Source organism: Heloderma suspectum, chromosome 3 (assembly GCF_057233095.1).
Source record: "Heloderma suspectum isolate Gila_16-S chromosome 3, 16-S_ref, whole genome shotgun sequence".
NCBI classification, from domain to species: Eukaryota; Metazoa; Chordata; class Lepidosauria; order Squamata; family Helodermatidae; genus Heloderma; species Heloderma suspectum.
Genome location: NC_139460.1, coordinates 92,599,973 through 92,660,920, shown reverse-complemented (window position 1 = coordinate 92,660,920; position 60,948 = coordinate 92,599,973). Strand labels below are relative to the sequence as shown.

At 44.0% G+C, this 60,948-nt stretch overlaps 1 protein-coding gene across 2 annotated transcripts; it reads left to right on the top strand.

Moving 5' to 3' along the window:
* The first annotated feature begins 1,982 nt into the window (after positions 1-1,982).
* On the top strand, positions 1,983-18,049 carry SIK1 (salt inducible kinase 1). Of its 2 annotated transcripts, XM_084843840.1 has the most exons (14): positions 1,983-2,119; positions 2,925-3,155; positions 4,273-4,389; positions 6,597-6,660; positions 7,420-7,581; positions 7,885-8,009; positions 8,132-8,255; positions 9,393-9,616; positions 10,156-10,305; positions 11,204-11,326; positions 11,621-11,843; positions 13,381-13,656; positions 14,079-14,352; positions 15,125-18,049. In XM_084843840.1, the coding sequence occupies exons 2-14, from the start codon at positions 3,003-3,005 to the stop codon at positions 15,528-15,530; spliced, it is 2,421 nt and encodes an 806-aa protein (XP_084699966.1). In that variant the 5' UTR covers positions 1,983-2,119; positions 2,925-3,002; the 3' UTR covers positions 15,531-18,049. The 2 variants fall into 2 exon arrangements, with proteins under 2 accessions (XP_084699966.1, XP_084699967.1); XM_084843841.1 differs by lacking the exon at positions 4,273-4,389.
* Positions 18,050-60,948: the final 42,899 nt, after the last annotated feature.

Here is a 60,948-nt window from a genome sequence, read left to right as displayed (position 1 = left end):
ATGAACCACGTAATTGAGTGAATTACAGATGTATATACAATCCTCTTCCAAACCACAGCTCCTGAAGGAGGCGTCATCTCACCCCAAATGGACGTCGCTGCCGCTGGTTAAAAAGCCTAGCTTCTCCTACGCTGGGGTGATTCTCCACACTAATTTGAAGGTTTGCTGCATTCTTTTCTGCTCTCTGCAAATTAAACTAGTAGGTCTTTGGATCCCTGGCATGCTGCCAAAACGCCTAAACTTCTCATCTGAGCAAGAGCTTGGCAAATTTAAATGTCATACACTGCAGGAGTTGGGGCAAGGTGACCGACAAACTGAATCCAGGACAAATTGTCAAGGTCACATCGGGTATTGTGGTTTAGCACATATATTACTTGTTCACATAGAACATAAATATACTGCCTACAATGCACTTTTGACTGTTTACTTTTTTTTTTTTAAACCCTTTGTTCACGGACCACTGTGGCCACACTTGATTTCAGTGAAAGCATCCATTTTTCACCTTGGATATCTCATCAATTGGCTGCTTATTCCCATCAAACGAAGGGGTTTGTTTGAAGGGGTTTGTTTTCCATCCCTAATATCTTCTCAGATAAGGCAGCCTTGAGCCAGGGAGATAGCACAGCAAGACAATCTTTAAAACAAGGAAAAACCAGAACCAAAGGAAAACCATTTATGGGTTCAGTCCGTTAAGACCAGACAGAGTTCCTTTCAGCAGATTTAAAGTCCCTTTTCTGAAAATATCAAGGTCACATTTCCCCCACTGGCTCCAAATCGGTGGCAACATCATTAAAACAAACAAAGCAATGACAGAGGTTAGACCTTTTCGATGGCGGTAAAGGGGCTAATTATATGATCATCCCGCAGCCTATGTCGCGTAGTTGTGCCTTTGATTCCGGAGCTGGTCGGGGCGCGATTTTGGATCCAAACCATTTTTCGCCGGAGAACACTGTCTACTCTAGAGTGTTTTTCGAGTGTGGCGAACCCTGTCTACTCTAAGCACAACCCCCAATTTCACAGCCGGTGGTGGGCAAAAAAAGGAAGCTCAGATTTGCCCGTGTCCCCAAGACCAGGCGGGATGTACGTGCGCCGGCCATTCAGCCCAGCCCTGCGGGCTGCAGCGCGGCGACGTCTAATCCCTGCCCGAGGTCTGGCGCGGGGAGATGGTATAGTCCTGCCTCGGTGCACATGGGGTGCCACGCCGCCGCCCGTCTTGCGCCGCGATCCGCCAAGAGGTCAAATCCACGCCCGCTCTGGGCTCTGGCGTACGGGGCTAGTCAAGGTCTCGGATACGGTAGCGCACGTGGAGGCGGCTCAACCCGGCCCGGGCCCAGAGGCGAGAGAGCGCAAATCCTGCCAGGGAGGCTGGCGGCTCCGATTTCGGTGGGGCCGCGGAGCCGTTCTGGGCTTTAATTAGAACCGGCCAGAACTTCAAAGGAGCTACCCAAGGTGCTGAGCCTGAGCCCCAGACTTGTCTAGCTCCTTCAGAGTTCTGGCTTGGTCTGACTGAAACCCAGAGCAGCCCGCTGAAATCGGAGCCATCCGCCTCCGCTGAGTCTTACCCTTGGCCTCCGGCGCACAACGGGTTAAAAAACACCCGCCTGGGCTCCGGCGCGCGGAGGGTTAATCCGGGGCTCTGCGGGCCCGGCAGGGGGCGACCCTTGCAATGATAACAAGCGGTCACGTGGTGGACCGCGCGGGGAGGTCTGTTTCTCCCCCCTCCCTCCCTTCCCTCGCTCGCTCGCTCGGCGCGAACGTCACCCCACCTTCCTGATCTCCAGGGCGACGGGTCCATCCGGGCGCGCGTCAGAGCAGCCCGTCCCTTGGCAACGGCTGGATGTCTCTCTCTCCCTCCTCATTCAGCCTCGCGCTTGGTCGCGCGTCGCTCTGGCGTCAAAGTGACGTCAATGGGCCTGTCTCGGTTTTCGGGGTGGGCGGGCGGGCTTCCCGCGTGTTCCTCTGCCCTCTGCGCGCACACGCACAGAGCGCGCGGGCAGCGGCGAGAGCAGCAGCGGCGGAGCCGCGAGGAGCAGCGGCAGCAGCTTGAGAGCTCGGCCGGCCGGCAGGCGGGCGGGCGCGGAGGCGGCAGCCGCCAGCCAGCCAGCCAGCGTCGCGCAAGGTACAGCTCGAGGGAAAGTCGCGCGGTGGGCGAGACCGCGCAAGGAGCTGGGACAGGACAAGTTTCCTAGGGAGAAATTCCGCGGCGCCTCCGCCTGTCCCTCTTCCTTCCTTCTCCCCTTCCTTCTCCCTCCCTCCTTGGGGACGGGCGCGCACATTCCTGGCTTCCCTCAACGCTGCTTGCCTCTTCTGTCTCCCGGGACGGTGGTTCACTGAGGGAATCCCCCTCTGCACTCCCGCGTGTATTATACATGCACATTTTATATACGCACATTTTCGTCCGTTCGTCCGTTGGTTCCTCCTTCCCTTCTTCCTTTCCCCAACTCTTTCGAGCGGTTTGGCTGTTCGTGCTAGGCTTCCCGGCGTCACTCAGAACTCGCATATCCGAAGGGGGGTTCGCACGGGGTTGGTCTGAGCTCCCCTCCAAATCCCGTCCCGTTTGTCTTTCGTGGCATTCCTACATTTTTCGTCTAACGGGCTACTATATATAAGAGCACAGAGATCAGATATACAGCGGATCTTTGGAGGAGTTTTTCTTTCTTACTCCTTGCCGCTAATAATTTATGCGTTGCATTTCTAAATTGCAAAGTGCCTTTATTTTGTAATTAGTCGGGGGCTCTGAGCACAGAAGGGGGCGGGGGGAGGTTTCATGTTAGGCATGCTTTAGAGCATTCGATTGCATTTTGTGTATCAGTTGAAAGCCCTCGGGGGCCAGTTTTGAAGTTTGAGGTGATTTGGGGACGCTTCGATGGGGGCAGAAATTAGAAAGAAAAATCTCAGTGGAGCTTGTATTTTTCTTCTTGCAGGTGCAAATTGCAGTCTTCAAAGAGGAATGCTTATGTAAACACTTTTAAATAGTGTTTGTCTCCCACCAAAATCAAACCATGGTGATCATGTCAGATTATACAACTGTCCCCACCTCAAACCAAAGCCAGCAAAGGCCTCTTCGGGTTGGATTCTATGATATTGAGAGGACCTTGGGAAAAGGCAATTTTGCCGTAGTAAAACTGGCCAGACACAGAGTAACCAAAACGCAGGTGGGTGTGATGTTCTACTACCTTGATCTGTATAGGAAATCAAGTGTAAAGACTTGGGAAATTGTGCTTTGTGGGGTTGTCATTTTCCACAAATGTAGAATAGACTAAATTACATCAAGGGGGACTCCCCGGAGCAGACTGTGTAATAGACTAGAATTTAATTAAAGTAGCAGCAGCAGTTTAGTGTGCACTTTGAATTGGTTTCAGAATGAATTTGAAACTACTTAGGAGCCTTTTGCTAGTACTGATTTCACTATTTTTACTGACTTAATTAAAACAAACCATAGTTATTGTACTATCTTCCCAAGTTGTCATCAGTTTTTTTTAAACAAAAGGTGTAGTTCAACTTCAGCTAACATCATCTTTTTATAACTTAAACGGAGGTGGTTAGGATCAAATGGCTGCAACTCTCATTATTTTAATATATATTGCTTGAATTTTTAATTGTCGAGTTTTGGGAATTTCTAAATTAGCCCGGAATGGGTGTCTTTAGCCTAGGGAAAGGATTATAAAACAGAATATTAGAAGTGGTTGTCACTTAAGTGAAATTCAGTGACTGGCACTAATTCCTAAGCATGGCAATTCTAAGCAGAGTTTACTATGGAATAAGTCCACCAACTCAGTGAGATTTCTGATGCTTAATTATACTTCTAGTTATGCCGCTCGCACATTTACTTGTAAGCATATCCCATTGATTCCAGTGAAGTTAAGGTTCAATAAATTGCATCTGTATTCCCTTTTTTTTGCATTTATTTTATGCTGTCTTTATTTTATGCCCTCTAACTGAAATTTGGCATAGTTTATGTTTCTTCTTACGGAAGGAAAAGGAAAGGTTCCTCCTGTGCAAGCACCGAGTCATTACTGACTCCTAGAGGGACGCCGCTTTCACTGGCGTTTTCATGGCAGGCTATAGCGGGGTGGTTTGCCAGTGCCTTCCCCAGTCGTGACTACCTTTCCCCCAGCAAGCTGGGTACTCATTTTACTGACCTCAGAAGGATGGAAGGCTGAAATGTACTTTGTTTTTCAGAACGCTTACTTTCATTTCCGCTAGTTTATTGTACAGTGGTATAAGAACATATTTTACAAGCGTTCTGGGTTTATTTTCTTGAACCTGCAGGTTGCAATAAAAATTATAGACAAAACACGGCTAGATCCAAGCAATTTGGAGAAAATATATAGAGAAGTTCAGATAATGAAGCTTTTGAATCACCCTCACATTATCAAGTTGTATCAGGTAAGAGATCACTTCTGACCACTACCTGCCTGTTAGATGTATCCTTATGGCTTTAGTGGCTAATGATCTTAAAATGCACATTCTCCCATCAGGAGAGGAAAGAGTGTTGCAGTTCTTTAAAATGCAGAAACAAAGAATTCAATACTTAATGTTGTTATTTTAGATCAAAATCCATTCAAAGATAATTACAAATAGTTGGGGAGTATAAATTATCAAATGTGTTACGTTCATTATTCAGACATGTATGACTTCAATTCCTTGTGCTTTTACACTGTATTTTATACCTATGAAAATACTGTTATAGTACAAAGTTTTGAAGGAGAACATTCAGAACTAGAATCAAACCTCCATTCCTAATGTCAGCAATTTGAATTACCATTTGAAACTGGGCTTCGTCTGAGTAAATGAGGTTAGGATCAGGCTGCCATTTAAAGGTTTCCTTAAAATCTTGGTTTTAGAAACTTCAAAAGCTACAATGAACACAATATAATTTATTCTAGTTGTCTCATTTTCAATGCATGCATTCCCTACAAAAGAGGGCAAACTAGTGCAGAAAATAAGATTGCAGTCATCTGATGAGCAGAGTATATTCTACACATATGAAAAATCTAATTAGTGTTTGGTGGAAGTTCCGCTTAATCATCTTGAGAGGAAGGTGGTGTCTGACAAATTGTCTCAGAAAGCAGAAAGGACACACTTGTGACTTAAGAAAACAGCAGATCTAAAGTTCAGTATAAAGTATCAGTTGCGATCATAAGATAGCTAGGTCTTGCTTTGGGCAGGGGGAACTTAACAAACATGAAAAGTAGAGCCAGTGAAACACATGTTTAAGTGGACGCTTCAAACAAACAAACAAACAAAGCATGTACTTATATTTCATATTTGCTGTTGCAATGCCTGTATGTAAACTTGTCATCACTGGACATGGCAGTATAGGTTGCATAGAGACTCTTTTGATTTCATTTCCATAGAATAGTGCAGGTCAAAGTAGTATTTCAGGGCTTTGAAAATGGCTTAAATCCCCTAATTGTTGAATTGGGCTACTTGACTGAACAAGCAGTGTGTTTTTAGAAGCTTTTTGGGGATCTTCCTATTTACGTGTTATATCCTTGTTGATGTGTGCGTCATGCTCCCCTTTGATGAAGTCCGAACAGTAGGAATTAGGTGAAATGCCAGTTTGCGGGAGGAGGGAATGATGTTGACTTAGTTACAACAGCAGGGTCTAATTTAAATCTATCTGGCATCTTTCCCAGAACATTTAAAATGCCTTATTCCTTCCTATCACTTCATAAATATTTTTAAAATGTATGCTTTTCACTTTATGTTTATATGGGGGATGAGAGCTCCTTTCTCTGCCTTTGATATCCAGACTTCCTTACGGAATGTTAGAAGTTACAGTTTCTGAAAGAACAGTGAGGTTGCTCTGATTCTTCATCTTTTTTTGTAAGCCAGCACCTACAGGGCCAAAAAGTACAGTTCCTCTGTGAGAGAGCTGTTTTTGGTGGATGTCTTTATATTTATGATTTCCTGCTGAAAAAGCAGGATAGGAACTATCAGTGACAAATACGTGATATTTTTTTTTTTTTTTAGCAACTTTACACTATTCTTAAGCCATTTTAAAAATACTTTACAAATGGCAAAGCCTTTTGGAAGAAAGTTGATAATGTAATGGCCATTCACACTTTGGTGTTGATGGATATTGAGAAATACCTTTGCACAAACAGGAAGCTGTTGTGGATAGACAGGCATGTCTAGTATTTTCCTGAGTGAATAAATCCATACATTGCCAAGTGTGAATGGGGTGTTTGGATAGCTCTTGTTTGCTTTTTTCTGTAGGTTCATAATTCATTGTTCATCTGATTTTTAACAGTGAAATCATGCGTCCTGTTAATCTGTCCCTAAATATGTGTCCTAAAGTGCTACACCTCTATAGTTAAAATACATTAACAGAAGAAATTAATATCATTTAAAGAGTATCTCTCTAAAGAAACATTAGGTTCAGGCACAGAAACACAGTCACGGTCTTTGCTGATAGCTCTTCTCTGTGAATTCATCGCAGTGGTGAAGAAATGAATGCTATGTTGTGACGCTGCATGTAAATGCATTTTATGCTCAAAGGTATAGAAAACATTAGAGGTCTGTATCTTTAATATGTTCTCTCTCCCTCTCTTTTTCGTTTCCCTCCTCTTCCTCTGCAACCTCATCAGGTTATGGAAACGAAGGATATGCTTTACATTGTAACTGAATTTGCAAAAAACGGAGAAATGTTTGGTAAGTTCTCATCAAAGTAGCTTAGCAGTAGACACTTCCATACTTACTTGAATGATGGGTGATGAATATGTATCTAAACATTAGGAGAATCACCTCTTTGGATATGGGAGCTGTGTTTACCTAGGGTTCTGTAGGCATAGAACTATATGGCCTATACTTAACTTCAGATAACTGCTCTGGACAGATATAGAATATATCATAGTTATGGTATATAGGTTGTATCCAACAGTGTATTCCCTCCACTGACAGAAGGCTCTTTGATCCAGCAGAGGCTTCCATCAGTGGAAAGTGGCGAGATGGTGATTTTTGCAAATTTCGCCTGCCTTCTGCAACCCTCCAGGCCACCTCCCATGGTGTTCCAAAGTGTCTTCCCACCCACTGAAGCAGAGTGTGGGTGGGTTGGCAGGCGGTGTAGGGGGTGCAGACAGTTGCCTCCCTCTCCTACTCTTTGCACTCATGGAAGATTCTGTTGGATCAAAGAGCCCAACAGAGGTGACGAAAATGGATATAACCCTATGTTTAAAATAGGCTGAAAGGTCAGATATTAATTAATTAATTAGCTGGTTCAGATAATGGGGGGTTCTTTTATGGGTGCTATTGTTTATGAAGGTAAGAAAGCTGAGTATTTGGATTCTATTGCTTAAATGTTCAAGATTAGGGTAAATAATCACAAAATTGAAGTGGTAAATGCCACTTTATGGTCAAAGATAGTGAGAGGTTTATCCTAGGAATTTATTTTTTGTTTGTTTTGTTTGGCAGATCATTTGACTTCCCATGGGCACCTGAGTGAGAGTGAAGCACGGAAGAAGTTCTGGCAGATCCTTTCAGCTGTAGAATATTGCCACAGCCATCACATAGTGCACAGAGACCTCAAAACAGAGAACCTGTTATTAGATGCTAACATGAACATCAAGCTGGCAGGTGAGACTTCTTGTGTGGATGCTGTTACGACAAAGTACAATAGTGCTTCCTGAAATCCCTTCCCTAAAAGCTTATTATGTGATCCCCTAGTAGACAGAGCTTTTGCAAATCTACATTTATATGCAGCTGAATGGATGCAGTGGTGTATGACATTTTCCAGAATAGACGTTTTTAGCAAAGAAGCATAAAGTGATGTGGTGTCTCCATCATGCCCCTGCTTACTTTAATTATCAATACATTCCAAAAAAAAAAAAAAGCAAAATAAAAACAGTTAACTGATGTTTATTTCATCTTCCTTTACAGACTTTGGGTTTGGAAACTTCTACAAATCTGGTGAGCCCCTCTCCACGTGGTGTGGAAGCCCGCCATATGCAGCTCCAGAGGTTTTTGAAGGAAAAGAATATGAAGGTCCTCACCTTGATATATGGGTACGCTTTCGGTTCCATATTACTTTTCTAGTTGGGTAGCAGGTGTTCCACTGTGATGCTAGTTAGCAGACTTCAAGGGCTGCATTTCAGTCACTGACATGTTGTGCTTTTTCCATTGGCAGAGCCTTGGTGTGGTGCTGTATGTCCTTGTCTGTGGCTCTCTGCCGTTTGATGGGCCCAATTTGCCATCTCTAAGACAAAGGGTGCTTGAAGGACGATTCCGAATTCCCTACTTCATGTCCCAAGGTGTGTTTACTAATCTTATGTTGGCAGCCCACAGCTCTTTCCTTTTTTTAGTTGTCTGTTAGTTTCTTAGATTTTGTACCATTGGGCAGTATCCGGTTTGGGCCTTCCACCCCAATTGGATACTGCCCATATTTTCCAGGCAATTGAAAGGCAATAACTTGTAACTACATAATAATATCTCGGGTGTGTAGAAGAACTCTTTAGCTCTGTGTTGATACTGAATGCATAGTGTCCCCAGGTCAGGTGTTCTTTCCTGTACACAAAGGCATACCCGTGTAGAAGAGGATGATGCTGACTGTAGAAATGATCAGAATTTTCTTTTAAGTGAAGGGGCTTCTCAAAGGTCCACTGTATTTTTTTTAAACCAGGTTTTTCTGTGAAAGACTGAAATTTTATCAGTTGACTATAGTATCCCAAACAACTGCTTGTTGATCATCCCATGGAACTGAAGAAGCAGGTCATTTTGTCACTATTTTGATCACACAGAATCAGAAGTAGATTAAGGAAGCAATCCTATCGCTGCTAGCGGCTAGACAGCCATAGGATACGTCAGTTTCCGGGAACCGACCTCGGAGCCCGTGCTCCGACGTCGGTTGCCTGAGAACCGACCTTCCCCCCCTCCTGCGCTGCCTCGCAGGCAGCTCGGAATGGCCCCGTGCTCTGTGCTCGGAAGAGACATGCGGAGCGGTGAAAACAGGGCATTCCTGGGGGTGTTCTGGGGTGGGGAAGGCAGAAATGCCAGTACGACACATCCTATGTGTTGTCCTGCAGCCACTTCCCCCACTCCGCCTTCCCACGGCTAGACAGCTGAAATCGGCTCTCTAGCCGCAAATGCAGGGTGGCTGAAGTGCGGAGGGGACAATCCCCTCTGCGCTTCTCCTGCCCTGCATTGGATAGGCAGTCACCTCCGAGTTCGGAGGTGGCCGCCTATCTCGATAGGATTGCACCCTAAACTGTTTTGTGCAGTGTGATACAAATATACAGTATTTGTGAACATGGATCTGCCTTAGCTTATCAAACAGTTGTTTAATGCTTGCTTTTCTTTATGAATAGGGAGACTCCAGTAAAGGCTTTTAGTTGCACTTTCAAACGTGTCTTGTCTCTTATTCAAGTTTTTGTTTTGTGTCACTTCACCAGATTGTGAAACTCTTATTCGACGGATGCTGGTTGTGGACCCAGCAAAACGAATCACAATTGCCCAAATAAAGCAGCACAAGTGGATGCAAGCAGACCCCACTCTTCAGCAGCAGCAGTCTTTGTCATTCTCCATGCAGAACTACAACTCCAATCTGGGAGACTACAATGAGCAGGTCCTTGGGATCATGCAGACTCTTGGCATCGACAGGCAGAGAACAGTGGAGGTGAGCCCTTGATTGCTTGTGGAGGGTCTGAGAAGCCTTTGTTCCTTAGACAAGTTTAGTAGCCAGTGTGTTAGGAAAGGGCAACATCTGTGCCGTTGAGGTTTCAAGTTACCGGGTGGGGTTGATGATAAAGCTTTTCTGTTGTTCAGCAGAAGTGTGCGTTATTTAGAAACTCTAGGCAGATGCTTCTCAAATGCCATGGCTGGCATGAGATTGTGGATTGTGAGATTAGGAGACACCTAGTTCTAAGAATCCAATTTTTGCTGTCCTGAGTACTCATGCAACCCAATTTTTATCTTTGTCCTTATGACAACTTCCCTTGCTTCTTATAATATACATTGTAGCCCATCCATCTTAAATGCATTATTTGGGAGGGGCTAAAGGCATTATTTGGAAAGATTTCCAGATCTGATTTCAGGGGTTCTTCCGTGATTCTAAATAAATGTTTATAGGGTTACAACCTTTAGTCAAGAGGTGGCAGTTCTTTTTTGAACCTACCTGTATACTAGAGTTGTTTTTCTCTCTCTTGTCTCCTCTAGTCTCTGCAAAACAGCAGCTACAACCATTTTGCTGCAATTTATTACCTTCTCCTGGAGCGCCTCAAGGAGTACCGAAGCAATCAGTTGTCAAATCGCCCAGTAAGCAGCCGTCAGCAAAGGCCAAGGAGTTCAGACTTCAGCAATATTGAGGTAAGATCATGTGTGATCATTCATAAGGTCACACCAATTTGTATTCTTTGGGCTTTTTCTTAATGCAGTGTATTTGTCTGCTCATACTGCAGTAGCTTATATTTTGTGTGACCAAAGGAGGCATCTCCCTAATGCATCTTTGAGTCCTGTGTGCAGAAGTTATTTTTCAGCAAGGGATAGGAAGGGGGTGGGGGGTGGGAAGGGAGCTCCTTGTGCTTGACTTCATTATTGCCAGGATATTCGTTGATTGCAGGTTTAAACCAAAGTTCTGCAACCTCTTAAGGAGGTTGTAGAATCAATTAGACAAGTATTAAACTATTTGCTCTAAGAAATCTAGGTCTGTTCAGCATCAGCAGATTGATTTGGCAGACCTGAACTGCATCCTGGCATTGTGTGTAAGATCCTAATTTCTGTGTTACTTTCTTCAAATATAAAACTGAACTCAGTGACCTGGTTCACGCAACACAACAAGCCAGAGTACAGATTGAGTATGGGTTGTTGTTGAACCGTGGGTCGTTGTGTTGTCTGAACCCAGCCACACTAACAAACCATGAACAACCCACATTATTAACCATAAACAACCCACAGTTCATAACCCAACAACAAACCATGAGTTCTCTTTTGGGGTTGCTTGTGGTTAACAAACCATGGTTTGTTAGCGGTGCTGGGTTCACACAACAACCCACAATTCAACAACAACCCATACTCAACCCACTCTCAACCCATACTCTGGCTTGTTGTATTGTGTGAACCCAGCCACTATGTATGTGTACTTAAGGGCTAATAAATTAGCCTTTGCATATTGGTCTATACTGTTTAGCATGTTTAACTAGCATATCTGTTCCAGTCGTAAGAGCAGTTGGTAATGACTTTTCTTTGAATCCCTTTCTGCCTTCAGTTGCCTCAAGACAGTCTCACCAATGAGACCTTGAGATCATCTCTGCTCTACCACCAACCGCAGAATCTCATTCAGTCGCCCTTGCAGGCAGAAATGGATTGTGACATAAGCAACCAGTTACAGGTTGGTGCTTCTAGCATCCTGATTTTGTTGGAGAAGGCAGCAGGGGGTGAAGGGCATTAATTTAGGGGCCCCCAGAAGCACAGAGTACATTTAAATATCCATCCCTTATTTATGTTGCATTCCAATGTAAATTCATACATAATTGCATAAACCTCCTTGGGAAGGTATCTCAGAGGCACAAGAGACAGACTACTCAAGCAGGTCTGATAATGAGGGGCTGTTGTGTGAAGGATGTGGGAAGGGAGGAAGCAGACAAAGGCACTCTATCACTTCCTGTATCTTTTGACCTTTCAGCCTATGTTCTTTCCTGTGGATCCGAACTTCAACAGTTTTTTTAGGAATCGCTCAATCTCTCCAAACAGCCTCCTGGAAACCACCATCAGTGAAGAAGTGAGGCAGGACAAGGAACTGGAGGAGGAAATTAAAGCCTTCAGCCCAATTCGCCTCCCTCTCAACACAAGTCGACGGCACACGCTGGCTGAAGTTACAACACATTTTTATCAGAGCTCCCCACCATGTAAGTGCTGCCAGGACAGGCTGCAGGATATGGCTTGAGGGTAGAAGAGCGTTTCCTCTTTGTGCTTTAAGGAACCTGCTGATAGATGCTGCTGTTTTGAGTTAGGATCAGAGGCCCCTCTGTCCCCACCTTTTTTGTGCATTTAGTCACAATGAACTCTTTAAACACTTGGCTTTGAGGCCAAACAGCTAGTTAGCTGTCATGGGCCTTTCCTTTCAATGCACAATAAACATAAAATTGCCGTTGAAGAGCCAAACAACATTTGCCCCAGCTATTTCATCTTTTGAGGGGAAATCGCATTTTATAAGCACTTAAGGGCACACTCCTATTCATGTTCAAATGGAAAAAAGTCCTACAGTTCCCAGCATTCCCCAGCCAGCCAGGTGTCATGCTCTTTTTTTCCATCTAAAGATGTATAGGATTGTGTCCTAAATGGCAATATTTTGTCAAAATATGACACACACCCCCGGCCGCCTCTTGCTTAGCACACACTCTCATAATATATGAGCTATATATTATGGTGGTGATGTGAGCGCCTCTGGATAATTCCTGTGACCAGCCAAAGAGTGGTCTCTTTCCATATACGTGCCATCTTGTTACATGGAAAAATGCTTATTTTTCCCGTTTTGGTTCCCTGCCATGCTGCTAATGTTTAGTGACTAAAGTGTAAAGCACCCTATGCAACCCTCTACAGCAGGGGTGGGCAGCTTGTGGCCCTCCAGATGTAGCCAGCATAGCCAGTGGTGAGGGCTGGTGGGAGTTGCAGTCCAACAACATCTGGAAGGCTAGAAGTTGCCCACTCCTGCTCTAAAACAAAGTGCAAGGCTGGTTAACCATTTCCCTTCCCTCCTATGTGCATTGTTCCCCGACACCTTGGAAACTCTTTGGAAACTGTGTTCCCACTCTTTAGCACATACCTCCTCAGAGCATTGCACGTGTGTTTGAAAGTCCAATTAACAGGCTGTATCCCTGGCTCCAAGGCTACTCCCCCCCCCCCAATCCCACTACATTACTTGGGAGCAGGATATTTTGTTTCTGACACTGGATTCTGGCTAATGCTAATTAATAATAAGAATAAAAACCCCAAAAGGAGCATGTGTTTCTAATTTGTGCTGGCATTTAAACAAACGGATAAAAAGCGTGATGGCACTGAGGTGTCAGCACCATTCCCTTACCACTTCCCTTTAACCTGAACAGGTCATGTAAGCCCTAAACCCAGCAAAATAAAATGATTGCTATTGAATTTGCTGGCACAGGGATCCCTCATTGCATTTATTACTTGCTTTGCCAATAATATTATCCCACAATAAGCACTACTCTTACAGCTTTTAAATTATGTTGCTGTTGTAATTGGGGGTTGCATTGAACCCTGTGAGTTTCATATTCTTTGATATTGGCTGTAGCGTCTGGGGGTTTTGTTACTGGCAGATTTTCTATAGATGGAGAAGCTAGTCCTATGCCCGTTTTTTAAAAAAAAAATTACTTCCTGTATTAATTTCGCAAATGTTCTCTTCTTCCCCATCTGCTCCTTTTATAGGTATAGTCATTTCCTCTTCCACAAGCCCTACAGAAGGAACCAGTTCTGACAGCTGCCTCACTTCGTCAGCAAATGATGGCTGTGTGGCTCTGAGCAACTGTTTGGAAGAACAGATGATGCTTGGTCACCCAGCCACAGCCAGAGTTGCATCATCGTTTCTGACTTCCCATTCAGAGACACCAGTGTTGCAGGCCCAGGGCTGCATGGGTGGTGCCTCTCTGTTGCCTGTCAGCTTCCAAGAAGGAAGGAGAGCATCTGATACCTCATTAACTCAAGGTAAAGCATTCCTTGCTAAGTAAGCAGTACCATTCCATGTCCCTGTATACACAGATCTATCAAGTATTAATTACGTAATTCTGTGATTGATATTCAAGGCACTTGCCTTCATCGTAAGCCTAGTACACACCATGTTAGATATCTCCATGCACAGAATAACCTGAAACTGCAGCTATGCAGTTTGAAAGATTGTAAAGTGGGGAAAGATATAAATGGGCATGTTATGTCCTCTTCCCCAGTTTACAGATCTTACAATGTGTGTGTGATGTGGCAAGTTGTTCTGCGGCTCTTATATAGAATTGCTGATTGACCGGGGCGGGGAGGCGGGGGGAGCTCTAGCAGCTGTTTGCAGGTTCAAGTAATGTGCGTCCAAGGAAAAGGTTAACAGTTAATGTAACTGGATATATAACTGTTCTCTACAGGCTTGAAGGCATTTAGACAGCAACTACGGAAGAATGCTAGAGCCAAGGGTTTTCTGGGACTGAATAAAATCAAAGGACTTGCCCGCCAGGTGTGCCAGTCCTCCTCTGCTCGGATGGCACGGAATGGCATGGGCCCTTTCCAACATTCTCAGCAGAATGCCTGCATATACAGCAGTGGGGGAAATAGTAGCAGTGGTGGTGGCAGCAACAGTGGCGGCGGCGGCGGCAGCAGAGAGAGCAGGAACTTGCTTGAAGAGGTGCTCCAGCAACAGAGGTGAGAGCAGCGCACCTGACACATGCCCAATATAGTACTAGCCATGGTAACAAACGTAGCATGTACTGATCTTGCATTCACACTGAAATCAAATGAGCGGTTTGTTTTCCGCATTGCAAAGTTTAGGGACAGGGTTTGCAATCTGTTGCTTTGAGGAACTGGTGACATATGCATCAGTTTGTGAAAAAGAGGGCACCCAGGTGGTTTAAACATAATATAGTTGAGTCACTGTGTGAGGAATGTCTCTGTTTTTATTAGTATTAGCTGGGTAAAAAGAAGAATCCGGCTAAGACTTAATCTTAGTATTTGCAGGCAAGGAAGGATTGTTTTCACATTGCTTATTTATTCCATTGAGATAAGAGCCCTGTGCAGATGTCCAAGCTGTATGCATGTGTAGAGCCTAACGTGCATAGGCTCAATCCACCTAGATCTGTACACTTAGATTTCGTGATGTACAGATTGCATGGATAGGACGTATGCATGCTTGATTTTATGAACATTGTCTTCGGTGCAAGCATTAATTTGAAGAACTCCAGTTACAGGAAGGCAAGCACACTATAGAAGATGGGTTTGGGCTGGCATGATCCCAGTCCCTCCACATGCAGACATTTGGCATGTCTTTGCAAGGTTAGGGTCATCTTAATTTCAGAAAAGTTGCAGCCCACAAGAGAGACACAATACCATCAGAGGGGACGTACTATGTGAGAACAACCATTAAGGAACTTACTAAAAATGGATAACTTTTTCTCACTCTCCCCTTTCTTCTATTCAGAATGCTCCAGTTACAGCATCACCAGCCAGCTTGTCATCAGCCTTCTCAGGTGTCTCAGTCCCACACCATCCCCTTGTCTGACAATACAGGCAGCAAAGCATCCAATTCCCTCCTCCTGTCTGAACTTCAAAGTGAGAACTCATTAGAACTGGCCTTTTGTAACACCCAATTTCTTCAGCCCCACCTTTTCGGCGTCGGGGTCTCTCCGGTAACTTCAGCTGCTCACCTTCTCGATGCCCACCTCCGCATCAGCAGCAATGTGTCTCCGATAGCCTCCATGTTTTCTAATCCAAATGGCTTTGCTGTTCAATCTCCAAGCTACGATGCCGTCACTTTGCAGCATGGGGACTGTGAAATGGAGGATCTTACTTCCACCCAGATGGGGAAATTCGTCCTAGTCAAATGAGAACTCTTCCCCACTTTTCCCTTGATTCACACATCTCTTTTGGGAGAGAGCGCTGCTGTCACTAAGATCTGCAGATGGGTGATCTTACTTTACCTTATTTTGCAATGGTGAATAACTCTCAGAAGCAATAACATGTTTGAAATATGTGAAGAGGCCATTTGGCTTAGTAAAGCTCCTAACTTTATAAAACTGAAGAAAAAAAAGCAATACTTTTGGCTTCAACTATTCTTGCACTGAACAAATATGACCAGAAGCAGAAAGGAAAAGCCTTTGTTTTTGGAAGAAAATAATGACAGGGAATCGGGGTAGGGGTCAAGGAGAACACTTTTCCGGTACTTTAATAAAGTCAGGCCAATACAGCTCTGCTGTTATGCAAGACTTTGACAGCTGTCAGTGGTTTGTGGTGGAGCAGGGAAAGGCTTTTTCAAAGAAGGGACCAGAGTCACCCTGTTTATAACTCAGAATATTTGTTTAGGGATGTGTGAAGTTGAGACTTACCTCTTTCTTTAAAAACAAAACCATACACACATTTTGTGTTACATTGTGCATTGATAGAAGAATAATGACGAGAACATGGCCATTCATTTTTGAAATTCATGCTAAAGGAACCAATACCTCTCTTAATGTTCTCCCTTACTCAAGCATTTATACCTTAAGAGAAAACTGTGAACTTTTTGCTTAGCATCTCAGTTGTAGCAGCTAAGAATAGAAGCATTAGAAGCAATTAATTTACCCTCTGGGGATTTTGTTCCCGGCCACAAATTGCTTCCCCCCCCCCCCCTTTTTGGTAAAGAAATGATAGGAAAATTTTATGTGTCAGCATGGAGTTGCTCATATAATGCTGCAGAAGTGATGGGAGCAGAATTGCAAGAGACATTGGTGTAGGAAGTTTTGAAAACATTTTTGCTTTTACCTCCTTCCCCCCACCCCCTGCAAAAAGCCCTAGCATTACTTTGAGGTTGCCTATGGGGAATTTCTCAGTGATGTACGTGGTTATTGCCGCTGCTAATGAGGTTTTTACATTATTATTTTTTAAATGCATTTTGCTTTCAGGGTCCAAATTGAACCGACTCATTGGGAAACGTGCAATATTGAAAAGTAATGACAATTATACTGACAGTTGAAAGGAATAGGGATAGCACAAAGTGATACACTTCAGAAATGATCTTTAATTATTGTTGAACAAACTAGTCAAAGTGAGACAAACAGCACAACTTCGGGGTTTTGTTGTTTTGCATACCAATAGATGAGAGGGTTATTTTTTATTTTAGGCATTTTTATGTGTGGGTTTAGTATGCTGTGTTTGTGCATATAGGAATTGGAATACAGTATACACTACTAGTTAGGTTTTGAAATAAGCTTTTTTTGGAGTTTCCTGGCATTTGCTCCCTCTGACCAGAGAACGGCTTTTGTTGGTACCGATGGAAGCTGGATATGGGTATTGCAGGTAGAGGGGAAATCACAGTGTGTTCTTCTTTGAACTCATAATTAGCTGATGGAGAGGACGGGGGAGGTTGGTCAAATGTTGGTTGCAGGTAAGCTAGTAGTGAGCCAACTTGGCCCCAAATTATCGTTCAGATGCCTGAAAACAGCTTCATTCTGTCTAACAATTTAAGGACCCATTTCTCTAAATGTAACACAGGGGTGCCTTCAAGTTACTACTGCTTCATGCAACCTGCAGTGTTATATATGTGTAAAAAAAAACACCCTATTTTTTTAAACCAATAAGCCAAAGAGCATCTGTCTGGTGGGTGGGAGGGCAAGGGTGAATAGGGAAATAATCTTATATGGCTCTGTCTGTGGCTCTTCAACTTATTTTATCTGTGTACAATATCTGTATTGATGTGTCTTCAGCTTGCTACTGCTGCTTCTTTGTGTTCTAAGATCTTCAAGGTGAAGGGAAATTACTTCACTCTGACTGGTGCCTTTCAGCAGAGAGAGAGGAAAAACAATACCAGTCTCATTCTGACTTAAAAAGTGGTTTGGTATGTGGTTTGGGAGAGCGATTAAAACAAGCAAAGCAGGATCATCACAAAGCAGCAATGTTGCCTTCATTTTCATAAAATAGTAGCACACCTTCTTTTAAGAACTGTATTCCTCCCCTTTCTGTCTCCTTTTTTTAGCCATAGGTCAAGAGTCCACAAAAACAATACTTTTGTTCTAAGCAATGACAAGCACTTTACTTCTAGAGTCCCCCCCACACACACACACAATTGCTGTAGAAAATGCTTTGAAACTATTCTGAAGTAGAAAAGGTCATTTTCAACATTTCAGGGTTTGTGTCTCCTTTTCCCTCCCCCCCCCCCCCGTAGTATTCTCAACAGTACTGTTTTGCAGACTGCAGTGCAATAGATTATTTAAAGACACTATGTGATTGGTTTAATTAAGATGTATAGTTTTTATTTTTTATCATGACGGAAGATCATTTTATTTCTTATGTTAAAATAAGAGATGTACACCAAAATGATTAGCTGTGTTTTATTTAATATTTAAATAAAAAAGTTGTTTTAGAAATTGTGATTTGTCTTTCAGTCCTGTTATCATTTTAAAAACTGTGTCTGGATATGTCTATTTTTGGTATTGTATCTCCTTACTGAGAAAAAAAGAACACTAAACAAGGAATACTTGGTTTTTATAATGCTAAGGAAGGTAGAGGGACTCTTCAGATGTTCTCCATCCCTATGTCTGCTACTAAAGCTTAGGAGAGGCATGTCAACTGTTGTAGAATGGGGGGACAAACAAGCAAAAGCTGGGAAAGCATCAGTCAGGGAAATAGGGGTTGGCCAGGGGAAGTGGGGAACCCCAGAGAGCTGGATTGGGATCCCAGGCACCCAGATTTGCCCTGTGGGCCTGAAGTTTGACATCCCTGGTCTAAATACTAGACTTGTCTCAGATGGGTTGTTTGATTCAGGACAGAAAAAGAGTTCTTGCAATATACAATTTTAACTTGCCTCCTATGGAATTGAATGAAAATATCCCCCCTTTCACCACTGAAAATGCACTTTTTTAAAAGGTCTGAACATAGGGATTTCCTTGCTGATCAGGTCATTAGTCCAGGACCCTCTCCTCCCCGCTACCCCGAGCGGGCAGGCAGGTGTTTCTGAGCAGCTCACAACTGAAGAAAATGGCCTTCCCCTTTGTCAAGGGAACTCCTAAGTACACTGACTCTAAATGTGGGGGTTACATGTAGCTCTCAGGTCTTATAGCTATCTGTACAGCTGTTTTCCATTCAAATAATGCAACATTCAGCAATAGCTATTGTACAGAGCCACCGTCACCCCTTCTGGTTTTTATGCTGTAATCCTTTTCCAGTGACCTTCTATATCAGCACCCCTTGTTCTTTCCTAAAGACACAAGTCACACAAGAATCACAATTCTTACAATTCACAATATTTAAAAAAATGTTGCAAGCCAACTGTATAATTGCTCAAATAGAAGCTGCTAGATCCTTTGTAACTGGGTTGTGCTATCTTTCTATGCACACCATCATGGGAAGCCCAGAGTTGCTGATGGTAAAGGGCAGTGGGCAGAATGATGAGCTTACTCTATGTACTCACATGAAGTTTTGATTTGGAGGGAGAAGGATCCAAAAGTTCTCATGAAAGTAGGGCCTCCTACACTTACAGAATAAAGTACAATTGCCAGAATGTTCAGTGTCTGACCAAACCAAAGTCTTGAAAAATGTGGCACATTGAATAGTAGGGTATGAAATTGGGGAGGCAGGGGAGATCCTTTTGAAATCCAGTTGCTAAGTTCAGTCATTGAGTTTCTTTAGCTTATGAAGGCTTTGTCAGAGATTTGTGAAAATCAAGCTGTGGTAGTAGGAGCAAAGAGCTTTATTATTTGATTTGTACCCTGCCTTTCCATCAAACAAAATGGTGTTCAAGACAGCTAACAGTAATAACAAAAAAAACCCCAAGATTTAAAAAAGCTTATTTAAGTAAGCTTATTATTGAAGTACCTTATAGAGTTATGGTGGCATAACTCTTTGTGAGCTAGAGTTCACTTCCTCAGATGCCTCATTGGCTGTGTTTGGGATTTACGTAGGGTTGCCAACCTATAATTTTAAAAGTACAACAGGGTGGGACCATAAGCAGAGTTAGTTTGGTCAAGATCAAAGCCATGTAAAGTCCAGAATACTTATAACTCAATAAATCCACACAGGTATTATAAATAGAGATGCAAGTTAGTGATATAACTCTAAAGTGAGAGCCTTTTGGGGAGGAGGAATCTTCAAGTTCTACATTTGTAAAGGAAAACTCTCCACATTTCTCATTGGCTTCCCCCACCCCCCACCAAAGAGGTACGACTGGCAGCGACTTTGCAATATTTTCCGCACTAGGCTAAGACATCTTTATTTGCCCAGGCATTTTAAATAGTTATTCTATCTCAGTTTGCCTTTTAGTTATGCTGCCTCTCAGTTGCTTGGTATGTAATAAAGGTTGTTGGTTTTTATTGTATTGTATTTTGTACAAATGCCTTTATTTATGTCTTGTACACCACACTGGAATCTGATTATGTGAAAGGCAGTTTAAGAATTTTAAATAATAATTTTTAGAAATTGCCAACATCTTGGGACCTTTCAGAAAGATTTGGGCTGGCCTTCGAAGCTCAGGGTTAAGTTGGCAAAATTGGATAAGTTTCAACTGTTTTTTTCTCTGTTTTTATGCCCTGCTTTTGTTACCACTACTATCCTGTGAAGTGGTGTGGCCTATAATCCTAAATTCCACTGACTGAGGGGTTTTGTAGCAGTTAGTATTATATATAAGAAAATAAAGGATATATGATAAATAATACATATATTTATTATAGCTGAATTAGAATTCCCTCTGTGTGTGGGCGTGTGTGCGCATAATGCTGGAATCCACCTGGTCATGGGCAGAACCAGATGGTTCTGAATGGTAGGATCATAGAATAGTAGAGTTGGAAGGGGCCTATAAGACCTATAAGAAGGGGCCTATAAGACTCGATGTCCAACCCCCTGCTTAATGCAGCAATCCAAGTCAAAGCATCCCTGACAGATGGCTGTCCAGCCTCATCTTGAATGCCTCCAGTGTGGGAGAGCCCACCACCTCCCTAGGTAATTGGTTCCATTGTCATACTGCTCTAACAGTCAGGAAGCTTTTCCTGCTGTTCAGCCGGAATCTGGCTTCCTGTAACTTGAGCCCATTATTCCATGTCCTGCATTCTGGGATGATCGAGAAGAGATCCTGGCCTTCCTCTCTGTGACAACCTTTCAAGTACTTGAAGACCGCTATCATATCTCCCCTCAGTCTTCTCAAGGTAAGCATGCCCAGTTCTTTCAGTCTCTCCTCACAGGGCTTTGTTTCCAGTCTCCTGATCATCTTTGTTGCCCTCTGCTGAACTCTCTCCAGTTTGTCTGCATCCTTCTTAAAGTGTGGTGCCCAGAACTGGACACAGTATGCAAGATGAGGCCTAACAACAACAGAAACCCCAGTTGGCCTATCTCTGCATTTATTCCATTTTTAGACCCAGATACTGATTACTTCCTAAAATGAACTGGTCAGACCAGTAAAATAATGGCTGGGTGGCAAACCTAGATTTACCCAAATAAATGCTATCATTGTCACTGTGGAGAGATGTAAGTAGGGCAGCTTCAGCTTCCTTCTTGGGCTGCCAGTAGCCTCCCATCAGCCACTAAATGCAATAAACAGTTGTGCTCTTGGAATTTCAGCAGTAGTTATAATTACTGCTTTCGGTGGCACTGCTAGAGACAGGGCTGCTGTGCCAGCAGCCTGGCAGAAACTACCACCATGTTCTGCACTGAGGGAAGGTGTGTGCCGAGAGAGATTTCTGTCTCTCGCAGGAGACTAATCATGGGTTGGCAGACAGATGTTGGCTAGAAAGGAGTGCTTGTCTTTTGCTTTCCACCATTGTCAACGAGAGACATTGTTGGCAGGCTATATCTGTGTCATCTGTTTTTGCGTATGAATTTGGACAAGGTCTTTCGAAGGCTCTAGATTTTCCACATGCTCATGCTTCTCCCTTTGCTTAAGCAGAAATAAATGGTCTGTGCACGCACACTTTTGGCTGCATAATTCCTTTGGCTGCATACCATTAGGAAACAAGGGTTGACACACACTGTGTGCTTAACTGTTAGCATGCCTGCACGCTATCTATAGGGATAAATGTTGCTTTTAAATCTGAGCCTCTGAGCATGTAGTTTTGCACAAACAGTTTAAGGAAAGCATGGAAGATCAGCTTGTCTTCTAGGGTTGGAGCCTGTCCACCGTATTTGTGAATCTCTTCTTCAAGTTAATTTGGTTGGTGACCTTGGGATGTTTCCCTCTTGTTTTATATCCTGGAATTTCACAGATCATCTCTCTGTGTTAAATGTCTTCCTTGTATGACAGGACACAGTAAGTTTCCCCACATAACTGGAACGCTGGCCATGGAATTTACTGTGACTGTGCAAGAGGGTCGTAGTACTTCTACCTTTGGAGGTTTTTTGAGCTTTTATTTTAATCTGTGGTTTTCTCCTTTTGAAAGTACGTTGCAATGTAATGCCATATACTTCTATTTTCTGGTAACAGCACAATACATGTTAATTTAGAACCTGTGGGGAACATTATCTCTATTGGCTCATAAAGAAATTCAAAATTATTTTGTTGGATAATCTGTCCCCAAATATATACAACTTTTCTATGTGAGGGGCCAGACCTTATTTTAGTTTTCTTTATTATTTCATCCCTCTCTCAAATCTTTTTCAGCTGACTCCTGCAAAGGTCCCAATACAGATAATGTATTAGACCTTTATCTTCACTCTGCCTGCTATGATGGCTCAGGAAGCAAGAAACCTTTATGGGCATTATGGGGCATGTTTCCATTTCTGAACCTAAAGTGCTTGTGTCTGTTTCCAAAGAACACCACTAAACTAACTTCCCCCTAATCCAAGGTATAGTATACCCTGGAGGCTGTTTTATTTCCGTGGGACCAGCGTACCTATATTTTTTTCACATGCAATTGTTGCTCTGTGGGTGCACATTAAGGAATACAGTGGAATATCTGCCTTCTTCATACCATGATAAAGTGTCACACAGGAGTTTGAAAGGTCACGTGTGCTTCATCACATTTGCTAATAATGCAACGTAGTGCCACGAGCCACAGTATAGTGCTTTGACTGTGGGAAACGTGGGAGGGCATGTGGGCTGATTCAAGTTCTTCTTTAAAAAACAAAAAACAAATGCACGCACAGCTGCACAGTTGCACAGGTCTGCATGTCTGAAAATGAAAAGGCTTCAGAATAAGGACTCTAAAGTTATTAAGAACCATGTGGCTGTATATAGTGAGCATTGTAATATTGTGTATAGTTACTAGTGCTGTGCCAAAATCCCACCTGCCCTTTCACAACCTGTTCATTTCCTTTCAAAAGAGGCAGCCGATGTTCTGCCTCTTTTCATAGGGATGTTGAGATTTTCAGAGAAATTTCTTAGGGTGCAGGGCTTCAGTGCTTACCTTACTGTAAGGAGGTGGCTGAGGTTGGTGGTGCCCCCCAGCTGCTTGAGCTTCTTGGGAAGCCCCCAAGAGGAAGCCTCCCTTGGGACTTTCCAGTCCTGCTGCCTGCTGAGTGTCTGAAAGCTGAACAAGAACTTTTGTTGTTGTTTTGTTGTTGTTAAAAGTCTTTTGAAGAAGAGGAGGAGGAGGAAGACGAAGATGAAGATGAAGCTTTTGCTCAGCTTTCAGGCACTCAGCCACCTCCTTTCAGTAGGATAAGCACTGAAGCCCTGCACCCTGAGAAATTTCTTGAAATTCTCACCTGTTCCAACCATTTTGGGGTGCAATTTCTTTTTTCCTGTCCTACCAATGAATGGTCAAAAATAAATAGTTCAAAAAATCTGGCATAGTGCTAATAATTTCTTGTTCTCAGAGCCATTCTCCCTCATCCACTGAAGAGAAAGGTGAAGGTGGGCCAAAAAGGTTGCCTATTTATGGCTTACAGGTTCTCAGTGAATAGATGTTCGGATGCCTCAGCAATTTCACAATGGGTAACCAAAGCCTTGGTCCATATTATTTAATGCTTCTAGACACACATTTGAGATGGATAGTCACATCCGCATGAAGAATGGTGAGCAAATCTGCATAAAATCGACAGATAGTAAGTTAAGCTCCCAGATTTGGTGGTGTGGTATTCCAACTGCATATGCTTTGTTTTCAATCAGAACTCCACCACAGTACACTTGTGACTGCAGCTGGACATTTCATGAACTATACTGTAAAATGTGTTCATGTTGCAGTGACCAGAGTGTAGTTTCTCCTGAATTTTTTGTGTCCCCCCCACACACATACCCAGAAGATCAAGAATTTCCAGATACCTCCATGAGACACCTCTGCCCTTGCTTCCGCTTGACATTCTATCTTAGAAATGAGATGCACAACTGTGCAGCAGTGCAGGTTCTCTTAGAAAAAAACTGGTGGCAGTTCCACACAGCTGCACAACAATGAAGATTTTAAAATAAACATCTTGCATGTTTATTCACAGCTGCACAGGTGTGTAGATGCACACTGAAAATTAGCCAACAACAACAACAACAACAACAACAGAATGGGTGACCAACCAATCATGTGGTTGAAGGAGACTAAATAGAGAACAACCATGAATTTCCTGCCCACAAATAATTTTTCCCTCCCACCCAAGGGATTTTGCTTCCAATTATTATTCACATTTTCCTAGCCTCCCATACCTTCCTTCCTTTCTTTTTAAAGTCAGCTCTTTGCTGAAAATTATTTTAAAATGTTCTGGCTTTGTGCTTTTTCTGTTTTTTTATATCTGCTCTTTCAATCCTCTAGTTTCTATTTTATTTATACATTGGGCTATATTGTTCTTTGATTTCAGCGATTTGTTTCTCAGTATCCTGATCTTCATCTTTGTTCTTAGTTTCTTCACCATATTCATTTATTTGAATTGCACAGTAATACTGAAGTTTTTAAGATTGTAAAGTTATACTCATAAAAAGGAGGAGGGGCAGATGACACTGTCTGCGCTGGGAGCCCAACTCCAGGGCCAGTGTCAAGGGTGGGCATGGCTGGGCACTTGCTAAGGGCCCAAACCTTAGCAGGAGGACCACCGACAAGAGCCCCCTGGACTTGCTCTTCCTCTTCACCACAATAACCTGCTTGTTCACCTGCCTCTCACTCTGCCCAGACAACAGTGGTGATGAGAAGGAGCGGCCGGTGCCAGTGCCTACCTGCTTGCTGGCTCTCTGCCTGTCCAGCAAGCAAATGGTAGCTTTGGTGAGAAACAGGATGAGGAGCAATAGCAGCTGGTGACAATGGCAGTGAGAAGGCAGACCCACTGAGGGAGGCGGCCACTGAGGATGTCTTGCCCAAGCGCCCTAAAACCCCCCTGCTGCCAGCATTGCCTAGCCCCATGGGTCGTGTAGTATAGTGGCGCTTTACCAGCAGCACAGAGTTGGTGGATGCCAGGCCACTTCCTTTAGCTGCCTGCCAGAGGCTGAGCTAACCTCACTGCCCAACTACGTTTGCTTAGAGGAGCACGGTGGGAAAGAGATGAGAATGGCAATGGCACAGGTGTTGGGAGTGTGTGTGGTCTGCAGCTTGGCTCACTTACGTGAGTTATTTGCTTTGCATATGTTTTGAATTCTCTGCCATGGATTTACTGGTTTTCCTTCAGACCATTTGGTAGCTGGAGACTTGCAGAGACGTGTGAGAGCTGCACGTCTGAGATGAACAGAGCATTTTCTAGGGACTCTGAGTGCACTGGCCTCTGCTCACTCAGACCCTGCCCCTTGACTCCAGCCTGGCCTCATCCCAGGCCACCCAAGTGCCAGAATTTTGTATTTCAAGAACTGGAAACCCTAGTGGTGAAGGCTGGCCGACAGAGTGTCTGACTGCATCCCTGCCAAGCTGCCTCTTTTCCCTCGACAAAGGGGCCTCAGTCACTGCAAGCTAATATGCAGAGGGAACCCAGAGGTTTCTTCCCAGGAGCAATAATGTGCTACGTGATCCTGTCCTCCCAGCTCTGCGTGAGTGAAGACCACTGATCCTGCAGCTGGATGGTGGAAATTAGCTGATGGAACCCTGACCCTACTTCTGGCAAGCTGCCTCTCTTCTCTTCACCTTCATTTCAGCCCCCTAAAAATGCAAATAACTTTCAGGTCTGAATTTCCATACCATTTCCCTTAGCACCACATTACCCTCTGCCCATCCCTGCCTTCCTTTGGATCCTCCATCATTCAGTCCTCCCATTCAATTCTTAACCATTCAGTGTCCATGTGATCTTTCCCCAATTTTTTTTGAAAACCTGTTGAGCATAACAGCATGTGTATGTATATCCCCACACCCCAGCCCAGGCCAGCTCTCTCACTGCTGTGATCTGAATTTTAAAGCTGGACTTTGTGATTAGTGGGAAAGTATCCAGTTGCAAAGGGAACCCTTCCTGGTAGATTATAGAGACTTTGATCAAGATTGTGCACAGGGCACTTTGCTTTGCATGGTGGAATTGCCCCGCGTGCCTGCTAAATGAATAATTTTGTCACTTGTGCCTTTTCACGGCCTGAATGTCAGTGCCTTGGAGGCCTGTTAATTATCTTGAAACTTCTAAGCGATATTTAGAATGTACTGAGATAAATAAATGGTGGGAGGTGGAAGTAACAGGGTTCCTGCTCTGCTGAAACTCCCCCTGCTTGTTAAAATATGGCTGCTGTTGAGAGCACAAGGGGTGGGCAGGGGAAGTCTCCAGTGTCTATGAGTGTGGGCTGGGAAGTCCCCAGTTGAAATGTTACCTCAGCCACAAACTCAACAACTGCAGGTGGCCTTAGGCAGGTTTATTACCTCTCTGCCTCATCCCATCCGTAAGATGGGATTCATAGTCCATTTTTATTGTTTGCATTTTCTGTTTTTAATGTATTGTACAAATAACTTGGATTACTGGGTGGTTTAAAAGTATAATTCATAAATATATAAAAATAAATGGTTGGAAACACAGCTGATGTGCATGAAGCACTTTGAACTCTAGTGGCTATGAGGGAAATTACCCATCTGAGGGAAATTCTCTACAGTGCTTGGGGCGGGGTGGGGGTGGATTTGGCCCTTTGGATTTGGCAGCGTTCATAGCAAATGGTAGCCTGAACTGTGCTTATCAAGTCACAACTTGGCACGCCACCACCCTCGTTCCTGAGCTACACCAGTAAATCCTCAGGGCCAGCCAAACCACGCAAGCAGACCAAGCTGGTGTTTGGGGGCAGCATCTTGTCATGTGCTCCCCTCTACTTAGGATTGCCCCCAAAGAGGAAATTCATGAACAAAAAAGAGGACACTGATTTGCAGAATATTTGCATATGTTAATTTATACGTAGAGATGCAAATTTAGAAATATTTACTGTAACTGAAATAGAAATACAATAAATCACATCACAGTGGGGAAGACTGTGACCTGTATGCCTGCTCAGTCTGCTGTCCTGTTGTTGATGGGCAACTTCAAGGCCCAGCTCTCCTTCCTTCGGGTTCTTAATCTTTAAACCAGACTTGGACTGGACAACCTGTTCAACAGAGAACACCTTCAAATAGAGGACTGCCCTCTGCTAGCTCTCTAAAATAGAGGACTGTTCTCTGTAAAGTAGAACACCTGGCCACTCTACCTCTACTTTCCTGAACTGTGAGAAGACCTAGGGGCAGCAGTACCATGTTTAGACTATACACATCTATCTGAGATTCAGTCCCATTGAACTCAGTGGCCCTTACTTCTGAGTAGATATGCATAAGAGTGGGCAACTTGTGGGCCTACAGATGTTTTGGCCTACAACTCCCATCAGTCCTAGCCAGCATGGCCAATGGTCAGGAATGCTGGGAGTTGTAGCCCAAAACATCTAGATGACACCAGGTTGGGAAAAGCTGGCTCTCCAAGAGACGGAACATTATGAGAGCTAAAGTGGAGTAGTGGTTAGAGTGTTGGACGGGACTTGGAAGATCCTGGTTATGGTCCCCGCTCGGCCATGAAACACAATAGGTTACTTTGGGCCAGCCGCTGACTCTCAGCCTAATCTACTTCACAGTGTTGTTGTGAGGATAAAATGGAGAGAGGAGGAGGACCACGATGTAAGCAGCCTTGGATTCTTGCAAGAGGAAAGAAGGCAGGCTATCAATGCAATAATAAAAACAAAGTAAGTATGAGTGATCTTTCTTACAACTTGAAAACAGTGTTTTTCCTCACCTCACCAGTGAAACTGTGAACAAACAGTAGTAGAATTTGTCCAAAATAACTTATTCTCAGCACTACTGCCTTATTGACATGAAACAAACTTTATCTGTGAGGCTTTCTTTCCCTGGGCTTTTCAAGGCATCAGATCTGCTGCATTAGTCTAAATAAATTAATGAAAAATCTTGCATGGCATCAGGAAACGACAGCAGTTACCAGATTTGTTTAGGGTGTGTCTCCTAGTGAGGCTATGGGAACAGAAAAAAGTAATAAGGAAACACTGACGTTATCAGAAACCTACTGAATCAGATGACAGTTCCATATCTCTATAGCTACCAGTATACCCAGTTAAGTAAATAGAAGGCTGTCTTTCTTTTAAAATCCAGCCCCCCCCCACCACAGAAATATTTACTCTCATAATCCCAAGTCAAGTTTTCTAATTCTCCTTTGCCAGTTAATTAACAGCCTTTCATTACATGGTAATTAAATGTGCATATCTAAGCTGCTTTATGCAGCTTTTCACATAATTGCTACATTTTTTCACCATGTCAGGCGGATGGAATTTGCTGAACACCTCCACGTGTACTTGTCCATTTATTTTCCGTCCAACCCCAGCATGGAGATTTTCCTGTAGATCTTAAAGCAGAAGCATTACCAATAAACGCTCATCTACGTGACTTGTTTCTGGAAACACAGCAGCATAGTGATGCCTGGCAATGGGGTAATGTCTGGATAACAGGAGTCAATAGTCGAGTGAATAAGGGATCAAGGATCCCAAGATTGTGTGGAAGGCCTATCTGCATTCAGCTGCTCATGAGTAGGTGCCCCTTTGTAGATGCCATGCTGAATATGCTGACATTGACAGGGCGGGGCCAGTGGTGCATGCAACTTTGCGGGCAGAGCCAGCAGCATAGTGCTGCTCAATGTGTACCTAAGGTAAAAAGGTAAAGGTGTCCCCAACCAATCGTGGCCAACTCTAGGGTGTGGTGCTCATCTCCATTTCTAAGCCGAAGAGCCAGCGCTGTCTGAAGACGCTTCTGTGGTCATGTGGCCGGCAGGACTGAACACCGAGGTGCACGGAACGCTGTTACCTTTCCCGCCAAAGCGGTACCTATTTATCTACTTGCAATTTCTTGCTTTCGAACTGCTAGGTTGGCAGGAGCTGGGACTGAAGACGGGAGCTCACTCCGTCACGCAGCACTCGGGTCTCGAACTGCTGTCCTGCCAACCTTCCGGTCTGCAGTTCAGCGTCTTAACCACCAAGCCACCGCGGCCCCTCAGTGTGTACCTTCTAGGCACAATTAACCTTATTTCAACAGCCTGGCAAGCCATAATACCAGGAGAATATAATCACTAGAAAAATATAGATCCCATATGTCAGTACAGGCTGGTGTGCGGCTGCTGTGAAAAAGGCAAATTCCATGTTAGGCATAATTAGGAAAGGAATCAAAAATAAAACTGCCAGTCTCATATACTGACCTTATACAAATCTACTGTGCGACCACACTTGGAATACTGTTTTCAGTTCTCGTCACCTCACCTAAAAAAAGGATATTGTAGAGTTGGAAAACACGCAGAAAAAAGGAAAATACAACGATCAAAGGACTGGAGCAGCTCTTTTTTCTTTTGAAGAACTTTTAAAGGTTTTTCTATGTAAGTTACAGTAATGACGTCTAAATTTGCTCCTATACATATTAATTAGCACATGGAAATGTCATGCAAATTGGTGTCCTCTTTTATGGTGGTGTGTTTCCTCTTTTTGGCAATGCCTAAGTGGCCACCCTATTTAAAATTATATAAATGGTGCCATAACAACAGCTAATTGTGGCTTGTGAACATCACAAACAGTTGTTTTTTTTTAATGTATGCATCATATCAGGGAAAGTTCGCTTTCCCTCCAAGCTTTTTTGAGGCTGAAATTCTGTGCTGGCGAACATGTGACCCTAGTTCATACTGCTGTTGCTGTACTGCCGACTCTGCTGCTGACTGAGCGTAGGATCACAAATACATTATGCTGGCCCTGGTGTAGCAGCCTCATGGGACAATAGGGTTGCCCTTTGTACATTTCTCTGTCTGCTTTTAAAGGCACAAGAGCAGGGCCAATTTTAAAAGCTGGCAACCTCACAAGTGACATGGAAATATTCCCCTAAAGCACAACGAAGTACAAAGATGATAGGAATGGATATCCTGCAGAACTAAATGCATCATTAGTAAAACACACTAAGAGAGACCAGCTGGACTGAGGAACAAAACACACTATACATTCGCATGGCAACATGTACTACTAACTTATCATCTTTCTTGTGCACATTCTGTGAATTCAAATAAGTGCTGTTGCCTTGTCTCTAAGTGACATGTTGTTATAGCACTGTCTGGAAAAAACTAAGCAACACTATGAAAGCCCAGTGCAAAAAATGAAAGGAAAAAAGTTCTAACCTTTTTGAATGTTCAGCCACCATAACTTCTTATGTTCACTTATACTTTACCTTTAAAAAGTAAAAACTGTCAAGCCACCCAGGGGATTAGAGATCCTAATCAGAAGGTGTTTAAGGTGACCATTAGGAGGTCACTATCCCTAATCTCTGGTGTAGGGTTTTGTTCGTTTGTTTCGGTTTTGAGGTGCAAAAAACCTCTCTCCCCCTGCTTTTCTGCTCTTACTTGCCTGCACTGACATTTTGAAGAGAGAGAAGTAAGGGAAGAAAGAGCTCCACGTGAAATACTAGTATTTCACACAGCATCTGATTTTACTGCCCTAAACTGGAACCTTTGGATTCTGCAGAAGTTTAGTAGCTTCAGTACAGCAAAGGATCCAACCAGCCTCCACAAACTTCTTTCTCACCCCTCCACTTTAATTTATCCTAAATAACTGTAGGACTCAAATAATCCCAAAGGGAGGGTTAGGGCTATGTGGCGTCATGATTGAGAAACTGCTGGGGCTTTTAAATAGGTTTTTAAAAAGCCAGAAAAAGTCCTTAGCCACCTCACCTCATAAAGCCCATTTAAGTACGTGTAATCCTTACAAGCTGTCCACAGCCTCCTAAATTCCTCTGAAGTACTACCTCTCTGAAAGGAGCCATTTGGCTTAGGGAATTCTCTCTACCCCCCACCCCTGCGCACATTTCCAATCACCATTCTTCTTTTCTTCTCCCCTCCCCTCCCTCCCTTTCTTTCTTTCTTTCTTTCTTTCTCTTCTTTATTCCACCAAGAGCATATCTTGGGGAATTCTTAAAGAGAATTCTCTTCAGTGGGCAAGAGAAGTTCTGAACTGTATTTGAGTTTATACAAACATACAAGAGGGTTGGTTTTTCTCCTTCTCACTCAAGTCTTTGAGAAAAGTGGGTTCATATGGTTGCAGAGAAACAAAACTGGGGCTGTTTTGTTGTCAGTTGCCATTATCCAGCAATAGGAAGGGCTGTAGCTCAGTGGCAGAGCACATGCCTGGCATGCAGCAGGTCCCAGGTTCAATCCCCAGTATCTCCAGGTAGGGCTAGGAAATAATCCTGCCTGAAACTCTGGAGCGCCGCTGCTGCCAGTCAGTGTCAACAATACTGGGCTAGATGGACCCAGGGTCTGACTCAGTATAAGGCAGCTTCCTGTGTTCCTATGAACAGAAAGCTTTAATAAACAATAATAATTTTTTTGTTTGTTTGAAACAAGACATCTGTTTTTATGAAGAGTTGCTGGAGGATGGTAGGATGAGGAGGGATGGTTGCATAGAGGGGAATAGAATTGGTAGGGGGAGAATGTAAATGGCCAGTGGTGAAAGAAAAAACATTCTGCACATGCTCAGAGGCACTCTCTATTTAAGAACATAAGAAGAGCTGTGCTGCATCAAACCAAGGTCCATCTAGTCCAGCATTCTGTTCACACAGTGGCCAACCAGATGCCCATAGGAAACCCACAAGCAGGACATGAGTGCAACAGCACCTTCCCACCCATGTTCCCCTGCTGCTAACACTGGTGAAATGTAAATAAATTCTAGTCATTCTAAATTAGAATGTATGTATATCCTTCAGAAATACTAAAGCTACAGACAGTTGCACATGGAGATTTTATAAAGGGATTACCTACTCTTGAGAGTTCATATCTGCCAACAAGCTTATGAATGGCAGTATATCTTCTCGCATCATGGTTCTGCTCTAAACCAGTGGATTTCTAGTGGATTCCGCTCAAAGTGAATTAAGAGGCTTGCTGTAGTGCCTATAGAATCAATTACCAGATCTCCAACTCAACAAAAGGTATATTGAATGGGTGTGGAAAGTGGATTGATCTGACAGCTGGGGGTACATGCATATGATCTGAGAGCTGGGAGGGGTGTGACCTATGAATCTATGTTTGCAACAAATGCCCCCAGTGCTTTCATGCTGAGCCTGCACTTTCTTCTGGCTTGTTCACATGGCTATATTGGTTTGGTTTGGCAAATGTAATTTGAGGGGAACAAACGCCTTCCCACAAAAAAAATACTGCCATTTGTGGCCTAGTTCACACAAAGAGCAGATGAGGTGGCAAAGGTATTCCTGGCCGGTACCACTTCAGACTGCAGGTGAAGGCATCAGATGACTGAATGCTCCTGCACATTAAAACAAAACTCCCTTGCCCATGGAAAATTAGGTGTCAGGGTGACAGTGTTTTGAAGGGTCCTTGGGCAGGGCACCCTCACTGGGCCACCTCCCTCTGTGAGTCCACCTTCTCATCGCCATTATCACCAGCTGCTATTGCACCTCATCCTCTTTCTCATCATTACTGCCACCTGCTTGCTCGATGGGCAGGGAGCAAGTGAGCAAATAGGCCGTGGCATCTACTGCTCCTTCTTCTCACCACCTCCATTGTCTGGACCACAGTGAGGGGAAGGTGAATAAGCAAGTTGCAATGGTGAAAAGGAAGAGCAACTCCAGGGGGCTCTTGTCAGTGGGTCCTTGCTGGGGTGTGGGCCTTTGGCAGATGCCCAGCCATGCCTACCTTTGATGCTGGCCCTGCAGGGAGAAGAGATCAAGTCTAGTCTTCCCCCTGATATGCTAGTTTTGTCAATGCAATGGTTTTTTCCTTAGGGGAAAGCATTTGTACGGGTTTCCTTCATTGCACTCTGAAATAGTTCAGGAACTGTTTTGCCATCTCATCTGCTGTTTGTGTGAAGTAGGACTTTAAGTGTTAAGTGAGGTGTTTAAGTGTACACCCGCACCCACAAATACTAATTAAACTTAGGAATCAAAAGCTGCTTTGAACGCTGCAGGTGATAAAGCCCAAACATGCATGTTTCTGCATGTCCTGTCAGTGGGAAAATGGCACAGAAAAGCAAACGCTTAAAGTGGGTGGCGGAGAGAATTAAGGGCGTGCAGCCTGACAGAAATCTATCAAGTGAAGCTTTCTCTGAGGTGGAGTCAGAATGCTAAGAAAACCTCACTTGCTAAGACTTCCCTAAAATCTCCTCAGAATTCACCTTCCCCTCCAAGAATCTGGCATAAAACAAATACAAAGGAACTGACATGAATGGTTGTGGGGGTATTTTACCAACCTAAGCCACATTGACCTGTATCTTGGTGTAGTAAAATGTCCCCCGAACAAAGCCATTTGTGTAGCTGCAGACTTGTATCATGCCCCCCCTTTTTTGTAATCTCCATGGGACATTTTTTTTACTCTAATACTTTCTCTTGGCTGGGACAAAAAAGTACCCCAATGGCAAAAGACAATAGATTTGTTGGCTATTGTTCTTTTTGTTGTGCTTTTCTTCTTTTGTCCTAGGATTTCTTTTGTTTTCTGAAAGAAAACTCTGAATAGGCACTTACCTGGTTCATTGGATCATTTTTTGTTGGAATTGTTTTACGTCAATATGCTACATTGGCTGGAACAACAAACAAACAAACCCAGAATTCAAATGGGATTCTGGGGGACATTTTTTGTCCCAGGCACTTTCTGTGTACATGGTAAATGCCTGAAAGCCAAGGATACTATTTACTACTGTGTGGGTGATAATGCCCTAGGGCACCCTTCCCCAACCTGGTTCCCTCCAGATGTTGTTGGACTGGCTGGGGGATACTGGGCATTGTAGTCTAATACATATGGAAGGCACCAGATTGGGGAAGGATGTCCTAGATGGACTACATTGGAGTAAAAATAAAAAGTGGACTTGGAGTAAAATGTTGTTGTTGTTGTTGTAGTTCAGTCATTCAGTCATGTCCAACTCTTCGTGACCCCATGGACCATAGCACGCCAGGCCTTCCTGTCCTGCGCTCTCTCCCGGAGCGTGCTCAAGTCCATATTCATTGCATCAGTGATGCTATCTAGCCATCTCATCCTCTGCCGTCCCCTTCTCCTTTTGCCTTCAGTCTTTCCCAGCATCAGGGTCTTTTTCAGAGAGTTTTCTCTTCGCATTAGGTGGCCAAAATATTTTTGGATGATATTAGTAACCTCAGAAAGCTTTGGAGGGGACACCAGAATGCTGGAATCCTAGTCGTGGCTTTTCTATTGATCGTTCTGAAAGATCTGATTCACAATGTACATTTTCCCAGTGTGAATGACAACTGCACTTGCAACCCCACCTGCAAAAAGAGATGTGTAAATCATCTCTCAATAAAAACTTCAGAACAGTATTTATATATTGTCTTTCATTAACCAGTTTCATCTCATTGTAAGTTTTCAGGCTGTTTAATAAGATAGACTGTTTCATAATTCTCAAGGTACAGAACAGGTTTTCCTAAGGAGCTGGTGGGGCAGGTATAATTTCCACCCTAATCTCTTCATGAGAACAGTCTTTGTAGTTTATGTATGTCTTGAACATAAGATGATGACTGATCTATTTCTGGGTGCATCTATGCACTCCAGAATTCATTTCAAGTGACTGTAGCCATGAAATTAAAAGATGCTTGCTCCTTGGGAAGAAAGCTATGGCACACCTAGACAGCATAGTAAGAAGCAGAGACATCACCTTGCCGACAAAGGTTCATATAATCAAAGCTATGGTTTTCCCAGTAGTAACGTATGACTGTGGGAGCTGGACTATAAGGAAGGCTGAGCGCCGAAGAATTGATGCCTTTGAACTGTGGTGCTGGAGAAGACTCTTACGAGTCCCCTGGACTGCAAGGAGGTCACATCAGTCAATCCTAAAGGAAATCAACCCTGAGTGCTCATTGGAAGGACAGACACTGAAGCTGAAGCTCAAATATTTTGGCCACCTAATGCGAAGAGAAAACTCACTGGAAAAGACCCTGATGCTGGGAAAGACTGAAGGCAAAAGGAGAAGGGGACGATAGGGGATGGAATGGATGGATAGCATCACCAATGCAATGAATATGAACTCGAGCACACTCCAGGAAAGAGCGGAGGACAGGAAGGCCTGGCATGCTATGGTCCATGGGGTCACGAAGAGTCGGACATGACTGAATGACTGAACAACAACAACAACAACAACAGCAACAACAACAGATCTTAACAAAGAGGAGGTACATACTTATATCATTATATCATTAGGGATGCAAAAGAACACAGGCTTGTTCTCACAATTACAATAAGTAACATTCAAATTTGTTTTGGCTTCTTTAACCTCAAGTAAAGATGGAAAATGTTGCTTTTTCATGATAAATAGCCTCTTTAGGGCAAAGTTTTGGGGGAATTCCCAGTTTAATGAGCTTTGCAGGACTAATGCTGAACATATTGGGCTGGATCCATATTTAGTCATACTTAGAATAGACGCATTGAAATCAACTGTAGATTGAGTCCCTTTCTGTAAGGGCAAGGTATCAGCATGGGCATGCGAAAGGTGTGATGGTTTGGTTCTAGATTAAAAAAAAAAGGTAAAGGTGTCCCCAACCAGTTGTGTCCGACTCTAGGGTGTGGTGCTCATCTCCATTTCTAAGCTGAAGAGCCAGCGTTGTCCGAAGATGCTTCCGTGGTCTTGTGGCCGGCATGACTGAACACCGAGGTGCATGGAACGCTGTTACCTTTCCCGCCAAAGTGGTACCTATTTATCTACTTGCAATTTCTTGCTTTCGAACTGCTAGGTTGGCAGAAGCTGGGACTGAAGACGGGAGCTCACTCCGTCACGCGGCACTCGGGTCTCGAACTGCTGTCCTGCTGACCTTCCGGTCTGCAGTTCAGCATCTTAACCACTAAGCCACCGCAGCCCCTTTGGTTCCAGATTATTATTCTGCAAATATCCAACAGGACCATGGAGAGATCTTCATGACAGCGGAATGAGAAGCACGTTGGAGTATTATCCAGATTTTCATGGAACTGACTTTCGTCCATCAGGGACGCACAAAGCAAGATAAGCCAAATGTACCACATCTTTAAAATCCAGTTTTCAGGGGTCACACAGCACTTGAAAGGAACATACTTCTGGGTGGGGTGGGAGAAGTAGAACTGAACGTAGGGATGGACGAAAGGGACTTACCTGGTCCCGCAGCTTGCTTCGCGGTGGGGGGGAGGCACTTCAGTTCTCCCCCCGAAGTTCAGACGAGGGGGGGGAAGCGCCCCACCTTGCCCGGCCGAAATTCAGGCCGGGGAGGAGCGCCCCATATACCCAGCCGCGAAAAAAAAAGTAAAGGAAAAAAACACACACACACACACTCGTGATAGGCTACGTGACGATTTACGTAGCCTATCACGGCTAGATTTCCAAAGTCAGCCGTGATAGGCTATGTAAATCGTCACGTAGCCTATCACGGGTGACTTTGGGGAAAAAAAAAGCGCGTATGCAAAAAGCGCTATTTGCGTTGCCCTTATTTTCGCCATAGTCTACGTAAATCTTTACGTAGACTAGACGTGCCAAACTAAGGAATGCAAATGGAGGTGCCCCATGGGTGCCGCCATTTGCATACGTGCTTTTTTTTTTTTTTCAAAGTCACCTGTGATAGGCTACGTGACGATTTACATAGCCTATCACGGCTGACTTTGGAAATCTAGCCGTGATAGGCTACGTAAATCGTTATGTAGCCTATCACGGGTGTGTGTTGTTATTTTTTTACTTTCCTTTTTTATTTTGCAATGGCGGCGGCGGCAGCTGGTCAGAAGACCGGCCGCCGCCGCCACCCCCGCCGAAACGCCACCGAAACGCTGCTGGGACCCGCCGCCGAGAGGGACATTCGCACGAGGTAAGTTCCAACCCCGGGGGGGGGGCGGGGGGCCGGCGGAGAATTTCACCACCAATTTCAGGGGGCCGAATGCGTTGGCATTCGGCCTCCTGGAGATTCGTGGAGAAATTCTCCACCATCCCTAACTGAACGTCATCAAACTGGCAGGGGCTGCTCAACCAATGAGAGAGGCTTGTTTCCCGGTTCATGTCCAGGCATTATTATGAATGGAGAGCAACTAATAAGTAGGGATGTTAGAGAATTCTGCCACGGATCCCAGGGAGGCCAAATTCCAGTGAATTCGGCCCCCCGGAATCCGTGGCGGAATGGAGCAACCCGCCCCACCACCCCGTGAAACGGAACCTGACTAGCTGCGGCTGTGGCAGCTGCGGCGGCAGCTCTGGCGGCTCTACTACGCCAGCCACCATTTGCGTCCCTGGCAAGCCATGATAGGCTATGTAAGTATCTACATAGCCTATCACAGCTCAGGGCAGGGATGCAAATGGCGTAGTGGCCACCATTTGCCCCCCTGTCTTTTGCCGTGATAGGCTACGTAAATATATATGTAGGCTATCACGGCAATAGGAAGGAATACAAATGGCGGCCACCGTAGCCACCGCCATTTGTGTCCATGTCTTTAGCCATGATAGGCTACGTATATATTTATGTAGCCTATCACGGCTAAAGACACGGATGCAAATGGCGGTGGCTACGGCGACCGCCATTTGCGTCCCTGTGCAGCCCAGCGGCCAGATGTCTGGCTGTGGGTGGCCCTGGCCGGCAGCTCCGCGGAGTTGCCACAGAGCAGAGCTGGCCGGGGAGGATTCCGGGGGGAGGGAATTGCCCGGCGTGGAGCCAGGTAAGAGTTTCGTACATCCCTACTAATAAGCTCCCTATGAGAGCATTCCCTTACTCCAGTTTTGCCACATTCCAGCAATCTGCCGTGGAGTTATTGCTCCCACCCCATTTTTCCCCATGTACGCACTTTTGCCTTGAGAAGCCAAAATCCCTGGTTCTTGAGTGTAGCATCTGAAGGCTCCCCCTGAGAGCATACCCCCCATTTCACCCCTTCCAGCAAACTGTCGCAGAGTTATTCCTTTCTCCCCTGTTCCCCAATGTGCGCACTTTTGCTTTGAGAAGCCAAAATCCCCAGTTCTCGAGTGTAGCATCTTGAAGGCTCCCCCTGAGAGCATCTCCTCCCCCCATTTCACCCCATTCCAGCAAACTGTCATGGAGTTATTGCTTACACACACACACACACACACACACACACACCTTTCTCCTTCTCTGGGCACTTTCTCCTTGCTTTCAATGACAGGCTCCCAAGACCTTACCAGATCGGAGAAGTGACTTTACATAACATCAAATAAGCAACTTTACACAATATCAGAGACATGATTTAACACAACAATGGAGAAGTGAAATAATGCAAAGATCAGATAAGTGCATCATCATGGAGGCTAAGTACTGGCGAAATGCATATAACATGTAGAGGCATATAGCACCAGAAGCATGGAGAACCCGAATTAAAAAAATAAAACAGTAAAAGTAATCTCAGAAAATTCAGCTTTTCCACCTGAAATCTCCCGGCTGGCTGCAGATTGGCCATGACATCATCTGCTGCCAACAACCCTGAAATGCTCCCAATTCACAGCAAATCCCCCATGAGGGCAGTCCTCAGGATGTGTCATTCCAGAATTTCTGTTTTCTTCAGTTCTGTTAAAGACTTATGGAAGACAGAAAGGGGGTAAATTTTTATATAGCCAAAGTTTGCCTTCCATTTTTGTGTGGGTACATTACATCATCTTAATGTGAACCAGTTTTTCCATTCATGATTAAAACAAGTAATAAGGCAACTCTGGGTGTGGTTATTTTGTCTTTGCATTATACTCCTTGAGTGGGTGACAGCTGCCAGCTATATAATACATTTGAGATATGTGTCAGTGGGCTGTTAAACATTTCCTGTTATATTTAAAGTTCACAGAAATATTCCCATGTAGGCTGCTACCAGCTGTTACTTGCTTAAGATCACTTTACACTTTTCAAGATACTTCCTAATATATTTTTAGCCAGTTTAAGTTAAATACTAGTATTTCCAATGGGAAGTTCATTGTAATCTCTAAAGCATAGAGTTCTTCCCATCAAATGCTTGCATTTATAGATAATGAAGTCAGGGGACTGTCCTTTGGGGATTTCCCCCACAGACCTTTTTTTTACTCCATCTCTTATTTATGATGATATGTAAAAATTAGCAGATATAGTGGTGCAGTCATGGGCAGGTTCAATCAGATTTATCATGGGTGGGGAACTGGCAGCCGTAGAGAGTATGAAACCATAATAGTATAGCGCCATAGTGGCCTCCTCTCCCTGTGTGTTGCGACTGCTCTGAAAATCTGCCCTCCTGCAGCAATTAGTTTGAAAAAAGTCTCCCATTGGAGTCCAAGGAAAGTGCTTTTTCAAACCCTAATTGTCACTGGGGATTTGGAGAGGAAGGTTGTAGACTGGGCATGGTCACATGTCACGCTAAGGCACCCCGAGAAGAAGCCACTGTGGGTGGCTTGTCCATTACTCCTGAAAGATGATCACCTGCTTGGCGGCTTCCCATGGCTTGTTTCTTCCTCAGTCCCTCTCAGTCCTCCAGCCCACTGCCGGCACTTACCCCAGGGGGCTGTCCAGCAGAAATCCTCGTTTCCCACATCAACATCCTTCTGCACGTGGTCTGCTGCGGTTGCCAACTGACAAGGGATCCCCACACACATCACATTTCCCACATCAGATCGAAAAAAGGAAATAATTTCTCCATCCCTTATGAATGCAGGAAGGCATTCACAAACTTTTAAAAACTTATTTTTCTTGCCATGAAATTTGCACAATTTTCCCCTTCATTCTACTGCTCTGCCATGAATTTTGTGTAATTTTTTGCAATGGCTAGCTGGGGAATGCTGGGAGTTGCAGGACTTTTTTCTGTCTAAACATGCATAGGATTGTGCCCTAAGAGCGGGCTTGTTTTCTCCCCAGTGTTTCCCCCAATTTCCAATTAGAGGACGTGGATAAAGGCCACTCCCAGCAGGTCACCTGAAGCAGAGCGTGCTCAGTGCAGGCAGGGGGAATGGAGACTACGGCTACACAAGGTGACACAAGAGGTGACTTCAGAGAGAGTGACAGAGAGATCATTATCACAAGAATGATTCACAGAATGGGAGACAGGCAAGAGAGTGAGTGAGCGAGTGAGGGAGTGACAGACACAAAAATGGTTAGTGGGTGCTGGGGATGGGAGAGAGAGTGTGCCTTGCAATATGAATGTGGCATGTGCCTGTCTTGCTTCTCTGCCTCTGTTGCTTATGTAGAGGTGAGTTACCCCTCAACTGTGATATGGCACAACTAGTGTGGGTTGGGACTTGTGAAGGCCTTTCTTTTTCCTTTTTAATTGCTGCACCATTGGAGCAGATCTTTAGCTTGCTGGCTCCCTTGCACAGAAAAAAATGGTAAAGTTCCCCCACACTTGTGAAGTTTCTTTTAGTTTAATTGTTAGTTTAGAAACTAATTTCATCCTTAAAACAGCATTATTATCTGAAAATGTCATTAGCATTGCAAGCCTGTCATTGTCTATTCGGAAGTAAGTCCCATGGAGTTGAATGGACTGTACTTCCAGGTAGATATGCACTGTATTGCAGCCTGACTCAGATATGTATGAATTTTACCCCCCTCTGTGATGTGAAGGTGTGTTGTAGAAGTACAAGTAATTGTACATGGGCATACTATTGCAATCCCTATCCTGCAAATGCAACCTGAACAGATTTCAGGTGGGGAACAGATTCCTGCAGCCAATAAGAAAAGATACCTGGCATCATTTCAAGAAGACTGGAGATACAACAAATAATTTAAAGAATGGGTTGTGAAAGTTGACACTGCAGCTGCAAAGTGCAGACACTGTAATATTAACTTCACAGTTAAATGTGATGGCATCAATGCAGTACAGAAATATCTAGGAAGTGAAATGCACATTAAGATCTCAAGAACAGTGAGGCAGAATGCTGTCCTGTCTTCCTTCTTTTCAAAGACTCAGAGTTCAGAGGCTCTCAACGTTGCTCCTGTAGAAGTTGGCAATGCGTACCATGCTGTCATGAACCAGCACAGTTACTTAAGTACAGACTGTGGAATAAAGCTTGTATCAACAATGTTTGAGGACTCTGCTGTTGCCAAGAAAATACACTGTGGTAGAACCAAGGCAGAGAGCATAATTGAAAATGTGCTTGGACGCAACTCAGTTAAAAATGTTCCGCAGGTACTGGGTGGTTATTCAACTAAAGAAGTAAATAAATCATTTTTCTATGACACTGATGCTTCTAATAAGGGCAACCTTAAAATGTTTCCTGTGGCTGTGTGGTATTTTGATGCTGACCTTGGAGTCCAGGATAAAGTCTGGACGATTATGAGTTAGCTTCAGAGACTGCAGTTGCCATCTGTGACAGCCTTTTTAGGACTCTAAATGATCGTGGGTTATCTACGGAGAATGAAGTTGCTTATACAGCAGACAATGCTGCTGTAAATTATGGGGCAAAGAAGTCTGTATTCTAGATACTGAAAACACACAAGAGTTCTGTTGTCAAGGCCAACTGTTATTGCCATGTGCTTCACAATGCTGCCAGACATGCCTGTTGAAAGATCTGAGTTCTCCCAGAATACTCTTAAAACCAAGAAACTCAAAGAATGCTTTGAGGCACCTGGCATGAAGTTCCGTACACTTTTCAGCCATGGAAACACTCACTGGTGCTCTCTTTTCCCCCTCTTCTCATAGTTTGACATTACATCCTGTTTCTTGGAGCTGGAGGAAGAGCAGACCAGTGACACCATATGGCAGTTTATTAGTAATCAGGCAGATGAGATGACAACCGATAACACTTCCCTAATTTCACTCCCGTTGCTTCCATTTTGTGCATCATTTCATGAAAATGTTCAGTGATTCTATTATATGTTTTTTTTGGGGGGGAAACATGATCAGTCCACAGCTGCACACACTGGTATGCAAGCTGAGGGAGAAACTCGTTAATCACAGGGACAAAGAATTTTTTGGAGTAAAATTGTTCTGAAGTTTAAAACAGCTATCTGATTCTCAGTGTGTAAGTTTCAAAACAGATGCAATCAAAATGTACAATCAGGCAATAACGAACTTTAATAAATGGTTTGAGAATTCACCCCTACAGGACTGCACGGCCTTTGATTTTGATCTAGAGTCTTGAACATGTCTGTAAATTGCCAAGATCCGGGACACTGAGGTTAATGCAGAAGGTTAACCTTTTTGATGAGCTCAGTCTAATTCAGAAGTTCCTGCCAGAGGTGAGAAAACTGGATCTTCCTCTGGACCAGAAATGAATGCAGTTACTGAAACATATCAAAACTATATCTCCTGCACAGGTTGTTAATGCAATGATTGCCATCCCAGTAAGTAATGCATACGTAGGAAGAATTTTTCTCACATGGGAAACATATGGGCAGACAACAGGAACCACACGCTAGTACTCCTAGTTGAAGCAGAGCTTTGTGTTAAATTGAGTTATAAAGCAGCAACCACAGGTGCTCAGAGCATGCATTTCAAATTCCAAGTATAAATTTTAAGCACTGTGTAAATATTTTTGTGATTGCAAATTCAGTTTGTCCATTATTGTAAAAATAAACATAATTCTTGTTATGTAGTTAACTGCATACAGGAAACCCTCTCTGTGTGTGTATGTGTGTCTGTCTGTCTTTCATGCACACACTCACACACACCATTTTGCAATTGTTACTTGAAGGGCCTGCCCCTGTGACATCACAAAGGCTTGTCCCCTGGGTCTCAAATTTTGGCCCTGAAATTTCAGGGAATGGGATACTGCTGACCTGGTAACCCTCACCCACAAACCAATTAGCATGTGAAGGTTTTCCTGGCACAAAGATAACAAAACCAGCATTTCACCGATGAAAATAAGGATATGTGGGTCATATGCGCATTCTCACAACCAAAGATCACTGCCTGAGGCCTATTGCATGTTGCTGCTGTACCCAGTATCCCTTCACTATGCCATAGCCTCTCTTGAGATAGTTTAAAAGTGAAGAAGGTATTTGTTCTTTGGTTAAGGACGTATTAGAAAAATATAATTGTCCTACAATGTTATCTGCAGTTCAAAATACAACTCAGCAGTTGGAGGGTATACATGGCAGGTTTTGCTGTCCAGAGTATGCAGGTGTTCAAATCTGTACATTTAAGTGGATGTGTACAAGAGTCAAGATATATCCACCCACCACTCAGAGATTTAACTTCATCTAAATCAACCTTCCCCTTCATGGATCACTGCCTTGTTGTGGCGAAGGGGCTTGCGTAACTCAGTGAAGCCATAAGCTATGCTGTGCAGGGCCACCCAAGACGGACAGGTAATGGCAGAGAGTTCTGACAAAATGTGGTCCACTGGAGAAGGAAATGGCAACCCACTCCAGTATTCTTGCCAAGAAAACCCCATGGAACGTAGTAGCCAAAGATGGAGAAGCTTGGGTGGCCCTGCACAGCATAGCTTATGGCTTCACTGAGTTACGCAAGCCCCTTCGCCACAACAAGGCAGTGATCCATGAAGGGGGTAGAAGCTCTATACAGTCAGTAAAAACAAGACCTGGAGCTGACTGTGGCTCAGATCATGAGCTGTTTCTTGCAAAATTTCGGCTGAAATTGAAGAACGTAGGGAAAACCACTAAACCATTCAGGTATGACCTAAATCATATCCCTTATGAATATACAGTGGAGGTGAGGAATAGATTTCAGGGATTAGACCTGATAGACAGAGTGCCTGAGGAACTATGGACGGAGGTCCGTAACATTGTTCAGGAGGCAGCAACTAAATCCATCCCAAAGAAAAAGAAATGCAAGAAAGCAAAGTAGCTGTCTGATGAGGCTTTACAAGTAGCTGAGGAAAGAAGGGAAGTGAAAAGCAAGGGAGAAAGGGGAAGATCTATCCAACTGAATGCAGAGTTCCAAAGAATAGCAAGGAGAGACAAGAAGGCCTTCTTAAATGAACAATGCAAAGAAATTGAGGAAAACAACAGAATGGGAAAGACTAGAGATCTCTTCAAGAAAATCGGAGATCTCAAGGGAATGTTTTGTGCAAAGACGGGCATGATGAAGGACAAAGAAGGCAGGGACCTAACAGAAGCAGATGAAATTAAGAAGAGGTGGCAAGAATACACAGAAGAACTATACAGGAAAGATCTGAATGTCTCTGATAGCCATGATAGTGCGGTCACTGAACTTGAGCCGGACATCCTAGAGAGTGAAGTCAAGTGGGCCTTAGGAAGCATTACTAACAACAAAGCTAGTGGAGATGACAGTATTCCAGCTGAGCTATTTAAGATCCTAAAAGCTGATGCTGTTAAAGTGCTGCACTCAATATGCCAACACATTTGGAACACTCAACAGTGGCCACAAGACTGGAAAAGGTCAGTTTACATTCCAATTCCAAAGAAGGGCAACACCAAAGAGTGTTCAAACTACCGTACAATTATGCTCATTTCACATGCCAGCAAGCTTATGCTCAAAATCCTATAAGCTAGGCTTCAGCAGTATGCGAACCAAGAACTACCGGAAGTACAAGCTGGGTTTTGAAGAGGCAGAGGAACTAGAGATCAAATCGCCAACATTTGCTGGATCATGGAGAAAGCAAGAGAATTCCAGAAAAACGTCTATTTCTGCTTCATTGACTACGCTAAAGCCTTTGATTATGTGGATCACAACAAACTCTGGCAAATTCTTAAAGAGATGGGAGTACCAGACCACCTTACTTGTCTCCTGAGAAACCTGTACAAGGGTCAAGAAGCAACAGTAAGAACCAGACATGGAACAACCGATTGGTTCAAAATTGGGAAAGGAGTATGACAAGGCTGTATATTGTCGCCCTGCTTATTTAACTTATATGCAGAGTACATCATGAGAAACGCCGGGTTGGATGAATCACAGGTCGGAATTAAGATTGCCGGGAGAATTATCAACAACCTCAGATATTCAGATGATACCACTCTAATGGCAGAAAGCGAAGAGGATCTAAAGAGCCTCTTGTTGAGGGTGAAAATGGAGAGTGCAAAATTGGTTTGAAACTCAACATTAAAAAAACGAAGATCATGGCATCTGGCCCCATCACTTCCTGGCATACAGAAGGGGAAGAAATGGAAGCAGTGACAGATTTTATTTTCTTGGGCTCCAAGATCACCACAGACGGTGACTGTAGCCATGAAATTAAAAGACGCTTGCTCCTTGGGAGGAAAGCTATGGCAAACCTAGACAGCATAGTAAGAAGCAGAGACATCACCTTGCCGACAAAGGTCCGTCTAATCAAAGCTATGGTTTTCCCAGTAGTAATGTATGGCTGTGAGAGCTGGACTATAAGGAAGGCTGAGCGCCGAAGAATTGATGCTTTCGAACTGTGGTGCTGGAGAAGACTCTTACAAGTCCCCTGGACTGCAAGGAGGTCAAATCAGTCCATCCTAAAGGAAATCAACCCTGAGTGCTCATTGGAAGGACAGATACTGAAGCTGAAGCTCAAATATTTTGGCCACCTAATGCGAAGAGAAAACTCTCTGGAAAAGACCCTGATGCTGGGAAAGACTGAAGGCAAAAGGAGAAGGGGACGGCAGAGGATGAGATGGCTAGATAGCATCACTGATGCAATGAATATGGACTTGAGCACGCTCCGGGAGAGAGCGCAGGACAGGAAGGCCTGGCGTGCTATGGTCCATGGGCTCACGAAGAGTCGGACACGACTGAACGACTGAACAACAAAGATCAACCTTCCCCAACCTGGTGCCCTCCAGATGTGTTTGACTAGGTGGTCATGGTGAATGGGGATGATGGGGTTGTACTGAAACACATCTGGAGACACCAGAGGGGGATCTCCATGAATGGAGGATTACCCAGATTTTTCAGGGAATCGGCTTTGGTCCATGTAGGGCTCCACAAACAAGTGCATTGTACCCTTCTAAGTCACTTCACAGTAACATACTTCCAGGTGGGATGCGGCGGGGGGGGCGGTTAGAGTGAATGTCATCAGACTAGCAGGGGCTGAGCAACCAATGCGAGAGGCTTCCACCACCATAACTATAGCGTGGAGAACCCATCTTAAGGAAAAGAATCGGACTTTAAGCAGTCTCAGGAAATCTGTGTTTTTTTCTCTACGAAAAGCTCCGGGGTGGCTATGGGATGGCAGCCTGCATGTGCCCTGAATTACCTCTAAATGCAGCCAGCTCACAGCAAATCAATCAGAGAGACACCCCCCAGGTAGGGGAAGGCAGATCTACAGACTGGGGCCACTGAACCTGATGAATAACAACTCTAGCAACTCACACTAACAACATTTCAACAAAATATACCCCCAAGACTAAAATAGGGGCAATGCTTTACAAGGGACAGATATAAGAAACCCAGGGCTGTTTCTAGTCAAGATAAAGGGTGGAAAATATTTCCTCTGCTAAATGTCTGTGGGCTGAGCCACTGATAAAGGCACAGGACCTAATGTTAAAAAGTTGGCCATCCATGACCTAGAGAACATCCATTCTAGACAAAAAAGGCGGGAGGCAGGGGGGACCATTTGTTATTTCAAGATTAAGGGAAATGTTGCTAATGTAAATAGCATAAGTCCTGTTTAGACCTTCTCCATGTGTATACTGAATGCATGAAGAAGGGGAGGGAGCAGGATTGCACCGCTTGACCCAGTGTTGCTAGCATATAGAGCTGAAGTCTGAAAAGGGGATCTATATGGGCCTACACACTGAAACAGGGTAGGTGTTCCACATCATGTGGAAGCCTGATTGAGTGGAGCACCATCTACATACATACAGCCCTGTGTATGTAGGTGTCCTTTTTCTGGCCTATGTGCAAAGGTAAGGGGCGGGACCAATGCTGTGTTACCATTCTCCCCTTCTCCACATATTCAGTCTATGCATGGGAATGTTGTGAGGGAGGCTCTAGAGCCTTGTAAATATTAGAATTTTCTCCTCAGAATATGTTAGGAGAAAGCGTTCAAGCCATAGCAAGGCTCACCTGTCTGTAGGTAACAATTCCTATATGACTATATTTATACATTTGAAACCAAACCCAAAGGGAGGTTATACTGTCTGAATCTGAAAGAGCCTTGTATTAATTTAGCACGTGTAGTGAATTTGTGCAGTTAATGGGTCTGGAAGTTGAATCACGTACAGCAGGGGTGAGCAACCTGATGCAGTCCAGATGTTTTGAACCACCAGTCCCATCAGCATCTCTAATCATTGCCCATGCTGGCTGGGGCTGATAGGAGTTGTGGTCTAAAACATCTGGAGGGCACCGGGTTGCCCTCCCCGATTTATGGTTATTATAATGTTTTCTCTGCTCACATTTAGAAATTGTTCATTCTTGAAAGGGGGGGGGGGGAGTCTGCCAGATCTGAATTTTCTAAGTATTCCCTATGTACAGTGATGCTGTTTATGTTTCTGAAACAAGTTCCTTTCTATTTAAAAATTCAAATTACACCTTTCTTTCAACAGAAGATGCCGTGCATCAGCAAAGAAAGAGAAGATGAATGAACAGCTAATTATCATATGCATCCCTTTTTGTTTCTAAAAATAATGGCTAGAGAGAGATCCCTGAGAAATGCAATGCATCATTCCAAATGTTGCAGCATTTGGAACATCAAGAAATGCCCCTGCTAGAAATCTCCAGTCCCTCAATCTAAGGATTGTTAAAGCATGTGGAGGGCCAAATCTCACATTGGTGTGGCTTCTCCCACTATCAGTTGTGCACTCTGGGCTGCTTCTGCCATTCCAGCCTCTACCAGTCTGAAAGCCATTCAAACGTGTGTTTGGGGAAGTCCCCTAGCCCAGCATCTGGTCTGGAGTGCTGGCTGCTGTTATGGAATTCTTGGCTGTAATGTCCCTGGCTCCAGTTTCACCACATTCAGATCGCAAGGTGGCGTTAGATGAGACACTATTCTGTCAGCCCCAGCCATCTCCAATACGGAGATAATAAAAGGGAAGTTCAGCCCCCCTCCCACATTGAAGGAACAACAGATGAGGGGCCGTTTGAGCTAGTTCTGCCCTCTGCTGTCCCTGGTGAGCACACCATTCACCATCTGAATGTTTGGAGGACTTCATGGAGGAGATGCAGAACTCCTCCGTATATGTGTGTGTCAGTTGAGGCTGGTGGCTCCGATGTGAGTGGGGCTGAGAAGCCACTCTGGGTTTCAGCCAGAACTCTGAAGGAGCTATCCAAGGTGCTGAACTCAATACCCCAAATTGGCTCAGCACCGTGGATAGCTTCTTTCACGTTCTGGTTGAAACCCAGAGTGGATTTGCAGCCCCACTCACCTCGGTGCCACCAGCCTCCACTGGTGTGTTTGTGAGGGGAATCCTGACTGGGTCATGATGCCCCTTATGTGGAGTGGCTCTACACATGTACATGGCTGCATGCATAGAGTCCCTTCTGGCCTGCTCTGAACATGCAGATGGTGGAGGGGTGGCCATTGGCCACAGTCATGTGGGCTACTGGAGGCAGGGCTAGTATCCCCACAGATTTTTCTGCGAGGGATTGCAAAATCTGGTCATCTCTTTTAACACTCAAAGCAGAGATTATTGTCCTGCAGGCAGCATTACATAACCTCTTTCAAAGCTTTGGCCCATGTTTTGTACAAGACTTTTGTCCTATGCAAGATCTATCCTTGCACATAGGAAGCTCATGGAGGGGGGCAGCAGTTTGGGACCTTATGCAATTTCTGGGCTGTGCTGGTATCTCATGTTCCTTTGGTGCATTCCAGATGCGAATGTCAGAAGTGACAACCGTGGCTCTAATCCTTTCAAAAACAAAATTCACACACAAAAACAAGAGTGACCGAAAACTGACAAGGTTAACTTATACGCCGCTTGAATAAGACCCTTTATGCTTTCATGCCTTGTCAAACCCAAAACCTGTTTACTTACCATTATGACATTATTGAGAACAACGCCCATGTGCTTACCCCATGGACAGCCTTTGCACATCCAGATTTCTAAATGTCCTTTTGCCATACGATAGACATTTAGTTAGAAAAACAGGTGTATGGGGGAGCGGGCTGCAAGTCACCAAACATAAACACTGCAATCCTTGGAAATCAGTCCCATTTGTTAATGGGACTTGCATCTGAGTAGTCATGATTATGGATTGTCTGGAAGAGTGCTTGAGTGTCTTTTATACTGGCATGAAGTAAGGCATGAAGAAGTTCCAGAAGTACCTGCACCAGTGTGGGGTAGGTGTTAGTGGGTTCAGCTAGGAATTGGGGCAACCTGGATTAAAAAAAAACAATTTCCATTCAACCTATGAAGCTCAGTGTGTGTGACTTTGAACAAGCCACACATTCCCAGCCTAATCTACCTCACAGGGGTATTGTGAGGGTAAAAGCGGGGTGGAGCACATATGTTGCCCTGGGCTCCTTGGAGGACAAGAAGGATAAAAAATATAATAAAAATAAATAAGTATAAACTCTCCTGTCATGATGACACTGTCCTGGGCATCAGCCAAGGCTCAGTCCCTGTCACTCAGATGCTAAAGCCACTGGTGCAGTTCCCCTTTTCTGAACCAATGATGGGACCTATTACTTTGAAAGCAGTCTTTGCAAAATACCACAGTACACACACACACACACACACACACACTGCCATTACAATGTAATTGCAGGCCAAAAAAGTGCCTTATTTAATGTGCTCAAATGCTGCACCTATACAAATGCCTCTTGTGCCCCCTTTGGGCAAATAGTCCTGTAGTTAGGACATGAGAGTTTGGACTTAATGGTTTTACCTCTCCCGCCCCCTTCCCCATTTTAGATGGTAATGCGTTACTGCACTTGTTTCAAAATGTAGCCAGCTAACTCTGCTATGTTGGGGGGGGGGGATATGCTGTGGAATATGGGTGGGAAGGTGCTGTTGTACTCATGTCCTGTTTCTGGGTTTCATGCGGGCAGCTGGTTGGCCACTGTGTGAACTAGATGGACCCATGGTCTCATCCAGCATGGCCCTTCTTAGGTTCTTATGGGGTCCTCTTCCTCATTCTGCTGAGTGGGTCGCTGGATATCTGCCCTGGAGTTCTGCTCTGACAATAGGACTATGTGCAGGCTTGAACATCACCAGGTCCAGAGGAGGTCTGGGCTCCTGGAAGCTGCAATTCTGGCAGATTTGACTTGTCTACATCCCTATCACCATGATAAAAATAAAAATAATGATAATAATGCTATATCAATCGGGTTGAGGCTTTAAAAGGATGCTAACAGGTCCAGTTCAGTCTTATTTTTCACCATAAGAATATTTGATTGGGAACCCTTTATTGTAAGCTGCCCCATTTTGTTAATGGGTGTGTGTGAGAGACAAAACTCCTATAATCCTATGTAGCTCAATAGTGCCTCCTACAGCATCTCGTAAGTTGGCACCCTCCTTGCAACCTGAATCGGCTTATCTCATCTCTTTCTTTCTTAATACACATCCCAAAACTTAAGCTCTTTTCTTGGAATTGGCTAACTGGTTCCAACCAGCTGGGTGTTCTGAGATGTAAGTTAGAGTCATTAGAAAGGTGGGTCCAGCCACTAAATAATTTTTTTGATTTGCTTGCTAGATCACTGGCATCAGGAATGGAGGCTATTGTATTATTGGACAAAACAACCGTCAGACTCTGTTAAGGGCCTGGCTTTTACTTAACTTAGATTCACATTAAAGCGTTTGTTCACTCCTTAGGTGCCATCCATATAACATCTAAATGGAGGCCAAGATGCTCTCTCACATACCATCCTTTCTGCAATGAACTGCATCTGCTCTGGAACCCAAGGCTCTAGTGAAGTAAGTAACATGTAACTATCTAAGGGTGCAGTTCTATCCATTGCACCCTCAGTGGTTGGAAGCCCTGAACTTGGAGGCTTCCGATCATCCAATGCAGGGCAGGAGCAGCAGCAGAGGTGATCCTTGCCTCCCTGTCCTCCCGTCCTGCATTTTTCACTAGACAGGCTTTTTTTTTTGCTAGAGATGGAGCTTCAGAGGGGGAGGGAAGGAGGCTGGGGAGACCTCAGGATATCTCCTATCTTGGCCTCTCTGGTGTCCTGTCCTCCCTGCCCACCAAAACACCCCCCCAGGTCACTTTTCTGACCTCAGAGGGCAGTGGGCACAGTTCTTTCTGCACCAGCTGAGAGGGGGAAGGGGGTAAGATCTCCAACCCCCCTTCCAAGATCAGAGCGCTGTCTCTGACCTTAGAGAGGGGAATCCCTAGTATCCTATGGCCCCTCAGACAATGATTAGGGGCCATAGGATTGCTCCCTAAGTTAGACTGACTTTTTAAATTTTATTTGGAACTCTGTGTGTGTGTGTGTGTGTGTGTGTGTATGATTGTGGCCTTGCCTTGTTTTCCCCCTTGCTTCCCCCCCCCCGATAAACTTTGTTTATATTTGGACATTTGACTGCAATGTTTTAAAAAGGAATTCTCTCTAAACTCTTCCCCATGCAAAGGACCACAGGTACAAAACTATTGCTTGTGTTCTCAGAATTTTCACAAGGTTTTGTTAAGTTCTGTGTTTCTGTGCTTCCGGCAAGAAAAATCCCAAACACCTCCCTTGTTATTTCTTCCTGGGGCTGGGCTGTAGAGAGGGGCCCTCGGCAACAGACCTCAGAAACTCCCCAAACTGCTGCTCAGACTCGGGTGTGTCAGGAGGCGCATCCAGACTGGTGGCAGCCTATCAGTAATTATTTGGGGGGGCACTCTTGAAAGAAAAGGTCTACGAGAAGGAAAATTATTCCCCCTCCCAGTCCTGTTATAGGGAGGCATACAAATGTCATTAAACAAATAAATACACCATCTGCAGCAGGCAACATGGAAAAGCTGAAAAGTAATAAGGCAGAGATCTTCCTTTTCCCACCACAGAGGTTTTTATCTTCTGTCCCTTTGCCAATTGCTATGTTTTTACAAGGTATATTTGTATGTGTAGTCCAGTTTGCAAGAAGGCCTTTCTAGCTGTTTGCTAATTTAAGAGAAAGAGCATTGGGTTTTGTTATGCACACCCATTCCCTCCGGACTCTGTTACAGTCATTTCACCCACTACAGGGGGCGGGGGGAACCTTGCCCTCAGCCTGACCTTCTTTGAACCGGTGATTCAGCCTCTGTTATAGCTCAGAAGATTCTGGCATGCATAAAGGAGCACAGCGTGTGTCGAGGTAGTTTCCATCTTGAGAGTAATTCAGAGCTGGAGATGTTTCCATTTTAGAGCAGCTATCAGCTTCTCAAAGAACTTAAAACCATTTTAGTTCTGATGAAGAGGTGATATTGAAGTTGCTTCAAGTATCTTCTAGATAGTTAGTGTACTTCCATGAAGGAAAATCCATCCAATATACACAAATAATTGAGTGCAATTGTAACACAAGCATCTGTTTCTCTGAATGAAAATGTGTTGGGAAGGTGCATTTGACTGTGGCTTCCTAATGCACAGACACCACATGTACATGCAGCAAAAGAGACATCCGATGGTCTACATTTTGTTTGTCCTATTTCCTATCCATGTAGAACATTCACTACATTTGGTGGCCCATAGAATCTATAGTAGTCTTCCTCAAGCTGGGGGTGATGGGAGTTGTCGTACAACAGATCTGGAGGGCACCAGTTTGGAGAAGGCTGTACTATAGACTTAGCCTTCCCTAACATGGTACCCTCCAGATGTTTTGGGCTACAACTCCCAGCATTTCTTACCATTGTCCATGCTGACTGTGGTTAATGGGAATTGAAGTCCATACTATCTGGAAGGCACCAGGTTGGGGAAGGCTACTATAATATATCTAGCCTAGTGTAGCAGTTCATAGCGATCAAAAAATATTAAGACGCTATGATTCATAAATTACCTCCCCCTTGCTTTGGCATCCTGGTTGCATTCCAGCTAGTTTTGATCTATGTTTCTGGTTGCATAATGTATTTACTCACTTTCTCTCAGGTTATGCTGTGGTCTGGTCTTAGAAGTTATCCTCATTCCACAAAGCATAGCTGCATTTTAACAGATGAAGCAATTTCAGGGGTACTGGTGCGAAAGTTGAGAGATTTCCTAACTCATGTAAAAATGTTGGGATGGGACACATTCTGATGGTTACTTAAGCCATGTTGATTATGAAAGGAGTACTTCCATGTAAGACACATTGTAGCAAAGGTGGCTTCAGTGGGTTCCATTTCTCCATCATTCCCATGCTCCATTCACAATCAGTTTCCAGTGCTGAGAATTGGCATGAGAAAACATCTCACTTTTGCTAAGGAACTCTGTATGATTGTCCGCTCTGCACATGATGTTCTTTAAAGCTTATGTAACAATCTTGCATGTTAAAACAGTGTGTTCAGCACAAGGGGTGACACAGAGTCTTTCAAAATGAATCTGAGTGGGTGATGGAGTAATAGGACAGGTGGCGTAATAACAATATCCTGAAGCACTGTGATGAGGCTGACCCCATCCTGGGTTTTCCCCAATTACTTAATTAATTATTTAATTAATTAATTTCTGACACTTATATACTGCTAAATATAATAAGGCCTGGAAGGCCTGGCGTGCTATGGTCCATGGGGTCACGAAGAGTCGGACACGACTGAACGACTGAACAACAACAACAACAACAACAACAAATATAATAAAACCCCTCAGCGGTTTACAATAAATATTAAAATCACATTTAAAATACAATATTAAAGAAACAACATTAAAAACACTTCCTACTACAATAAAAGCAATACAAGGAGCAGTGAAATACTTAGATTTAGGAAAAAGCAGAGACTTGCAGCCAACAAATGCCTGGCTAGTTAGTTTCAATCAATGTGTGAAATAGAGCTCCTGTCTATCCATCCTTTGGTGGCACTGGTCAACAGCAGTACAGCCTTGTCTGCTCACTTGTGTGAGACCAACAGCACCTAACTTTGTGAGATTTCTGCTCCAGCACCTTTCTTTGCTGAGTCACCTTCTTTCAAATATCCATTAGAACACTGCATTTGGGCCCTTTGAGTATAGGCAAACTAGGAATGGTCTGTAAAGTAGTTCCCATTACCACATTTGCTCAGGGCAAGTGTCTCTAGACACATCTATAGGCAACTTCTCTGTGTCTAGGGAACAACACCTTCTGAAAAACAACTGACCGGGGAGGGAGGGGGATTTAACTTAAATGTTGTGCTAGGGCGGAGGTGAACAACTCGGGGGGGGGCATTGCACCCTATTAGTGCCACGTGGCCAGATTTGCCACTGAGATTTGGAGGGGGAGGGAAGTGGCCATTTTTATTAAAACAAGGCCTGTGGGAAACACATGTCTTGTTTTGAAGCAAACTTGCACTCCCAGGAGGCTTCCATGTGATTCTACTTCAAAACAAGGGACGTGCTCCCTGCATGCCTTGTTTTCAAGAAAAATCGTTGCTTCCTCCCTGCAAATTCAGCAGAAGCAGAGGCTGTGCTAAAAGGGGGGGGGAGTGGCCTGGAGACCATGGGGGGATCTTTACAACAGCAGAATGAGACGCGCATTGGAGTATTATCCAGATTTACATGGAATCAGCTTTGGTCCGTTAGGGACACACGAAGCAAGAAAGTATACCATACCTTTAAAATCTGGTTTTCACAGGTCACACAGCACTTGAAAGGAACATACTTCTGGGTTTGGTGGGGGGAGTAGAATGGAACATCATCAACCAATGATGCTCAACCAATGACAGAGGCTTGTTTCCTGCCCCTATCCAGGCTCCCCCTACTTTTACACAAAGAAGCCAAAATCCCTGATTCTCTACTACAGCATCTGAAGGCACCCAATGAGAACAGCCTCCCTCCCATTTCACCCCATTCCAGCAAACCGTCAAGGAGTTATTCCTCTCTCCGCCTTTCCCCCAGTGTGCGCACTTTTGCCTGAAGAAGCCCAAATCCCCAATTCTCGAGTGCAGCATCTGAAGGCTCCCCCTGAAAGCATCCCACCCCTGCAATTTCTCCCCATTCCAGCAAACTGTCACAGAGTTATAGCTTCCACCACCCCTCCCTTTCTCCTTCTCTGGGCACTTTCTCCCTGCTCGCAATGACAGACTCCCGTGATCCCAAGACGTTGCCAGATCACTGCTGTGACAAAGCTCTTACAGGACATCAGAGAAGTGACTTTACACAACAACAGAGAACCAATTTAATACAACATCAGGGAAACAAAGTAATGCAAACATCAGAGAAGTGCATAGTCACTGAGGCTAATTACTCCTACTGGCAAAAAGGAAGTACAGGGTGATTCTGAAGGCTCAAAAGAGCGCTCTAGGGCTTTGATGTGTTGGAAAGGCTGGCTAGTTATCTAGGTTACAGAGGGCATGGCCAGGTGAAAGACACACCCCTAGGAATGGCCTGATCATACTGAATTTAAAGCAGAGGGATGGACACACAGCAGTTGAACTGCAGGGGAGCCAAATTAAAGAAAAACAACAGAGTAAAAGTACTCTGCACAAATGCAGCTTCCCCACAGGTAAACTCCAGGGTGGCTACAGAGTGGTCATGATGTCATGTGTCCCTAATGTCTTTAAGCCACAGCAGCAGCAGAGAAAACCTCCCATGTAGATGGGCCCCATGTGTTGCCCTGTGCTAGAGTAACTGTTTCCCACTGTGACCCTGGCTCTGTTGTGGAGGACAAGCTCCACCTGGCCAGTAGAGCTAGCTCAGAACTAACATGTGCTAATCAAAACACAAGGGAGCCCAGTGTGAATAACAGGGATTGTTCAGTCAAGAGAGTGGAGTTCCCACATAAGGTGTGCAAAGGAGTACTGGAGATGAGCTTTCCCAGCAAATGGAGGTTTTACTGAGTAAAAATAACAAAAAAAGCAATTAAGGTAGCAACTTTATGCATGTTTAGACAGAAAAAGTCCTACAACTCCCAGCATCCCCCAGCCAGATTTAAATTATAATAATTATTTCTAAACTGGAATTTCTACTTATAAATTATCATATGCAAATTTTAGTGCATATGATAATCAGTGCCCTCTTTTCTGGTGATGTATGTCCTTTTTCTTGGCTATTAATAAGTGGCCCTTCTACCAACCTGGTACCCTCCAGAGATTTAAGTAGGCTTTAAAATAATAATGATAATGATAACAATAATAATTCAGTAACTGATTATTGCCATTTTTAATTCCACATTTTTATGTTATAGGTGTATTCCTGGTGACTATTGAATTAGCATATGCAATTGCTAGTAAACAGCATCACCACACAGTCTATCATTTCAGTTGTTACATGCTTTCATGCAGATAGCAATTACAATTAGAATATTCTGTCACATCTTAAACATTGTGATTATATGCATTTTTTAGCAGATTTATCATTTTTGTCATGTTTGTGACTTTGGAGTTTCCCCCTGAGAAAGAACCATCATACACTGCTGGGGAGGAGACTACTCACAGATATACCCATTTTGGAATATGGAAACCAATGAAACATAGCACTGAAAAGACAGAGATGGATCAAACTTATGCAGATGAATCCAGTGTTTTTCAACTAATATTTCCTCTTACTGTGAGGGCTCTCTACTAAATTTCTGTCTTTAGATCACCTTTATTGTGCAGGGATAACAAAGCTAATAAGGGCACCTGTCAGTGGGCTAGAGAAAAAACTGAGTGCTTAATAGGCGTAAGTTGGAAATCCAAAGCCTAATGCGCTGATGTGCAGATGGAGGTAAATTAATCATTTTGAAGCCTATCTGCATGAGGTTGTCTCTCTTATAATCTGTGGATTTCAATGGGAAGCTAAGCAGATCTGCAATAGCCTGGACCTTTGGCTTCGAATGAAGGGGCAACAGAAACATGTACATACCATCCCTGAGCCTGGGTTTACAATGTAATTAATGGAAAATCCTTTAATTCTCAGTTGTTCCACCCTCCCAACCTTGATCAATTAGTCTGATGAAAAATGAGAGAGATGGACTACATCCAGGTACATGTAACTGTAGCTAGATGCCCCCCTTTTATTTGCTTGAAGCTTCTTCAGAAGTGGATGGCTGATGGCAAAGAATCAGTGCATGTTGGGTGTGTGGCGTAGGGATTAAGTATCTCTCCCCTACCCCTTACACTTCTCTGCTCCTCCCAAAATCATTTCTCAAGCAAAACAGGGGAAGCATCAGGGTACAGTTACATGCATTTGTGTGTATGAGGGTGGGGGGGAGATTGTAGTATTTGTGTTTCAGAATGGCTGAATAGCCACTTTGGTTGCTGTGAGTTGTGGAAGGTAATTAATACTGAGTGACAAGTCTACACTTCATAATCCTGCCCTATTAATCCTGCTGTCTATCTGGATTTACATACCGATGGTGTGATGCTTATATATATATATCTTAGGTAAGAGGGAAATGGCCACAGCTTATTTCTACATGGTAGCATGTACATTCAGATAAAAGCAGAAGGAGAATGGCCCACTGTCCAGAGCAGAGGCTGAAAAGGTGGGTGGTGACGGTGTGCGTAGTGCCTAAGAAGATGGCCTGCAGACTTGCAGCGCAGGATTACTGCTGGACATCTACTTCTGAAGTGTTGCCCTTTTCCACTGCAGAACACCATGTCCTTAGAACAGCCTGGTTTCGGAAAATATTGCAGCTGCACACTACCCTCTTGATTTTTAAACTATCATCTGATGCCGTTGCTGAGTGGTGCACAAAGCAAGACACATCAAGGAAGTTATGCCCAAGTAACTGAGATGTGGACAGTGTGCTTGACAAGATAAGAATACAAAGCTGCATCTTTAATGCTGCATAACTTCTTTCCAGACTTTTCGTCTTCTTAGGCCCAATTATGACATAATGCTGCCCAATGCTCCTGACCAGGTTTAGGAGACTGGGAGAGCGACACAGCGTCATGGCTCCTTCCCCTCCAGCCTTCTCCACTCTTATGCACAAATTCACACTAAATGTAGTTTAAAGTTAAGCAAAACCATCTGAAGGTTGGACAGCAAGTCCAACGTTCTCCAAAGATGGATGGATGCCACCCCTAATGAGTGCTTCACACAACTGCCGTTATCTTCCCACCTGCACATGTGATTCTTTTTCTCCCTTTTTTAAACAAACACTTTTTTGTGAGAGCCCATGTGGAAAGATAAGTGAGTTCAATGTACATGGGGCTCTTTTGCCCATTTGCCCAGCTAGCATGATTTTTGAGACTTTCCAAGATCACGTTGGTGAGGTCCTAGGTCATAGTCTGAAGGCACATGAAGCAGCCACCTTGCTGAAGCTAAGCAGGTCTGGTTCTGGTCAGTGCTTGGAGGGGAGACCACCTGAGAATCACATGCAGCCAACTTGAGTTCCACGATAGAAGAAAGGTGGGGTATAAATGTAATGAATGAATGACTTCATAAAGGATTTGTCTCTGATCAACCTTACTGGGGTGGGTGGGGCAGGTAGGTGGGAAAACAGTATAGCTCTATTATCCTAACAGAAATAAAATAAACAATATCCAACAATGATTACAATAGCAAAATTGGACTCAGGGTATCTGTCAACTGGGATACTGCTGCAAGGATTAGTTCAAAGAAACACCATCTCAAAATTGTTTTTGTGATTTTCCTTTATTCATTACTTATGATGCTATTAGCAGAGATGGTTTATCTTATACTCCTGTAGGTTTTGCTACTCCTCAGAGTAGCTCCCAGAACCGAACAATCGGCTGTCTAGCCGCTGTCTAGTGGCCATAGGATTGCACCCTAAAAGTATGATTATTTGGGATGGTTTTCATTTTCACATTGGATAGTATCTTCATAATTTCTTCCAGTACTTACAGGTGGACAGTTCCTAGCATTGTCTATCAAAAAAGATTGTGCAGCTATTCCATATTTTTCTGCTTAAAGGATTTTATGTGGATAAGAAAAAAGATAGAGGAAGGGGAAAGGCACTGAGAAAACACAGGAAGGTTTTAAATGGAAGATGTTGTCATTTGGACCTCCCCCTGCTGGTCAGATTCCATGAACGAGGCAGGATGATTGCACAATAAAAGCTTGATCTGGAACAACCCCCTCTCTCTTAACAGTTTCGGGTCCAACATAGTTTCTTTACTTGCTGGATTGTTGCATCCTCTTCTTGTGCCTATTAACAGCAACATTCCTATGCCACCGTGATTTGCATTAATTAGTGCTGTGATCCTGATTGGTGCTTCTGGGTGCTCTTGTAATGCAAATAACAATAATTAACTGCAAGGCTGAGAAGAGATTAGATTAGTCCAAACAGAGTGTGAAGGAAAAACGGTCTGGGACTGAAAATTCACTCAGGGAATAAGATTAAAATGCAGAATGAATTCTGGCAAAATTATGAATCAGAGAAATTGTGTGACATGCATTAAAAGAAGTGAGATGAAATGCAAAACAAGCTGACAGTATGTAGGAAGGAATGATCAGATGTATAGAAGCGTGATGGGAAATAGTGGAGGAGGCAGCTGGGTGCTGGAGGGGGGGGCACATTTTGTCTGAGCTGATGACATGAGGCATCCATGGCACCAAAAGGCAAAGGCCACAGGAGGCTGTATTAATAGAATGCCTCATGTCAAATAAATGAAAAATTATTTAAGCACCGGTTAATCAGTGTATAGCCATTTTTTAGAAAATAAAACAAAAAAGAACACAGAGAAAATTCAACAGAGAAGAAAATGTGAAGCAAAATTAACAGAAGTTTGGAAATAAGATCTCTCCATTGAAAAGAAAAGGTGCGCTCTAAAAGGAGATTTGCTTTCTATCCTGCAGTTTCATTGATAGAAAGGTCGCAGCAAGCCATATCACTGAGTAAATTTATTTAATTATTTGTGACATTTATATCCCATCTTTCCTTCCAAGGAGCCCAAGGTGGTGTACATGATCATCTTCTTCTCCATTTTATCCTCACAACAAGGTAGGCTAGGTTGAGAGTTAGTGACGGATCCAAAGGCACCCAGTGAGCTTCAACCCCGGTCTCCCAGATCCTAGTCCAACTACTCTAACCACTACACCACACTGTTAGAAGAATACTCATTGGTGTTTCCATGCATTAGTCAGATACTGACATGCTGGACATCTGAGAATGGCTCTGCATACCCACATCTGAACCACGAGTGTACAAATCCTTCCTGCAATTTGAATATACTTATATTATGGGCAGTGGAGGCTGGTGTCTGCAGTGTCAGTGCAGTAGGGAATCAGCTTTCACACCAGCTTTCAGTCAGAACCACTCAGTACTCTAAAGGAGCTGAAACTCAGAGCGAATTACCCGCCCCACTGACATCAGAGCTACCAGCCTCCACCGCTTATTGGTGAGAAGTGCAGGAACCCATCCAATGACCATGCTGGCTGGAGATTATGGAAATTGTAGCCCAACACATGGAGTGGGGCGGGGGGGGCAGGTTGGGCAAGACTAGTATAGGACCTCGCATGACTGCCACTGCTCCCCACAAGAAATCCTTGGAATTACACTTTTGTGAAGATGTTAAGAATTATCTGCTAGAGATCCTTAGGTTGCAATCCTATACACACTTACCTGGGAGTAAGTCCCACTGAATTCAGAAATCCCACTGAACGTCTGAGTAGGCATGTCTAGGGTTGCACTGTTAGTCTCTTTACAGGACTACACCTCCTAGAGGTAGTGACAATAAAAGTCCTCATGCAGCTGATCCTATTCATGTTTACTGAGAAGTAAGCCCTAATGATTTGAGTGTAACTGCTTTGTAAATTTCCTAAGATTGTAGCCATCTGGCATTATTCTAAATACATTCACAGTGCAATCCTATATATGTTTACTCAAAGGTAAGTACCATTGCGTTCAGTAGGGCGTACTCCCAGGTAAGTGTGCGTAGGATTGCAGCAGGTAAGTACTACAGAGTTTATTAGGATGGTCTTACACCCTAATAAGGGGGCTTATTGTTGCCTTAATTAATGTTGGATTCAAAGACTTATGACTCTCTGTCCTATTCCCTGCTTGTGGCACACCAGAGCTGAAACAAAATGGGCCATGCTATAAGAAATGCTTAGATAAAGAGGACCTCAACTCAAAGAAAGATTTTGGATTATTTTCTCAGAGTCCCTGAATTCAATTTAAAACTTGTCATCTTAGGTGGCAAACCCTGATTTGTCATTTATCCTTTAAATCAGGTTGCTCTCATAAGTATCTTGAAGATATGAGCATTGATTTTTGTCCTCTTCAGTTCCAGCCATTTTAA

Coding starts and splice junctions, on each gene's coding strand:
- SIK1 (XM_084843840.1), top strand. CDS start 3,003: ATGGTGATCATGTCAGATTATACAACTGTCCCCACCTCAAACCAAAGC. Junction 3,156..4,272: donor ACAGAGTAACCAAAACGCAG/GTGGGTGTGATG, acceptor TTGAACCTGCAG/GTTGCAATAAAAATTATAGA. Junction 10,306..11,203: donor CAGACTTCAGCAATATTGAG/GTAAGATCATGT, acceptor TTCTGCCTTCAG/TTGCCTCAAGACAGTCTCAC.